The sequence below is a fragment of the Nicotiana tabacum genome, chromosome 19, assembly GCF_000715075.1.
Source record: "Nicotiana tabacum cultivar K326 chromosome 19, ASM71507v2, whole genome shotgun sequence".
NCBI classification, from domain to species: Eukaryota; Viridiplantae; Streptophyta; class Magnoliopsida; order Solanales; family Solanaceae; genus Nicotiana; species Nicotiana tabacum.
The window spans coordinates 77,508,432-77,580,520 of record NC_134098.1 but is presented as its reverse complement, the minus strand read 5'-3'; the positions used below and the strand labels follow the sequence as shown (position 1 = coordinate 77,580,520).

General features: G+C 36.2%; 4 protein-coding genes and 1 non-coding gene across 6 annotated transcripts in view; all 5 read left to right on the top strand.

Annotated features, from left to right (window-relative positions):
* Nucleotides 1-1,349, top strand: part of LOC107808356 (upstream activation factor subunit UAF30-like) — a 4,820-nt gene extending 3,471 nt beyond the window's left edge. For both annotated transcript variants that reach the window (XM_016632866.2, XM_016632867.2), the window contains exon 6: nt 135-1,349. In XM_016632866.2, the coding sequence (XP_016488352.1) occupies nt 135-260 (126 nt within the window). In that variant the 3' untranslated portion in view covers nt 261-1,349. The remainder of the gene's footprint in view (nt 1-134) is intronic.
* Nucleotides 1,350-29,712: 28,363 nt separating this feature from the next.
* Nucleotides 29,713-32,285, top strand: LOC107769242 (transcription factor HHO6-like). Its single transcript, XM_016588445.2, has 5 exons — nt 29,713-30,054; nt 30,395-30,633; nt 30,741-31,131; nt 31,607-31,683; nt 31,777-32,285. Exons 1-5 carry the CDS (start codon nt 29,841-29,843, stop codon nt 32,050-32,052), a joined length of 1,197 nt encoding a protein of 398 aa, XP_016443931.2. The 5' UTR covers nt 29,713-29,840; the 3' UTR covers nt 32,053-32,285.
* Nucleotides 32,286-40,506: 8,221 nt separating this feature from the next.
* On the top strand, nt 40,507-43,772 carry LOC107769243 (la-related protein 6C-like). The gene is made up of 10 exons (XM_075239448.1): nt 40,507-40,958; nt 41,677-41,758; nt 41,839-41,933; nt 42,031-42,102; nt 42,198-42,277; nt 42,371-42,449; nt 42,555-42,602; nt 42,693-42,761; nt 42,880-42,972; nt 43,231-43,772. Exons 1-10 carry the CDS (start codon nt 40,602-40,604, stop codon nt 43,486-43,488), a joined length of 1,233 nt encoding a protein of 410 aa, XP_075095549.1. The 5' UTR covers nt 40,507-40,601; the 3' UTR covers nt 43,489-43,772.
* Nucleotides 43,773-44,947: 1,175 nt separating this feature from the next.
* On the top strand, nt 44,948-45,021 carry TRNAI-AAU (transfer RNA isoleucine (anticodon AAU)). Its single transcript has one exon. It is a non-coding gene; the product is annotated as a tRNA-Ile (tRNA).
* A 2,251-nt stretch (nt 45,022-47,272) lies between these two features.
* Nucleotides 47,273-49,466, top strand: LOC107769244 (peroxidase 10-like). The gene is made up of 4 exons (XM_016588447.2): nt 47,273-47,544; nt 48,296-48,487; nt 48,579-48,744; nt 48,932-49,466. The coding sequence occupies exons 1-4, from the start codon at nt 47,329-47,331 to the stop codon at nt 49,339-49,341; spliced, it is 984 nt and encodes a 327-aa protein (XP_016443933.1). The 5' UTR covers nt 47,273-47,328; the 3' UTR covers nt 49,342-49,466.
* The last annotated feature ends 22,623 nt before the right edge of the window (nt 49,467-72,089 follow it).

The following is a 72,089-nucleotide window of genomic DNA, read 5'->3' as shown; positions in this document are numbered from 1 at the left end:
CCATTGATTATAGTTACTTTATTGGTGGTGTTGCTTTAGCAGTTCAGTTATGCAATGGCTGTGTGCAGGTTTTGAAACAGGGTAAAAAATTCACCAATCTCAGGACTTGATAGTGTGTGCTTATCTTTTTCCAGGATCCATCGGATAAGAAGACAATCATCTGCGATGAAAGGTTAAAAGAACTATTTCAAGTTGATTCCTTCCACGGCTTCACAGTTACAAAGCTCTTGACTGCGCATTTTATCAAAAGAGAAGACTGATCTTGTGGCTTACTCGGAATTGCAATGGGGGTAATTTGTCTTCTCTTTGGCCCTGTTAGTGGTTACTGCTTCTCTGTCTTGGTTCCTGTGGCTTTTAGGCAGATTCATTCAACCACAGAATAGGATCTTGAATGTTGACAAAATATTACTGGATCCTCCTGGTTATTAACTACGATAATCCGGAATCAGTCTCCAGGGATAAAAAGGCAAAAAGATAAAATGAAGAAAACGAAATTGTTATATTCTTACTCCTGCTTAGATGTTCTTAGGGATTGGTGTCTTGTCTTTTTAAAGTACTAATAGTCACGCGAAATTTCTTATCTCCCTCTCTCCTGGCCATTCCTTGTCAGTTGCTTTGGTCGAATTTTCTTTTCCATTCTTGCCCAGTGTTATTGCTTGAAATGATGAAGTGATTCAAAGCAAATGGTTGAAGCCATGCGCTTCGGAGAAATGCTTGCTTTAAACAATGACGCGCAAAGTGATCAAACAAAAAGTGAACGGTGCTTTGAATCTCAACTTTGAGAAGTTGGATTAATGTCAACATTATTGCATAGTATAAGATACTGAATATAATTGGTTTGGTTGCAAAAATTGAGTATTGTAGTGCTAGTTTCATTTGTTATTACAACAACAACAACAACCCAGTATAATCTCACTAGTGGAGTCTGGGAGGGTAGTTTGTACGTAGACCTTACTCCTACCCTGGGGTAGAGAGTCTGTTTCCGATAGACCCTCGGCTCTCTCCCTCCAAGAACTCCCCACCTTGCTCTTGTTATTAACTTTCTTTTAATTGTGTGCTTCACTATTCGGTTACCACAGGAACTTTTTTTTTTTTTTTGTGCTTTTCGCTTTTAAAAACAGTGTTCTTGTTGTGGATGTGATTATTCTTGTTCATTCTTGCTGTGTTGGTCCTAGAACCGGACAAAGGAAGAGAGTTATAGCGTAAAAGTTGTACATTTACATTTCTGTTGGTAGTGTGTTGTACTTTTACTCTCTTTTTTTCCTTTTCTTTTTCTTTTTTCTTGTTTAGTATTGTATACTTTGCCCCTGTAACTTAAAACTTGTGCAGTTGTATCTGTTTGTCTCTAATATGTATGCATTTTGTACACTTTTGCTTATCATCACTCTTTAAAAAGGGCTAAAATATAATGACAGAGAACGAATATAATAAGTACTGCCACAAAACACAACTTTCTTTTCTTTAAAATTGTTTCTCCTAGCATTAGATATACTATATTCTTTGCGTAATATCGAAGTCGTACTTTCCTAAGCACAATGAGAGAATACAGATTTCATGGTTTAAATTTTCTTTTCCATGAACTTTTTTTTTAAAATTTCGAGAAGCTGGATCTTAAAAAAATGTAAAATAAAAATAATAGTGTCAAAGAATTAACCTAAATAGCTGTCAATCTAATCGATTAAACTAAAAATAGATCGTAGATGTATAACATATATATAATTCATGTATAATATGTATGCAATCGTATATAATCAATGTATAGTTTATGTATATTGACTAGAAAAAATAAACAATGAATCTGACCGGCTATTTGTGTAAAGATTCCCGTGTACATTTATTTTGTTGGGCTTTCTGTAGAATCAGTCATCTTTTGGGCTTCAATGGACTATTTTGCTGAAGTGCAGTGAATACAAAACTTTTGTAGGCCAGCAGTACTTATTCTATCAAGAGAAATTTACCCTATCAATTTAATTTTTTGAATGTGTATACTTCGTGCCATATTGAAATAAGAATTCGATGCGCTTTAAAACCAAAAAGAGACTAAGATTTGGAAACGGATAGTATAGTATTAAGTTATAGAAACAATTTAAAAGTCATATTGTTTTTTTTTTTTAATTATTAGGATCTGATCTGAAACTGAAGTTTGAATTGTGCAAATGAATGATTACTTTAGTTTAATATTAGCTTTCCAGATTTTATATGAGGGACGATGGTTATATCTTGAACTTTAGCACCGATGAGTTTGTCTTAACAGGCTAAGTACAAAATCTGATGTAGTGTTGGCCATGATTAGTACTCTTTTGCTTCCTGAGATTATTTTGACTGATATTTTATTTTGCGATTTTCTTATGAGAGAAATTGTAGACTCATAGTACCTTTCTTATATTTTTGGAATATCTGAATTTTAATTACCTAAAAAATTAGTCTACTCCAATTGGAAATTTTTTATAGACTGAAGTAAATGTCATACTTTAATTGTTTTTCATTTAAAATATTTTGCATTGACTTGATCTTTTTATTGAGATTCTGTAAGCAAATCATCCAAGAAACGAATCATGATGCTGGAGACGTATTGCTTTGCATGCAGCCATGATATGATTCAAAAAGCATGTGATTAGCAAAACAGGAAAGAAAATAGTATTTCATTTAAAATAATATTATCATACCATTATAATATGAGTTACTTATTGAAATATAAAAGTTTAGTTAATAACAAGGAGTACAAATTAGGAAATATTTGTCATAAATGCGTCGAGTTCGTTAATATAAATTCTAAAATCAGTATGAGGTGCATGTGTGGTGTGTGAAAGCCCAGAAAGATGAATTCCAAATGATGGTGGCGTGACTTAATTGAAATGACAATAGCGTTGAACACTCAAATTTTCTATTTCTCTTTTGGGACCTCTTTATCACATTAGGTTTAATTATTTTGTCCCTATTAATATTCGGATTCATCCAACTTGTTCATATAGTAACAGCTTACACATGATTCTCAATACCAAAATATAATTCAAATATTATAACTACAATTTTATATGATTCTAAGTGAAAAAAAAAAAAAAAAAAGTTTGGGCGTTTTGGTAATTAGAGGATACCAGAAGATTCTATGACTTCAAAAATATCTTTATTATATGTCAATAAGGCTTAGCTTAGAATTTGAAATTGAGGTCGAGAATCTAGATAGTACTATGATTTCGTGTTCGGGTTCTTCTAAAATATAAGTGTCTGGTTTAATAATTTACGACTAGTACATGTTCTGATAGTATACGTTTCTATTCATTGCAGAGGCTTGTTCTACTGATATTCTTAATCGAGGGTGAAATCAATAAATTAAAAAAAAAAAAAACTATTAGATTTACTTATTAAATTACTAACATTAACATATGGGTTGAAAAATGATCTTAAGAATGTTGTTTGACTGAACTTTTCCTTCATCTTATGTATATTACACTAGTTCGATTTTTCTATATTTGTAACTCGTAATTGAGCTGATAATAATTTTCCAACGTTGAAGAGGAATAAAGAGATTCCCTGTTTAGTGGTGTATTTTTAATCAAGGAATGGTTGAGATGTATAGAGAAGATGATACAATTGAACCAGAATCATTTTATTTTTGGAAAGGGAAAAAAAAGATGCCATTACTTCTTCTTCTTTTTTAACCTTTTGCTTGGGTGGATAGTAGTAGAAGTTTTTCTTTTAACCTTTTCATTTCTTTATTATTAATTTTCTTCTTTACTCCTATCCCTTTTTTCGGATGGAGTTGATTACTTAGAATGTTACTCAATTAAGGATAATTGTCTCCGAAAATCACATTTTTTTTAATTCTGTATTATAAAAATCATTCTATTTTGGTCATCTTGCATGAAGTCACTCACTACATTCATTATTTACGCTTTTTATATATTTATTATTTAATCTGATGTAGATATAAAGTGTAAATAAATGGAGTTTTTTTCTTTTTTTGAGAGATAGAGGAATGTGAAAGAAAAAGGGACAAAAGGAGAGAATTTGTGTAGAGGGAATCTTGTTTGGGGTGGGAGTGGGACCCAAGCATTTAATGGGACGCAGGAGAGCACCGCCGTTTCATATGCGGCGAAACGATTCTACTTCCTATATACACACTACAACTACAAATACAAATAGCCGACAATTCTACGTTATTATCGGAAATTCCCACTTCTGATTTCTTCTCTCCTATGGAATCTCTTCTTCTCTTTGGCTCGGAGTTTGGACCCCAGCTTTTTTTCCGTATACGTCCTTTTCAGAACCCTTCAATTATTGTAAATGTGTCTGTCTTTCAGTATAGCCATTTTAAACTCGTTTCACTCATATTTTCTGTCCATAATAAGTAATTTTTTATATTTTTTTGTGATTCAAAATAAATAATTTTTTCAAATTTTAAGAATTATTTAATTATTTTTTTACTACATTGACTTTGGAGTAAATAATATTGAAGTATGTGATAGGGGTATTTATGTGAAAAGATAATAAAAATTAATATGATCAATTTCATTATTAATTAATGTTAAAATGTAGATTTCTTTTAATCTCCGTGAAAACATTCAAAAAATGGGACCGTATTTTTTGTCTTTCTATTTTGCTGTAAAAATGTAGTAATAGATTTCCTCACACGCACAGCCTTATCCTATGAGTCCGCCTATGCCACGCGCCTGCCTTTGAGAGCCTTTCCGCTGGTTCCCTTCGTCGGCGTCATTGAACCTCGTTAGCATTTCGAAAAGAATTGGAGGCTCAAAACGAATGGTCAAAGGATATGATCATGGTAGCTGCGGTGAAGTAGGCTTAGAAAATGATTCCAAACTTAGTTGACATGAACTCCTTTTTCTTTTCTTTTTTTACAGCTATGGTCATTCTCAACAGTATTTACTTATTTTTTTCTATTAACATTAATAAAATAGTCTATCTCAACCTCTCCATCCCTACACCCCAAATAGAAGATGATATTTTTTTCAGTAGTTAAATTTTTACCACGATGACTTGTACAAGTTAACCGATCAATTTGATGCTTGGTTAATGAATTTGGGTGATAACTAATAGTCTAATACTATTGTATAAGTTACTCTAATATATACTATTCCCTCAATCTCAATTTATGTATCATTTTTTTCTTTTTGATTTGTTCCAAAAAGAATATTCTCTCTGTTTCAAATTATATGTCATGCTTTCTAAAAATAATTGTCTCAAATTATTTGTCTGTTTAGAAGTTTGTTTACCCGAAAAATGGTACAGTTAAATTTATTCGTGATTTCTAGACAGATGAATCAATTTGATCCCAAAAGATAATGAATTAATCAATTTTCGTACAAGATACTTAGCTCAAATGTAGATAAAATGATAGATTTGGAGAGCCCGGAACAGGGTTTCCGGGCACGATGATGATAAGAACAACAAGCTAGAGAGAGAAATAGTATCAAGATGCTCTATTGGAATATGTTCTTTCATCTCCAGAAAAATCGTTCTCTACAATGATAGTTGAGCCTATTATTTATAGCTTAGTAGGCGTAATGGTCGGGCCCACCACTAATGACAATTATTAAAGTGTGATAATGGAAATCTAACAGTAAACATAAATGCCTTAATTCCTGTTATGGACCGTTATTCTTTAATGTTATAGAATATTATTCATTGAATGCTACCGGGCGCAGCATGCTTAATGCTTTTATAGACTTGCCTTTCTCGGTGACACACGATGTAGATGTATACGGTTTTCCGTCCTCTTGGCTTCGATTCCACGTGTCCCCTTCTTCAATGGCCACGTACCGTGACATATTTTACCCAATACAGATAGTCTCCTACTTTCTGGTGACATAACTTTGTGTTACCGGAAAGTTGGTGAGAATCTTCTTTTGGCGGGAATTACTATAATTTCTTTTCAAGGTTACTGACAGTTGATTAGACGTTGGTCTCTCCGTATTTAATGCCTTGAACACGCGTCCTCCTATGATTTAGCACACCTTTTGCCGGTTATCAAGGTAATTGGAGCCAAGTATTTTAGCCGGCGAAAATTTTTACCTATACGTATCGAATCTCTTTTCCTTTAGGTTTCACCAGTTGCTTGAACTTCCAACCTGCATCCCCGTTCTACATCTCTTCTCTAATTACTTCCAAACACAGAACTTTTTCTTCCCCTCCTCCAATGACTTCTTCATCTAAACGTTTTGGTTCTTCGAAGAATAAGAACAAAAACGAAGATTCTGCTTCTCCTACAGTAAGTTCCATAATCCCCAAAAGGCTCAGTACTTTAAAGGATTTGGAGAAGAAATTTCTTACTGATAACCCATGTATTAACAGGTATCCATCTTCCATTCGTCCTTCCAGTATCCCGACTGTGAAGGAAAACTGTTGCTGCCCGAATTTGAACATCATCGCTCCTAGCCTATCGTAGCGAGTGACCCTTCCCAGAGAGGGTTTCACATATTTTTACACGTACCCTTTTACCTTGGGTACGTTCTCTTTAAGTGGAGTGCTTGACTCCGAGATAGCAGAATTTTGTCTTCGCTACCAGGTATGTTTGGCATAGTTAAGCCCCTCTGTGTAGAGGACGGTTGCATGTCTTCGTCACATATGCTTTGAAACCAGAGAAGAGCTGACCCTGGCTTACATGATGAATCTGTACTCCCCCAAGATCTTCCGCGGGGGGATGATAAATCTTTGCAAGCATGGTCACCATGGTTTGATTTCCAGCATGGATGATGACAATGACTGAGGGTAGATGGAACAGTTTATTGTAGTTGCCTCCGGTAACATTATTCCAACAACGACCTCATCCTTTCCGGTTGCTTGGAACTATCCCCCTAAGTTTCTTTCAACACATTCTCCCATCTAAATATTTTTTTATGCCTGTATTGTTCTTTCAACTTCTGTATGTTATAGCGACCCGATAGGCCCCACCGATGGTAGAAGGCTTGGACCGATAGGTTCAAAAGATCTTGGACATCACCACGCTTGAAATCCGCTTGTGAAAAGAATTGTCCATCACATACAGGTGGAAAGCCAAAAATCATGGTAATTGTAATTTGCTTTGCTTTAGTTTTTGCATATGTGGATTTTGGCTTAATCTCCTGACTTGTTAGTCAAATTAGGTCTACCCCCTGGGTTCAGTCGAGATCCCCGAAGAGGATGTTTTGGCTGACCTTGCTGATACGGAGAGGCTGCTCCAGGAGGCGATTGCTCGAATAGGTGCCTCCGGGTCTAAACCGGGCACAAATATTTCTTCACGGAGTCCCCGGCCAGAGAACAAGCAAGCAAAAAGAAGGTGTTCCTCTGCATCCTGGGAGAAGAATAAGAGGGCAAAGGTTGATGCCCCCGAATCATACCAGGTGGCGACGTTGACCAATCCTCCATCCGGGTCGGTCATAGACACCAAAGTGATTGATGATGAAGAAGCTAGTGATGAGGGAGCTTCTCTTCATAGAAGACAACGATCCTTATCCTCTAAACAGGATGCTCAACCTTTTGATGCAGTCACACCCGCCGAGGATGATGTCTCGGCACTTTGGGGAGAGTTTGATTTGGTGAAAAATGCCAACTTCCGTTCTCGGGCCCCAATCGTTGTGCCCGGTACTACGAGGCAGAGTACCGAGTCCTTGCAGTCCTCGGTTGGTGAGCACCCAACGCCCAGTACTGCCTTCGATGTAGCTGCTTCCCGTTCTTCCCCTTCATCAGCTTTATCACCACCTTCTTCGCCACCAGTAGCTGCTACATCATTTCCATCTTCATCCACGCTTCCACCAACAGTATCATCTCCAACGGTCGTACCTGACCGTGCTGAAGGTGTTTCTCTTCCTCAGTCCCCTGTTCATGGGAATTTGGGGCATAATTATGCTTCCCCTTCTGAAGATCCTCAAAGGAGGAGGAATGTTCTACCGGGTGTAACCTTCTTTCTCGGCCGGTGGAGCTTTCAAATTATCTAAAGCCCTTGACTTCAGAGAAGGATTGGGAAAAGATTCAGACACTCTCGGGAGAGTGTTTGTTGAACAATGCCATGCATAATGTTGCAGCGGTATGCTTCTTTCTTTCTCTGCTATTTTGTCCAGCTTCTGAATGAGTACATTTTAAGCTTTACCTCTTTTTATCTCGCATGCCAATTTTCTTGCTTCCGAGGGCCTACAAAGATTAATCCGCGAGAAGGAGGAACTCTCTTCTGAACGGGATAGGCTTTTGGCGGAATGGGACCGGACTTTTCTTCGCCTCTCGGAACTGGAAACCAGGGCCACTAAGTCCGATGTTTTGGAAGTCCGTTTGCAACAAAGTAAGCAAAAAGTGGTAACCCTCAGCTAGGAAGTTGGGCCGCTGAGGGCCGGTTTTGATGAAGTCAAGGCTTAATGAGATGAGGTCCAAAATTCCATTCTTGCTGCCAATGATCGTGAGGTTGCTGCTACTGCTGCTGAAAGAGTAACTAATTTAGAAGCAGCCTTGAATTCTAAGGCCAAAGAACTTGTTGCCGCGGGGGCGAGACATTCCCGGTTGGAGGAGAAGTATAAGAAAACTATCGAGCGCAACAAGCTATATAGTTCAAATGTGCATGATCTCGATGTTAGTCTTCGATCTGTTAGGTCCGTTTGGGACAATCTTTCTGCCGAGATCACTCAGCTCAAAGAAGAACTCAAGCGCCGGGAGGCTTCCCTTATTGTTGAAAAAACTTACGCCATGTACAGCATGAGGAGAAAAACCTTGGAAGCAGCTAAAGCCGACATTATTGATATTGATGCCGAAATTGCTAAGGCACACGAGTTTGAGTTGGCTGCAAAGAATGGACTCCCGGCACGGTCTGACGCTAATGATTCTTTTGATTCTGGTTCCGATATTTTTGATATTGAAGAGGAATCGAAAGTCGATGATGCCGAAGACCTAGTTGGAGAAGATGTCGAGCCTTCGGTGTCACCACCTACTGCTCCCGAGGATATGGATACTTCTCTTCCTCCCGATTCCAGTGATACTGTAACTTAGCTCTTTCTTTCCATGTTTTGTATTTTCTTTTTGGTACATCCTTGTAAATAAAGACATATTGTTGCTCAACTATTTGGCTGAGTCTTACCTTGCTTGGATATTTGTGCAAGTTTTTTAACCTTTGTGCATGTCTTTCTGTTTTTCTGCATGTGGTGTCGGGTGCATTTTCTTCGATGCACTTATGTTGTCGAGAATTATCCCTTTTACATGAGGGTTTCAATAAGTATTTGCGCAAGTTTGGTTTCTATGTCTTTTTCATATGTGGATTCGGGTGTAATTTTCCCCGATACTATTTTCGGTTCCAGGCATATATTCTTCCGGAACAAATCCTTTAACATGAGGGTTTTAATAAGAGAGGGCCCTCTTATCTTTACGGTGCTCTTGAAGAGGATGTCTCTTGTTCATTACGGCACTAACATTTGAAGTACTTATTTAACTTTCAAATGACAAAATTAGCTCATCGTTCAGACAAGAAACAAGATAAAAGCAAAAGGATTTCATTTCATTCCTTCTGTTTTTATAGTTTACATAGGCATTTTGCTACATAACAACGAAGTTGCTAAGACTTGTGGCTATCTTGTACAACTTATTTCTACGGGTTTGTCTATGCAGTTCCCGGTCCCGACAACGTGTGGCATTCAGTGTTGCCTTGACGGATATTTGTTCTCGGTTGACGAGGCATTTAGAGTTGCCTTGACGTATTTTCGTTCCTGGTTGACGGGGCATTCAGAGTTGCCTTACCAAATTTTCGTTCCCGATTGACATGGCATTCAGAGTTGCCTTGTCAGATTTTTATTCCCGGTTGACGTGGCATCCAGAGTTGCCTTGTAATCATATCATTATCCCCCCCAGTGTTCTAATGCGAAGAATGCGAGTTGGAACACTGGAAGTCTTGTATCTTCGAAGGTTCCGCCAATGAATTGCTACGTAGCCCTTCGCTCGGTAACATATTTTGCTTTCTCCTTAGGAATTCATGTTGTCGAGAGAAAGAATACCCAATAATCCACTAGTGGTTTGTGCTTGTGAACGATCGTGTAACCCTTGTTCGGTAGGAAACTTAACTTGCCGGTGGAAATTTGCTACCGAAGCAAAGATTACCTTATCGTCCTCGAGTGGAGACTTGTTTGTTTTGTCTTGTCATCAAAGGTCTTATTACTGTTGTTTTTGTAGTATGCTTGTGGTCGCTGCCTCGTTAAAAAACCTTGCTTGAAAAAAAAACCAATTAGGATAAAAAGTAGAACGAAGGATAAAAGAGTGTAGCACATATTTTCTGTTTGACTGTTGTTTGTCAGCAGTAATATTTTTTGAGATGAGCCACATTCCAGTTACTGGGCAACTTGTCTCCGTTGTGGTTTTCCAACTTGTATGACCCTTTATCGGTGATAGCTGAAATCCGGTAAGGGCCTTCCCATGTAGAGGTTAACTTGTCGGCGTTGAGTTCTCGGGTGTTTTGAGTTACCTTCCTCAAGACCAAATCTCCTACTTTGAAGTAACGAAGGTTGGTTCTTTGATTATAATATCGCTCCATCCTCTGCTTTTGAGCTGCCATTCTTACATGTGCTAGGTCTCTGCGTTCCTCGAGCAGTTCTAAGTTGATTATCATTGACTCGTTGTTTGACTCTTCGTCAGCCTATAAATACCTTAAGGTTGGTTCCCCTACTTCCACCGGTATCAAAGTTTCTGCGCCGTACACCAGGGAAAGGGGGGTTTTCCCTGTGCTTGACTTGACCGTTATTCGGTAGGCCCATAGCGTTCCAGGTAATTTTTCGGGCTAATGGCCTTTTACTGTTTCTAACCTTTTCTTCAGGTTTTGCACAATTGTTTTGTTTGTTGACTCCGCTTGGCCGTTAGCCCTTGGATGGTAAGGTGAAGAGGTAATCCTTTTTATCTTCAAATCTTCCAGGAATTTTGTGACTTTCGTGCCGATAAATTATAGCCCGTTGTCACATGCAATCTCTTTCGGTATTCCGAACCTGCAAATTATATTTTCCCACAGGAAGTCGACCACTTCCCGTTCTCCGATCTTTTGATAAGGACCTTCTTCCACCCATTTTGAAAAATAGCCAGTCAAAATCAAAAGAAACCTTACCTTCCCAGGAGCCGGTGGTAACGGTCCGACGATGTCCATTCCCCATTTCATGAACGGTCACGGGGATAGAACTGAATGCAGAGGTTCCACTAGTCGATGTACTAGTGGTGTGGCACTTATCACATTTTCGTACGAAAGCTTTTGGCATCTTGTTCCATATGAGGCCAGTAGTATCCTGCTCGGACTAACTTCAGCACCAGAGAATCTGCGCCCGAGTGGTTGCCGCAAATCCTTTCATGGACTTATCTCATGACATAATTGGCTTCTGATGCACCTAAGCACCAGGCCAATGGGCTTTGAAAGGATTTTCTGTACAATTGGCCTTTCTTGAAGGTATAGCGTGCGGCTTTGGCGCACAACGCTCTCGATGTTTTGGGGTCTTCGGGCAACTTTCCATAATCGAGGTAATTAATTATCTCGTTTCTCCAGTTCCAGACCACACTAGTCGAATTTACCTCGTAATAAACATCTGTGTCCAAGGTTGAATTCATTAGTTGTACAACCGTACCTGATTTCGGTCCTTGGATTTCTGTTGATGAGCCCAGATTTGCTAATGCATCCGCTTCTGCGTTTTCTTCCCTCGCGATGTGGGTTATTGACCACTCTCGAAATCTTGTCAGTAAAGCCTGAACCCTTACTACGTATTGTTGCATAAGCTCTTCTTTGGTGTCAAAAATTCCGTAGACCTGATTTACCACAAACTGTGAATCACATTTCACTTTGATGGCTTCAGAGTCAAGTACCTGGGCTAATTCGAGCCCTGCAATCAAAGCCTCATACTATGCCTCATTGTTAGTTAGAGAGGGTCGTTCTGATGGCTTGCTTAAAGGTTTCCCCCGAAGGCGTGATCAAGACTATTCCGAGTCCAGATTATTTCACGTTTGAAGCTACATCTGTGAATAAGGTCCAGACTCCCGGTGCCGGCTCTGACACCATTGTTGCCTCTTTGGCAGCCAAAGGCAATAGTCCAGGGCTGAAATAGGCCACGAAGTTAGCCAGGACTTATGATTTAATCGGTGTCCTTGGTTTATACTCAATGTCGAACTCGCTCATTTGAACGGCCCATTTGGCCAATCTGTCGGAGATTTCGGGTTTATGGAGTATATTCCTCAAAGAAAAAATAGTCACCACCATTATCGGGTGGCATTGGAAGTAGGGCCTTAGCTTCCGGGCGGCTACCACGAGAGCTAAGGCCATCTTTTTCAGATGTGGGTAGCGTGTTTCTGCTCCCGTTAAAATTTTTCTAACGAAATATGTGGGGAATTGTGTACCTTTTTCCTCCCGGACTAAAACTGCGCTTACCGCAACTTCTGAGACCGCCAGGTAGACCAACAATGATTCTCATTCTTTAGGTTTTGAGAGCAACGGAGGGCTTGACAAGTATTTCTTCAATTCCTTCAAGGCTTGCCGACACTCTGGCGTCCACTCAAAGTTGTTTTTCTTTTTGAGCAATGCGAAGAAGCGATGACACTTCTCCGATGATCGGGAAATGAACCTGCTCAAAGCCGCTAATTTGCCTATGCGTCTCTGTACTTCCTTTATGTTGAATAGTTGATCCGGATGTCCTTTATGGCCTTGATTTTGTCGGGATTCACCTCAATTCCTCTTTGTGAGACCAGGAATCCTATGAATTTACCTGATCCAATCCCGAACGCACACTTCTTAGGGTTAAGCTTCATATTGTGCTCCATTAGTGTGTCAAACGTTTCTTGCAGATGTCTCAGGTGATTACCTGCATGTAGAGACTTAACGAGCATATCGTCTATATATACTTTCATAGTTCTTTCAATTTGTTTTTCTAACATCTTATTTACGAACCGTTAGTAAGTGGCTCCAGCGTTTTTAGTCCAAAGGGCATTATGTTGTAACAATATGTATCAAAATTTATTATAAACAAAGTCTTTTCCCGGTCTTTCTCGTTCATCTTTATCTAATTGTACCCATAATAGGTATCGAGGAAGCTCATTAACTCGTGCCCGGTCGTAGCGTCGATCATTTGATCGATATTTGGCAATGGGAACGAGTCCTTCGGGCATACCTTATTAAGATCTTTATAATCTACGCACATGCGAAATTTAGTGTTCTTCTTAGGAACAACTACCACATTAGCTAGCCAGTCCGGATATCTTACCTCTCGGATTGAACCATTCTTAAGTAGACGGGTTACCTCTTCTCTATCGAATTTATTCCTTGCTTCGGCAAAAGGGCGCTTCTTTTACTTTACCGGAGGTATGCTCGGGTCCAAGCTTAACTTGTGCACAACTATCTTTGTTGGGATTCCTGTCATATCCTCGTGCGACCATGCAAAACAATCATCGTTAATTTTAAAGAATTCAATAAATTCTAACCCGAGCTCTGGGTGTAGTCCTGTTCCCAAATGGAATTTCCTTTCTGGGAATTTTTCAAATAGTGCAACCTGCTCTAGTTCTTCTGCCGTGGATTTCGTTGCGTCTGTTTCTTCCTGTACTTGAAAATACCTTGCTATATGATATTACTCCGACTTTCCTGACCCCGGGGAAACTTCCTTTGGTTTGGTGTCGGAAGCCGGTTCCGATAACTGCTATGCCGCATATTCCTTTCCCTTGCTATGAGAGACTGAGATTGTATTCATCTCTCTCGTTGCTAATTAATCACCTCTTATCCACTTGATCCCCTCGGGTGTCGGGAATTTCAGCAATTGGTGGTACGTCGAAGGCACATCTTTTATCTCATGCAGCCATGGCCTTCCCGAGATGATATTATAGCCCATGTACCCATCTACTACTTGAAGAGAAATGTCTTTGTTATGCCTTCGGCATCCATAAGCAGTAAAATTTCCCTCGGGTTGTCACGCTTGCGAGGTTGAATCCGGAAAAGAGCTTTATTGCCAAGACGATGTTCCCGGTGAGTTTAGCTTGATCTAGGACACTCCATTGTATGATATTGGCGGAGCTTCATGGATCCACTAAAACACGTTTAGCTTTAAAATTTAACGCATTTAAAGAAATTACCAGTGCGCCATTGTGCGGTAGTAGTAATCCATTCGCGTCTTCATCCGTGAACGTGATATCATCCTCCCGGAATCTCTTACTATAGGTTGTCGATACTTTATTCTTCTTTGCGGCCGAGAATGTGACCCCATTAATCTCGTTCCCTTCGAAGATCATGTTGATCGTTTGACATGGAAGTTCTTCTCCTGCCTTCGAGGTTTGCGCGTCGCCCCTGTCTCGGCCATAATTATTTTTGGCCCGGTCACTCAATAGTTCTTTGAGGTGACCATTCTTCAATAGTGTTGCTACTTCTTCCCGGAGGTTTCGGCAGTCTCCAGTTCGATGGCCATTAGTGCCATTTTATTCACACCATAGATTTGGGTCCCTCTAGTTGGGATCAGACCTCATAGGTCTCGGGAATTATGCCTCTTTGATATCTCTCATGACCGACACTAACTCCACCACGCTGACGTTGAAATTATACTCTAATAACTTTGGATAAGAAGAACCTCGTGGTCCCGAGATTTCTCAATCCTGCAGCGATCTGTTGTTCCGCCCACGATCGGTCCTCCTGTCAATGGTGAACTTGTCAGATGTCCGGAAGCTCCTGTCACGACCTTCCGTCCGCTCGAGGGCAGAAACCGGCCCATTGAAACTTGTCTATGTGAGTCGACATCGTCCTTTATTTTTTATTTGTTCTTCTCCCGTCCCTTTGCTGATGACGGAAAGTCAACCTGATCGTCTTCGATCCTTATCTTTGACTCGTACCGGTTGTGGACATCCGCCCAAGTTGTTGCTTGATACTCGAGCAGACTTTCCTTCAACTTCCGGGAAGCATCTGAACTCCTTGGCTTCAAACCCTTAGTGAACTCTTCAGCTGCCCATTCGTCTGGGACGGCCGGTAACAACATCCTTTCCTTCTGGAACTGGCTAATGAACCTTCGTAATAGCTCAGATTCTCCTTGTGTGATCCTGAATATGTCGGCCTTTCAGGCTTGTACCTTTCTGGCACTTGCATGGGCCTTGATGAACGAATCCGCGAGCATTTCGAAAGAATCTATGGAATGCTCGGGCAATAATGAGCACCATGTCAAGGCTCCCCTCGTGAGAGTCTCACCAAATTTCTTCAATAACACAGACTCGATTTTGTGAGGAGCCAGATCATTTCCTTTCACCGCCGTTGTGTAGGTGATGATGTGTTCCTGTAGATCTGAGGCCCCATCGTATTTTGGCACTTCAGGCATTCTGAATCGCTTTGGGATTAATTCCGGGGCCGCACTCGATTTGTACGGTAATTAGATGTACTTCTTCGAGCTCGGGCCTTTCAATACCGGGGGTGCTCCCGGGATTTGTTCCATGCGGGCGTTTACTTCCTTCATGAACTACAAGAGTTCATCCTTGAACGGATCGTTATCACGGTTGAGCCCAGATCTACTCCCCCCAGCCATGTCGGAGCCAGTTTTGCCCCGTCGGAGTGTTGTTGTCGACTCTCTGCATCGTTTGGTTCGTTGGCACAACGGGAGGAACTGAATCTCCCCTGTTTGCATTATTTGAAGCGCCTGATAGCGCCTATTTTAACACCATCATAACCTGTTCCTGCCGCTTGAGGTGGCTTAGAATGATTGCATGTTGCCCTTGCAGGATCCTTACCGCGTATGCTACGTGCCCGTAGTTAGCATCATCTGGAGTCGCCTCCCATACTTGCCTAGAGCACCGCTCGTTATACACCGGCATGTCATCTTCCCCCTCATTGCGAGTGTCGCTGATTGAGTCCTCAAAATGGGGATGTTCCCCCTGTACCTAAGGATCGCGAGTGTTAATAACAGTATTGATTGCCATTTTTAGTGATTTTTTGCTAAGATAGAAAATGATCAAAGCTTGTCTATGGAGAAAAACAAGGACCAATTTTAATCGCACGGCTGTCTAGGCCCCACGGTGGGCGCCAAACTATTTATCCGAAAAATGGTACAGTTGAATTTGTTCGTGGTCTCTAGACAGATGAATCAATTTGATCCCAAAAGATAATGAATTAATCAATTTTCATACAAGATACTTAGCTCAAATGTAGATAAAATGATAGATTTGAAGAGCCCAGGAACAGAGTTTTCGGGCACGATGATGATAAGAACAATAAGCTAGAGAGAGAAATAGTATCAAGATGCTCTATTGGAATATGTTCTTTGATCTCCAGAAAAATCGTTCTCTACAATGATAGTTGAGCCTATTATTTATAGCTCAGTGAGCGTAATGGTCGGGCCCACCACTAATGACAATTATTAAAGTGCGATAATGGAAACCTAACGGTAAAAATAAATGCCCTAATTCCTGTAATGGGCAGTTATTCTTTATTGCTATAGAATATTCTTCATTGAATGCTAGCGGGCGCAGCATGCTCAATGCTTTTATGGACTTGCCTTTCTCGGTGACACACGAGGTAGATGTGCCAGGTTTTCTGTCCTCCCGACTTCGATTCAACGTGTCCTCTTCTTTAATGGCCACGTACCGTGACATATTTTACCCAAAACAAAACTAAATTAATTATATTTTTCTCATTTTACCCTTAATAATAATTGTTCTTGCAGATGGAGATAACACATAAATAGAATAAATATTCAATAAAGAGAGATTATATCTTAAGACATAAATAAGAGTAAAATAGTCCAACCTTCCTCCTAATTAATATTTCTTAAGCGCTACAACAGATAATTTGAGATGGGGGGAGTATCATACTTCCTTATTTGGAAACATTTCAAACTTTAAAATTCTCACTTAACCCTTAATAAGACACTCCCTCTTGTCCACTTTAAGTGATTTTTTGATTTTTTTTTCTGGTCCACAATATTTGATTTTTTCAGATATCAAGAAAGAATTAACTTCTCCTTTCCAAAATTGCCCTTGGAGTAAAGAGTCTAGGAGTAGTTTGTTATATTTCTAATGAGCAAATTAAGGTTAATATGGCCAATTTCATTGTTGATTAATGTTAAAAGGTGAATTTCTTAATGTGTAAAAAGAGCAAAAAAATCACTTAAAGTGGATCGGAGAGAATAATTTATAGTCACACAAATATCTATGACTTATTTTAGACCAATAGTTTAAAAAGTTTTCATGTCTTTCTAAACTCGCATAAATTGGGGAGGAGGGAGTAACTATTTAATTTTCTATTTCTTGTTTCGGGGAAGTTTCATTCATTGACTAATTAAAGTTGATCTTGAAAATCACTTGTTTTGGAGGGAACGGAAGAGTTTAGAGTTTATGTTATCCATGATATTATCCTCGTGGGATTCAGCGTAGTTCTTACAGTACTCCATTAATCTAGTCATATTTTGTTTTGATTGTTTATATATGACTGAAAACAATCCTTAAAATACATTAAAAGTATTATAACATGTACGAAGAACAAGTCAACATAGATGTAGAATGTACATGCATTCTTCTTATATAGTATATCTATTGGTCTTGTCTAATAAAATTTTAAGTCAAAATGAAAAATAGCTACAAGGCACAGTCGTACTTTTGCTCAACAGCTCAAGTTATGATTTCTGCTTCCGTAAATGTAGCTTTAGATCTCCTCATCTCCAACCATAAAGGATGGCATAAATATCTTTTTCTCTCGATCGGCTGGCACAGCAACTGACGTGATCTGTAATGAGAAATAAGTTGCAAGAATTATATATATCGTTGAACAATGCATACAACCTGTAAAGTTAGGTTGTAAAAAGAGGAGAAACAATTATGAAGTTAATTTTGAGAGGAAGATGACTAGAAAACAATTATGAAGTTGAAATTTTGAAGGACCGTCAGGATTTTTATGAATCCATTCATGATTCACCTTAATATAAGATTTAGGGTTCGAATTGTTAGTAGGAAGTATTTCCCTTCTAAACTTATTCGACACGAATCAGGAATATTGTAATGGATAGTCACGATCTCTTCATTTTTATTTAAAAAATTTAAAGTTCAAGTTCTGAGAATACAAAATTATTTTATAAGAAGCGTTTTATTTCCTTTTAAAGATTTTACCTGACACAAATCGAATTAATCGGACGGTAAAAAGAAACTATTGCAGGGACTCGTAAATAATAAATATCACCAACAAAACAATCCATTATTGCCTCTCAACCACCACTCCTGGTCCTTTGGCTTGGTTAGTATTAAATTGACAAGAAGACCCTCAAGAGAAGACAAATGAAAATGGAAATCGAAGGGTATACAATAGGACAAAAGTAAGATCACTAAAACTTATGGTAGCTTGATAAATATCTTTCATTCTTACTATGATTTTGAGATTTAAGTGTTAATTATATAATCGCTTTAATTAAGTGATTGTTTGACCTTTTGTGATCTATAATATTTTATTTTTTAAGATACTAAGAAGTAATTAACTTCTTCTTTCTAAAATTGCATTTAGTAAAGAGTCTAGGAGTAGTTTATTATATTTTTAATGAGTAAAATTAAGTTAATATAATTAACTTTATTATTAATTAATGTTAAAAGATAAATTTTTTAATGTGTGAAAAAATAATAAAATATTTTAAAGTGGACCAGAGATTATTAGAAACACCTAATAGAAATAATATTAAAAGAAGAAGAAGAGTAAGGAATCTAACCAATGAGGAAGAGATAGGGATGAGTCACAAACACAATAAATTGATGATAAAATGGAGATGAATGATGAGCTTGTCATCACGTGAAAGATGCTTTGGACTGATAAGGACTGAGTTGTTGTCCTTTTCGTTTGCACCATTGAATAAGGCATCCTTTTTTTTTCCAGCATCTAGTCTAGAGAATGAAATGAATGTTGCACTAGGACATATCCTTTACGTGAATCTTGTGTAGCAAACTAAGCCAACCAAACAAAAGATAGATAAATGTACAACCTTTTTCACTTTTTCTTTCCCACCCTTTTTTTTTAACTTTAAACTTAAGTGATCCTCTTGCCCACACCCTTTATAATCAAATCAAAGTATGTAGATTCTTTGCTATGTTTACTTCTTATTATTTTATTAAGATCGTGATGAAGAATTTTTTTTAGTAAAACTCAATGATTAGTTTAAACTTAAAACCGCCTCAAAAGTACAAAAAAAAAGAAAGAAGAAGTTATCGTGTCAATTTGCAATGAATTGTTTCAAAGTAATTAGATGTTCGTAAGAGACTAACTCTACGACCTAAAAAACAAATTAGAAATAGTCATTGGTCGATATTTTAAACTCCCTTCGGTCCTTTAGCTTAAAAAATGGTGATACTGTTATAAAATAAAAACTGTAAAGTAAAGATAAGTATAGAGAGAAATTGATATATTATTCAAACTTCAAACTTATGTACATAATGAACTGAATGAAGATTATGTACATAATGCTTTTCTTTAGCTGTCTACATGAAGATAAATTTCAACAGAGTATTAAATGGATAATCTTCTTCAGAAAGATTATTTATAGCGGAGTAATAAATGAACATCCACAATATAATTATTTTCATAACACTCCCCCTTGGATGTTCATTAAAAGGTATTGTGCCTCGTTAAAACCTTACTAGGAAAAACCCAGTGGGAAAAATCCTAGTGAAGGAAAAAGAGTACACATATTTAGTAATACGCATTTCTAGCTGCCTCATTAAAAACCTTATAAGGAAAACCCTATGAGAAAAAACTTTAGTAAGGAAAAAAGAGTACATCGCGTATTTTACTCCCCCTGATGAAAACCTTATTTCAAATATTTGAGTCTGCGCCTTCCAATCTTGTATACCATCTTCTCAAAAGTTGAAGTTGGCAAAGATTTAGTGAATATATCTTCTGGATTGTCACTTGAACGGATTTGCTGCACATCAATGTCACCATTTTTCTGAAGATCGTGGGTGTAGAATAATTTTGGTGAAATGTCCTTCGTTCTATCTCCTTTTATAAATTCCCCCTTCAATTGGGCTATGCATGTAGCATTGTCTTCGTATAAAATTGTGGATCTTTTATCACACTCCAAACCACATTTCTCTAGAATAAAATGAATCACTGATCTCAACCATACGCATTCCCTACTTGCTTCATGAATAACTATTATCTCAGCATGATTTGAAGAAGTAGCAACAATTGACTGCTTTGTGGAGCGCCATGATATGACAGTACCTCCACATGTAAACACGTACCCGGTTTGAGATCGAACTTTATGGGGATCAGATAAATAACCTGTATCTGCATAACCAACAAGATCTGCATTACCCTTGTTAGCATAAAACAAGCCCATATTAAGAGTTCCATTTAAATATCACAAAATATGCTTAATCCCATTCCAATGTCTCCGAGTAGGAGAAGAGCTATATCTTGCTAGTAAATTAACAGAAAATGCTATGTCATGCCTTGTAGCATTAGCAAGATACATAAGTGCACCAATTGTACTGAGATAAGGTGTTTCAGGACCAAGGAGTTCCTCATCCTCTTCTGGAGGTCGGAACGGGTCTTTATTCACTTCAAGTGATCGAACAACCATTGGTGTACTCAATAGGTGCGCTTTATCCATGTAAAAGCATTTTAAGACCCTTTCTGTATAGGCAGATTGATGCATAAAGATCCCATTTGCTAAATGTTCAATTTGCAATCCAAGACAAAGTTTTGTTTTTCCAAGATCTTTCATCTCAAATTCTTTCTTAAGATATTCAATTACCTTTTGGAGCTCTTCTGGAGTTCCAACAAGATTTATGTCATCAACATAAACAGCAAGTATAACAAATTCTGATGTCATTTTCTTTATAAAAATACATGGACAAATAACATCATTTATGTAACCCTCTTTCAGTAAATATTCACTAAGGCCATTATACCACATGCGCCCAGATTATTTTAAACCGTATAAAGATCTTTGTAATCTGATTGAATACTTTTCCCTAGATTTCGAATATGCTTCAGGCATTTTAAATTCTTCAGGGATTTTCATGTAAATCTCATTATCAAGTGACCCGTACAGATAAGCTGTAACCACATCCATCATATATATTTTAAGTCTTTCACGTAAGGCTAAACTGATGAGATATCGAAATGTTATGGCATCCATAACTGGTGAATATGTTTCTTCATAATCGACTCCAGGTCGTTGTGAGAATCCTTGTGCGACAAGGCGAGCCTTGTATCTTTCAACTTCATTTTGGTCATTCCTTTTTCGCACAAAAACCCATTTATGACCAACTGGTTTTACACCAGCAGGTGTTTGAACTACTGGTCCAAAGACCTCTCTTTTAGCAAGTGCGTTCAATTCTAATTGAATTGCCCCATGCCATTTTGGCCAATCAGATCTTTGTTGAGATTCTTCGATAGATCGGGGTTCACAATCCTCACTATCTTGCATAATGTTAAGTGCAACATTATATGCAAAAATATTATCCACCACTATTTCAGATCGATTTAAATTAATCCCATCACCAGTAGAACTTATTAAAAGTTCCTCACTCACTTGAGTCTCGGGTTCATTGATTTCTTCAGGAATCTCAGAACTAATCAGACCTTGGGTCTCTTCAAGAGATTCCTTCATAATATCATTTTGATCATTTATCGATTTTCTTTTTCTAGGATTTCGATCCTTAGAACACAAAGGCCTACCACGCTTCAGGCGTGCTTTAGGTTCACTAGTTCTTATGCTAGTAGATGGTCCTTCTGGGACATCAATTCATATAGGCACATTCTCTGCAGGGATATGTGACTTAGTTATCCTTTTCAAATTATTAAACGCGTCTGGCATTTGATTTGTTATATTTTATAAATGGATGATCTTCTGGACCTCCTGATTACATATAGGGGTACGTGGATCAAAATGAGATAATGATGAAACTTTTCACACAATTTCTCTTTTGATTTCCTTTTTCTCTCCCCCTAATTGTGGGAAATTTATTTCATCAAATCGACAATCTGCAAATCGAGCAGTAAATAAATCTCCCGTCAATGGTTCAAGATAGCAAATAATAGATGGTGATTCAAACCCAATATATATTCCTAACCTTCTTAGGGGGGCATCTTACTGCACTGTGGTGGTGCCACTGGCACATATACAGCACATCCAAAAATTCGTAGATGGGCAATATTTGGTTCATGACCAAAAACTAATTGTGACGGAGAATATTTATTATAATGTGTTGGTCTGAGACGGATAAGTGATGCTGCGTGCAAGATAGCATGGCCCCAAACAGTAGTGGGCAATTTTGTTTTCATAAGTAGTGGTCTTGCTATCAATTGCAGTCGTTTAATAAATGACTCTGCAAGGCCATTTTGAGTATGAACATAAGATACAGGATGTTCAACTTTTATTCCAACTGATAGATAGTAATTATCAAAAGCTTGAGATGAGAATTCTCCAGCATTATCAAGGCGAATAGCCTTTATAGGATAATCTGAGAATTATTCCTTTAATCGAATTATTTGGGCTAATAACTTTGCAAATGCCAGGTTGCAAGATGATAGTAGGCAAACATAAGACCATCTTGAAGATGCATCTATTAGGACCATAAAATATCTAAACAACCCACTTGGTGGGTGAATAGGTCCGCATATATCCCCATGTATACGTTCTAAAAAGGTAGGGGACTCAATGCCAACCTTCATTGGTGATGGTCTAGTGATCATTTTGCCTTGATAACAAGCATCACAAGAAAATTCATCATTTGTAAGAATCTTCATGTTCTTTAATGGATGCCCACTCGAATTTTCAGTAATTCGTCTCATCATTATTAATCCAGAATGGCCCAAACGGCCATGCCAAAGCACAAAAGTATTTGAATCAGTAAACTTCTGGTTTACGATAGAGTGTGCTTCAACTATACTAATATTTGAATATTATAAGCCAGAAGATAAAGTTAGTAACTTTTCTACAATGCATTTCTGGCCAGAAATATTCTTTGTAATACAAAGATATTTCACGTTCATTTCATCTATTGTCTCAACATGATACCCATTTCGGCGGATATCTATAAAACTCAACAAGTTTCTTCGGGACTTGGAGAAGAATAATGCATTATCTATAATAAGTTTTGTTCCCTTAGACTGAAATACAATAGCTCTTCCGGAGCCTTCAATCAAACTTATATTATCAGAAATTGTAAAAACATTTGCTTTTTCCTTATGCAAATAAGAAAAGTATTTCTGATCTTTGAATATGGCATGAGTTGTTCCACTATCAATTACACAAATATCTTCATGATTGGTCTTTGATCCAAACATAATTTGAGGATTATCCATATTCTTCAAAATGACATAAACAAAATAAATATGATAGTAAACATTATTATCAAAGCATAACTTTTATTTATATACAACAATTACATAACCATACTATCTACTACAAACAACAAAAATTAAAATATTTACATTTCTACAGATTCACTGCCGATCACATGACTAGTTTTTCCTTTTGGGAGTGCAAAATAATCAGCTACATCCAAATGCATGAAGTCTAAATTATCTTCAGAAATAAAATTTGCTTCAACATTTTTCTCTGTCTTCTTCAGGGAGGCTTGATACAGCTCAATCAGGTGCTTTGGCGTATGACATGTACGTGACCAGTGCCCTTTTCCTCCATATCTATAGCATGCATTTTCTGGCTTTGCTTCTTGCACCGCTTCATGCTTTTGTTCCTTCCTTTTTCACTGCTGGTGGTGAGGAGGGTTCTTTGGTGTATTGTTATTATCACGATTAGAGTTTCCTCCCTGACCACGGTCATGACCACGACTGGAGCCACGTCCTCTTCCACGGTTAGCTTGGTGGAAATTCGTCTCATTCACTTCAGGGAATGGACAAGAATCAGTAGGTCGGCTTTCATGATTTTTCATTAATAGCCCATTATGTTGCTCGGTTACAAGAAGATGTGAGATAAGTTGAGAATACTTTTTAAATCCCATCTCTCGACTGGATCTTTAACAGTAAGATATTTTATTTTCAGGCCCTCATCAAGGTGATGGCGTAGGAATATCATTGCTTTGGCACGGTCTTGGTTTGATGCCTGATTTTTATCTTTGATGGTGTTTGCGAGACCCATCGCATCAAGATGAATTTCGCCATCAAGCACCCAAGATATGTAGCTTTTGCCCGATATATCCAAGGCTAGAAACTCAAGTTTAGAAAGATTTGACATTATTTAGAAAAAGAAAGTTCGTACCTCTGATACTTTCAAAGTATTTTCTCGAGATGACAGAGTCTCGTGCTGATAACGTATTATAAAATAAAAACTATAAAGTAAAGACAAGTATAGAGAGAAACTGATATATTATTCAAACTTCAAACTTATGTACCTAATGAACTGAATGAAGATTATGTACATAATGCTTTTCTTTAGTTGTTTGCATGAAGATAAATTTCAACAGAGTACTAAATGGATAATCTTCTTCAGGAAGATTATCTATAATGGAGTAATAAATGAACATTTACAATATAATTATTTTCATAATAGATACAAAATTTTTGTCATTTTAAAAAATCAAGAAAGTTTTAATTTTGTCTTAAATTTCACCGTTCTTATTTTAAAAATGCATATAATTATTAATTACTCATTAAAAAAAATAAAGAAAATTTAATCAAATATTCTGTACGATTAATGTTATTAAGTAAATTTTATTGATATACTAAAAGTATAGATCACGCAGAAAAAGTATAGGAGTAAGCTGTAACTCCACAACCAGCAACAGTTTGTTGAAATAAGGGAATAACCTAGGACCCTCAAACACTTTTATGTGTGTGGAAACTTTTTCTTATCGAATTTTTGCAAGTATAGAGATGGAATAGAATAGTAAATAGTGAAGAATGGAGGACGCTCACATTCTTGGATTCCGGAGGTATCTCGAACAGAAGAATGGAATTCATCAGATGCCATTATAAGCCATTTAATTAAATTAAATTTTCTTCTTGGCATCTGGCCCTTTTGAATTTTGATACTAATTGTTTGGAAATGTGGAATCACAAGTTAATTAAGTCTTTGTTTAAGTTGAGCCTTTTTCTTGAATTGACCAAATAATGGGGTTTTTGGTTTGGTGGGAAGGTGGTCTTTTGACGTGTGTTTTTATCCAAAATTCCATACCATCATTGCCCTGTGTGGAAAGACAAAAGAGCAGTGCCAACTTTTCAAGGAATCTAATGCTCCTTATTTTGCTTAAAAAATCAAATAAACTAAAATATAACATATATATATATATATATATATATATATATATATATATATATATATATATATATATATATATATATATATATATAGTACAAGTAATAGCACGTACAAGTGGGAACAGTTGGAATATTAAGTGACTCTATTGCCCCTCTTTATCTCCTCATATACCCACCAGTATTTTTTTGATGAAATGAAATTAGAAGGAAATGAGACTCCAATAGGTGGTTGTTATTCTAGCAAATCTCAGCGACTTCATGTGAAATTAAGGTCCGAAAAACGTGGATTTATAATTTAGATGCGCACAATTTAGTATATGTATATATTTTTAACATTGGCAGAATAACTTTAGACTCCCTAAAACCTGTCATGTTATATTGAGTTCACATTTGTACTCCCTCCATCCACTTTTATTTATCCACTATATTAAAAATATATTTTCACTTTTACTTGCTCACAATACTAAATCAAGAGAAAGGTAAATTTTTTTTCATGTTTTACCTTTATCATTAACTACTCATTCTCCAAATTATTTCTAAAGACTTTTGGAAATGCTATCATTATTATGGATAAAATTGTAGAATATATATTTTATTTTTTTTTAAAAGGAGTGCAAAGTCAAAAATGGACAACTAAAAATGAATGGAAAGAGTAATATTTTTAGTCTTAATTATTTATGAACTTGGCAGCTTGACAATCTCGACCAAAATATCATTGAAGCATTATAGTATAGGAATATAGTTTACCGTTAAATCACATTATTCTTTTTATTTCCATTGGTTAAAAGTTAAATTTGATTTTTTTTTTTGTGAGATTAGTTAGGAAAGACGGTAGTGTGAGATTCTCCTTTGTTGTAGAATAACTCATAAAGTGGGAATCTGATTGCTGTAAAGGCCTTGGCATTAAAAAAATTCAAATAAGTAAAGGACATGTCATTTGATATATATATGAAGGGTGCAAATTAATTGGCGTGTGGGTTAGGGAAATGAAAAATCTGTGGCCATATCAAATATGTGTCTCACCCATGATTAAGCTAAGATTCCTAATTCCTTAATTCCACGTTATTCTACTCTCTGCCCCGTAAGTGCCTTATAAATCGTTTGGTACGCGAACTAAGTTATTCCGGGATAATAATATCTAGATTAATTTATCCCTCTTGGGAGGTGGGATAAAATAATCTCAAATTTTATGAAATAAGGTGGGATATTCAGTATTAAGTCTGAAATGAAATTTATACCATCAACCAAATATGGTATAAATTTAATCTCTTACATTATTTCACCTTATCTCGCGTAGCAAATGACCCCTTAGTACATATTCATTTGGGGCACTTTGGTAAAAACAATTGTGTTGGAATATTATCCATTTGACATCTGTAAACTTTGTCGGTTTTTTTTTTTTTTTTAAGGAAAACTTTAGTGAGAAACTTTTTATTATATTTCGAAAGAAAAAGGGACTTAAGATTGCGGTTGTCATTAAAAATATGTTTTGTTTGTTGTAGATAGGTTTCTCAAGGCATTTTTTAGTTTTCACAAAAGTCCAAACGAATTCGACATAAAAACTTGGCAATACTTTTTTCTTTTTTGCTTTTTCGGAAAACAATTTTGCAGGGCCAAAAGAAATGGTGCTTTGTGCAGTGTAAATGAAGTAAATTGCAAGTTAACAACAATCAATCAATTAACCAAATTTACCTCAACCCCTAAGATTTTGTAATTTAGCCTAATCAATAAGTAGAATGTTATTTTTACATTTCTAGAAGTTACGAAAAGAGAAGTTTAACGGAAAGTCGTTTTTTTTTTGTTGCTTAAAGCTCCATCTTATTTTAATTAATTCGTGCTTCTTGCAACAGAATCGAATACCATTGAGATTTTGATGATGCTCACGCTTTAGATTTGCGTCTTTGGCTAGTTTAATACTATGCCATAAAAGAAATAAAAACTTAGGGTGTAAGTATTGGGACGAGTCTAATATTACAATTCGTATATTAGCACACTGTTTGTATTGATAATGTTGTGACTATAGTTATATATAGTTCATATTTATTTACCAGTATTTCTCACATCCAAAAGAAAATTAATAAAATAAAGAAAAGAGAAATAAATCTCTTTTTGTTTTATTTGATTGACTAAGTAAGTACATAATCGTATTATAATGGCATGACTTAATGTGAAACGTAATTGCATGACAAAAAATTTATTTCTTAGATCCATACTCCGAAATGATTGCGAATTTGCAAAATATAATAATTCTTCTGAAAATGAAAGGGGATATTAAAAGTGATCTAACGTTGCCTTGCTATTCTTGGGGTATCAGTGTAATTTTATCATAAACTATAGCTGTAAGATTCTTATGTACTACAAACGTGTACTATATTCCCAAGAAAAATGGATTATTAGAAAATGATTTAAAAAAACATAAAAATGATCTAAGCGTCAACAGAGAGAATGGCGCCGTTAGACTTAACCCCCGGCTTTAGGGTTATTAGTTATTACAACAGAAATGTCTATCTTAGGGCTTCTATTTCATTAGTACAATTTGTTATTAAACTCTTTTAGGAAATAATTAAAATATTTAGGCCTTTACAAATTTCTAACTTTATTATAAGGTAAGATGCACCACCTTTATCATAAAAAATAGTGCATCAATAATTTTTTATAAATCACCTAAAAAGTAATCGTATTATTAGTGCTAAACGAACTATCACCAAATGCGTGGGTTTCTTACTTTGACTTTGATGCCATATCTTTAAGCAAGAAAAATATAATATTAAATGTCATATTTGCGAGCTACAGAGAAAAACAATTCCCCCTTTAGTTTACTGGACTAGACAAGAATCTTTTTGTTTTCTCAAAAATCAAATAAAGGATTATGTGTTGACCTAACTCAAAAGAATTGCATTTGTATAGAAGAATTGATCAATTCATCAGGTTATGACCTGAAGATTGCAGGTGGCACTTTTCACACTATATCCATCATAGTTTGTGTTCATACTTGACTTACTACATTGAACAAAATATTAATAAATTAAATCTTGAGGATTAATTTGAGTTTCATAGTTGCGCAATATCTTCCACTGTGGATAACAAATAAATGAGTAAATATTTTTCTCCAAAAAAAATAATTATATGGAAAAGATTAGATGAAGGTGAACAATTGCTCATAGAACAAATTTAGACAGTTGATCGGAATTTGTTGCACAGTGTTACGATATAATTTACCATGATATTTTACGAAACACACGTACTAACTAATAGGTTTAATTACACCTAATATTATCGAATTTATAGTCTAATTATAGAAAAATCATCAAACTAATTCTATTGATTCAAAAAAAATATTAGGATTTTATTTGTGATTGTAAAGATATAGTATCATAAGATTTTATTATTAATGCAGCTCATGTATATGAAAATATATTATGTAGCTGGATATATTATTGTTATTTACTTTTGTATATACAGAAGAGTGAAAGAAATAAAATTGTAGATAAGTGCGAAGGACAGTTTAAACAATTGAAAAATGGGGATTCTAAAATAAGGAGATAAAATCACGAAAATTATCTTTTGGCTTAAATAATTAGAATCAAGGGATAAAATTAGTGATTGGAACTCAAAATTTAATAGGAGGTCTTAAACATTTTACACACACACACACACACACACACACACACACACACACACACACACATATATATATATATATATATATATATATATATATATATATATATATATATATATATATATATTCTAGTTACTAAGATTTAGTCATGCATTTGCAATACATTACCTTGGATGTTGTTATAAATTTTTTTTCTTACTAATATGAAAATTCGAATAGTTTAATTTAAAAGTTCTAAAATATTACTATTTCTTAAAAAGAAGGCAATCTTTTTCTAATCAAGATTATCTTCTTTTTTACAAAATTAATTATTCTTAAGCGAAAATAAAATCATAAATCCACTATTAAATTGTTTGGGCCTTAATGTTGTAAAGGCCTAAAGTAAACGCCTCTCTTGACTAGTATTCTAACTAATATTCATAAAAAAATGGTATAATATTTTATCATGAAGTACAAACATATCAGCTATCAGAACAAGGGTATCTATTAAAATGTCTCTTTAAATTGAAACTATAAATCAAAGCGTAAATATAAAAAATTTATGAGTTATCGTAATTCAGTGGTATAGTATGATCAATATGTAACTTTTTAAATAAAAAAAGGTATACCTTTAAACTTTAGATCATAAATATACTTTGAAGTTTGAAACCATCTGTTCCGAGAATACAAAATTATTGATAAAAGAAATATTGTTTAAATAACGGATATCAAGTATCTAGAAAAATACTACAAAATGATACGCATTGTTAGTGGAGGACAAAATTGACCATTGAAAACGGGAATCTAAATAAAGGAATAAAATATGCGGCAACTAGAAAAATACTTTCACGTTATACGGCTTCTTTGCTTTTCTGTCAAAACCCGGCGTTGTTTAACAGAATCTTCACCTTCCTATCCTCCCCCCTCCCCTCTATATATATAATGCCATTAATTGTCTTCTCCTAATTTCTTATAGACCCTTTGCATTTTAGGTTGAATTTTAGGTTGATTTTGATTCTCATAACAAACTGAGGTAAAAAAAGATTCAATTTTTAAAAAGATCTAATCGGATAGAGTGAAAGATCTGGAGAAATGGGTTCGATTCCACCTGAATTAAGCTTAGATTGCAGACCTACTTTCATTCCCACATCCATTACTGATTTTCTTAAACAACTCTCTTCGATCCGTAACGTACCTGATAAACTCGCCCAGATTAATGATTATATCTCCAGACTTGAAGATGAAATGAGGAAAATCGATGCCTTTAAACGCGAGCTTCCCCTTTCCGTCCTTCTTGTTAAAGATGGTTAGTTTTTCTTTTTTGTTTTTTCATCAATTATCACCTCAATCTTAGTTCTGTGTTCTGATCAAAATTTGATCTGATATTTATCTGTTCTGTGCTTATCATATATTCATCGTTATTCAATTTTTACCGCTTAGATGCTTTTGCGTATTGATTATTTGAGTAATTTTTTATGGTTAAAGTTTCATTTTTAATGGAATTTTCTAGTTTGCAATTATTTGGAGGTTGTTTTTGTATTTTAGTTCCCAGTATATGTTTGTAGCTTGTTTTTTTGTAATGTTATGAATAGAGAAAATTTTGGGTGTTGATTTTTGTTTTCCCTTGGTGATGGTTGAAATTGCAGCTATTGTGGCTTTGAGAGCAGAATCAGTGCAGTGTAGAAAATCAAGAACAGAACCAGTATTGGAAGAATTCATCCCATTGAAGAAGAGTTCCAATGAAGATAATAAAGCTGAAGTCACAAAAGATAAGGACAGTAGTAGAGAAAAGATGAGTTGGATGAGTTCTGTGCAGCTCTGGAACAGTGTCCAAACTACTGATGAAGCCAATAATAAACAACGGTCTAAATTAGAGTTGAAAATTGTAAGAACATAATTGACTTGATTTGCTTATTGTAGACAATGAAATTCTCAGATTTTTTCTTGTTAATCTTTACTGATTAATTTTTTTGTTTTTGTTGGAATAATCAGAGATCCCCTGAAGAAGGAAATAGCTCGGTAACTGAGGATCGATTCCAATCTTGTAAAACCTTGAATATGGGAAAGGCATTTTCACCTTTCAAGGGGTATTCTGGTTTCTCAGTGACGACTGTTAAGAAAGACGATAAAGATGAACTACCAGGAGTACCAGGATTATCACTTCATACTCCTGGAATTATAAAGCTGAGGGAGGAGACTAGTGGTTTGAATTCAAAACACAATGGTAGCAGAGGTGGTTTATCTAGTGTAGCAAGTAGTCAATCAAATATAAGGAATGGGTCACTGTCTCAGCAGCAGGCGGCTAGAAAGCAGAGAAGACGCTGGTCACCAGAGTTACATAGGCGATTCGTCGACGCACTGCAACAACTTGGGGGTTCACAAGGTTAGAACTTTATGCTATTCTTCAAATGCAAGAAAGCTTCTCTAGAAAATTGTGATGTTATTTTGTTTGCAAGACTCTTAACTCTTTTGTTTCCTTGTTCTATGATAGAATGTTAAGAGCCTAATTCAAGGTTTCCTTTAGGTTTTACTTTGTTTAGAATAGGAGTTCTTGTTGTTTGGCTTAGATTTAGTGATTGATGAATTCAGAGATTTAGCTTTTGATTATTAATACTAGTATGGATTGTTGGAGCCCTGTGTACATGTAAATGATTACATGTTATATAGAAGTTAGGAACTACACATTGACATCTTTGTTAAACTGGAAGGATAGTCATCTAGTGAAAATATATAAAATGATTTATCAATAGCTGCCAGAATCTTGAACCAACATTGGATTAAACATTTCAGCTTAATTGATTCTGTTAGTGTTAAACTATTGCTCATGCTAAAAGACTTCTTGTCTGGGTTCTTTGCAGTTGCAACTCCTAAGCAGATTAGAGAGCTCATGCAAGTGGATGGTCTAACCAATGATGAAGTAAAGAGTCATTTGCAAGTGAGTAAACCTCATACTAATTTGTGAAGTACCATTATGTGTTTTTTTCATTATGAATTGAACATATTAATAAATACTTTCATATGATTTCAGAAATATCGGCTTCATACAAGAAGAATTCCGAATACACAGACCCAACCAGCAAATCAGTCCGGTGTAGCATTATGGATGTCCCAAGACCAATATGGGGGATCCTCAAAGATGAGCAGTTCCCAGTCTGGTTCCCCTCAGGGTCCTCTTCACTTGAGTGGGAGTTCCCGAGGTACTTCCACGACTGTGGGTGATAGCATGGAAGAAGAAGATGATGTAAAATCTGAGAGTCAAAGCTGGAAAAATCATGCTCACATGTCTGGAAAGATCGATGTATAGATCTCCACTGTGAATTTTGCAGATAAGAATATACATTGAGGAATTAATTTACTATTGATACCCTATACTTATATATAAATCTTGAGAGATGTGAAATTTTGCAGGATTAGAACTCCTTTTTGTCTCTGTGCATTTTGAACCGTGTTCCAGTTATTTGTTGTTTTGGTATAAGGAACTTGAAATTTAAGTCCAACACATGAGAAATGAAAGAGCAGTGCCTCTATTGGATCAAATACATCACTATTACTATTAGTACTTGTTTTTTAAGTTTCTGTTGAGAATTCTTGTGCTGTTTCTGGAAGCAGGGTTCATCATTGCATTTGAATTTCTTGATGCTTCCTGTAGTGTTGCCTCTTATTAGGTTTAGTTGACCTATTATTCTCTCTAGACTTCTTCCTAACCTATACTGTACTATATTATCTTGTGAAAGAGATTCCTTTGATTTGAAGAAATATGTGGAAAACCTTTTTCCCTTTAAGACATTAGAACAGGAATGCCTTCTAAGATTAGGCAAGTCCAAAGTCACCAAACAATAGCTTTTGTCTTCCACAAGAAAAAGGTCTTGGTCCACTTTCAAAAGCTTAAAATGCTATTACTAGCCAAAATCTCTTTTTTATTATGTGTGTCTTTAGTCTGTAACTCAAGAAAATCAGATAAGCTACTCTTGTAAAACCAAAAAGAAAATGAAAAGATAAAAAAGAAAGATGGAGAAGAACAGAAGCATCTTGTATTAGTTTAAGTGTCCAATTTTAAATTCAAATTCATTTGGCAATCAGGACTTCAGGGGCTCTTTATGTGGATCCAGTGTTAATTTCTGTAGCAGGTTGTATGAGTTGTGCTATGACCTGTTAGGGATCCTTCCAATCAAAGCTAAACTATAATTAAATCACTCAAGTAAGAATCATTAGATATCTTGTGAAGTAAAATCGACAAGGCAAGATTTGGTCTTATCCTCTGTAAGATATTATATCTTTCAATTAAATATGCTGTCTGCTGTTCATTTATTACAAGCATTAGGTAGTTTCCTTATGCTATATTCTTTTCTATTTAAAATAAATGTTTGGACAACCTTGCTCCTGCAAAACAGATGTAAAACAAATACTTGTAGACATCAAGAAAGGAATCTGGCATTTTTTTTTAATTGACCATGCAGCTAAAAAGGATGAGGAATCAAGAGAAAAAGGACAATAAGAAGATAAACAAAAGCAAATTGGAGAAGGAAATAAAGAGGAGAATCTACACACACATATTAAGGCAAAGAAATAATAGTCCAAATAAAAAAGATGGAGTTAAGTTGAAGGATCTTTGATTCTATTAAACAGTTCAATCCTAAATCCTTGTGGGGTGTCCCAAGAAACAAGCTTCTCTGGCTGAAAAAAAAATTCCTTCCTTTGAGTCAGAGTCACATGAAATTAATGGGTGTTGTATAAAATAAATGGGTGAGGAATAGTTCTCTGACCTATTCCCCTTGAGAAAAGAATCCTAAAACTAAACTTTGTGTTGATATGTTATATCCAAAGAGTATGACAAAAAAGTCTCTTTCACCAGCAAAATAATAGAGAAAGAATCTTATGAACAAGATTTGATTAGTGTGCCCACATTGATAGCCCCATTTTCCTATTTACCACTATTGTTGGATGAAAAATATTTGAATGAAAAATTTAATCTCATGTGCTCTAAAAAGAACCGACACTCTTCTAGCTATGATTTATTTAACTTAAATGTGATTTACGATCATTTTTATGCCGTTTCTGAATATGTAAACTTAAAAAAAAAAAAGTTTTAAGAAAATAATGTATGAATTTACACAAATTAGATGTATTAATCCTTATATTTAAACTTTAAAGTAAGCTGTTGTGTTTTGGAATGGATGTGAAAATACAAGTAATTAGTCATTGTCATTTGTGTTTTTTCTCAACGCTTGACACACTTTTGATCGTTTAAATTTTCTCAAGTTTGCTCTTCAACTTGTCAATTTCCTCTGCCTCTTTAAGTATTTGTTTTTGTTGAGTTTTGAGCTAATACGCAAAAATGAGAATAAACAACTCTTCCGAGAAGAAATGGGCAAAATCGTTTTGCTTATTTCTGTCTCTTCATCTATAGTCTGGACCATAATATGCAACCTCTATCCACCAAGCAAATCCGTTATCGTACTCTCGGAATTTTTAAGAATATCCTTTCTCTAGCCTTATCACTTTCTTATTTTATTCTCATATAAAATGTTTGCTCTAAATTAGGTGCAGATTGTCAAGTAACATCCACTTCACTATCTATTCATTGCGGAATCTCAAAAAAAGAAAACTATAAATAAAGAAAATATATGAAATGCGACTTTAAGAAATTGACGAACCATTATATAGAGAAATAATAAATATATTCAAAATACGGTAGTCTCGTTATCAAAGTCGAGAGGATAAATTATTTATAAGCTCGTTGTCATTGGGGTAGAACAACAATGTTTTTTTAATGACCAACAATAGCAAAAGAAAATGAAGAAAAATATTTGATAAACATTAAAAGGGTAGAGAAATCAAGATATTTTCTCAAGGATCTTTCATACGGTAAGAGTAACAAAGTATGTTCCATAATTTTCACCGAAGAAAAAAAAGAATCGTTTTTCTTACTGTCCATAAATCTTGCATAGTTTCCTTAAAGGAAAAGGATTTTCTTATTGTATTTCATTATTTTCTTTTCTCGATACATCTATTGTTTATAAATAAAAATAAATTGCTAAAAATTTACTACATAATGCAATTTGTCCCCCGTTAGTAGTATGCTAATAATAGTTTCATGTAGGGGTGTACATAGATCGGGTTGATTCAGATTTTTTAATTACCAAATCAAACCAATTATATCGGGTTATTAAATCTAAAGACCAAACCAAACCAATAAAAGTCGGGTTTTTAAATCTCGATTTTTCTCGGGTTTTTCGGGTTTTCGGGTTGTTTCGTTTTTTTTTTCATAAAGCCTTCATAGCACAAAACATAGAATTTGTGCTTCAAATATTTCTTTAATCCTAGTAAGGCTGAACTATATAAAATCTTTTTTAATAAAATAACATAAATATGAGATAATTCATGGCATTGTACTAAAATATTCAACAATAAAAATGAGAATCGCATAAAATAAATATTATTAATAAGCCATAATGAAAACAAATATAATTTAAAATTACTAACAAGTTGCTAAAATAAGTACGACTAATAAGTACTATTATTTACTTGACTAAACACTATAAGAAAAATAAGTTATGCATTTTATCTAAATCATGGAAAAACTAAAAAATAGATATTTCAACACTATTTTTATTCATAGTACAATTGAATTGAATGTCTTTTATTATCATTAGTATTGATTTGATTTTGGTTTAATTTAGGATTTATTTGAGTTACTAACATTTATGGATTGTAAAGCTTATTGGAGCATCCAAAAATTATAAGTCCAAGCTTGAAGTAATACGTTAAAAGATAAAATTATGAAAGAGCTTAAGAAATATTTATATACTACACTACAATAAATATTTTTATGTATTAAATATATTTAAAATTTTTATATATATAATGTCCGGTTAGTTTGGTTTCGGTTTGACTTTTTTTAGTTAAAACTAAACCAAACCAAATATCATCAGTTTTTTTTTTCCAACACCAAATAATAGTCGGATTTTTTTTCTTGATTTGACTCGGATTATCGGATTGGTGCGATTTGCCGATTTCATTTGTACACCGCTTGTTTCACGTTTGAATACTCATCTCCTCGAAAAGTAAAGAGGAATGGATATGATTTTGGAACTTGGGCTATACGGAGAAAAGTAAATTCATTTTGCATAGATCAGCCCATCAGAATCCTAGGCTGAGTCCAAACGCCCAACCACTCCTAAGAAGGAAATCCCAAAAAGCCCAAACTATGACGTTTAGACATTTTTTTCTTGGAAAAAGAAACTTAAGAAATTATTTTGGTTTGTGTTATAAAATAAAGACTGTAAAGTAAAGACAAGTATAGAGAGAAACTGATATATTATTCAAACTTCAAACTTATGTACATAATGAACTGAAAACTCCTCTATTTATAGAAGAAAGGAAGCAGCTGCGAGGCTTTTCAGGAAGCAGCTGCAAGGCTTTTCTTTAGCTGCTTGTAAGCTGCCTGTTTAATAAGAAGCTGCAAATCATTTCATTGAGCTGCTTGTAACCTGCCTGCATCAGCTGGTTGTAGATAAATTTCAACAGAGTACTAAATGGATAATCTTCTTCAGGAAGATTATCTATAGCGGAGTAATAAATGGACATCCACAATATAATTATTTTCATAACACTCCCCCTTGTATGTTCATTAAAAGGTATTGTGCCTCGTTAAAATCTTACTAGAAAAAATCCAGTGAAAAAAATCCTAGTGAAGGAAAAAGAGTACACATATTTAGTAATACACATTTCTAGCTGCCTCATTAAAAACCTTACAAGAAAAACCCTATGGGAAAAAGCTTAGTAAGAAAAAAAGAGTACAACGCGTATTTCATTCCCCTTGATAAAAATTTTGTTTCAAATATTTGAGTCTCCGCATTCCAATCTTGTATACCATCTTCTCAAAAGTTGAAGTTAGCAAAGATTTAGTGAACAAATCTGCTGGATTGTCACTTGAACGGATTTGTTGCACATCGATGTCACCATTTTTCTGAAGATCATATGTGTAGAATAATTTTGGTGAAATGTGCTTCGTTCTATCTCCTTTTATAAATCCTCTCTTTAATTGGGCTATGCATGCAACATTGTCTTCGTAGAAAATTGTGGATCTTTTGTCATATTTCAAACTATATTTTTCTTGAATAAAATGAATCACTGATCTCAACTATACGCATTCCCTACTTGCTTCATGAATAGCTATTATCTCAGCATGATTTGAAGAAGTAGCAACAATTGATTGCTTTGTGGAGCGCCATGATATGACAGTATCTCCACATGTAAACACGTACCCGGTTTGAGATCGAGCTTTATGGGGATCAGATAAATAACATGCATCTGCATAACCAACAAGATCCGCACTACCTTTGTTAGCATAAAACAAACCCATATCAAGAGTTTTCTTTAAATATCGCAAAGTATGATTAATCCTATTCCAATGTCTCCGTGTAGGAGAAGAGCTATATCTTGCTAGTAAATTAACAGAAAATACTATGTCAGGCCTTGTAGCATTAGCAAGACAAATAAGTGCACTAATTGCACTGAGATAGGGTGTTTCAGGACCAAGGAGTTCCTCATCCTCTTTTGGAGGTCGGAACGGGTCCTTATTCACTTCGAGTGATCGAACAACCATTGGTGTACTCAATTGGTGCGCTTTGTCTATGTAAAAGCATTTTAAGACCCTTTCTGTATAGGCAGATTGATGTATAAAGATCCCGTCTGCTAAATGTTCAATTTGCAATCCAAGACAAAGTTTTGTCTTTCCAAAATCTTTCATCTCAAATTCTTTCTTAAGATATTTAATTGCCTTTTGAAACTCTTCTGGTGTTCCAACAAGATTTATGTCATCGACATAAACAGCAAGCATATCAAATTCTGACGTCATTTTCTTTATAAAAATACATGGACAAATAACTTCATTTATGTAACCTTCTTTCAGCAAATATTCAGTGAGGCGATTATACCACATGCGCCCAGATTGCTTTAAACCGTACAAAGATCTTTGTAATCTGATTGAATACATTTTTCGAGATTTCGAATATGCTTCAAGCATTTTAAATCATTCAGTGTTTTTCATGTAAATCTCATTATCAAGTGACCCGTACAGATAAGTTGTAACCACATCCATCATATGGATTTCAAGCCTTTCACGTAAGGTTAAACTGATGAGATATTGAAATGTTATGGCATCTATAACGGGTAAATATGTTTCTTCATAATCGACTCCAGGTCGTTGTGAGAATCCTTGTGCGACAAGGCGAGCCTAATCTTTCAACTTCATTTTGGTCATTCCTTTTTCGCACAAAAACCCATTTATGACCAACTGATTTTATATCAGCAGGTATTTGGACTACTGGTCCAAAGACCTCTCTTTTAGCAAGTGCGTTCAATTTTGATTGAATTGCCCCTTGCCATTTTGGCCAATCAGATCTTTATTGACATTCTTCGACAAATCGAGATTCAAAATCCTCACTATCTTGCATAATGTTAAGTGCAACATTATAAACAAAAATATTATCCACCACTACTTCAGATCGATTTGAACTAATCCCATCACCAGTAGAACTTATTGAAAGTTCCTCGCTCACTTGAGTCTCGGGTTCAGTAATTTTTTCAGGAAACTCAGAACTAATCAGATATTGGGTCTCTTCAAGAGATCCCTTTATAGTATCGTTTTGATCATTTGTCGATTTTCTTTTTTGAGGATTTCGATCCTTAGAACCCAAAGGCCTACCACGCTTCAGGCGTGCTTTAGATTCACTAGCTCTCATGCTAGTAGATGGTTCTGTTGGGACACCAATTCGAATAGGCACATTCTCTGCAGAGATATGTGACTTAGTTATCCTTTTCAAATCAGTAAACGCATATGACATTTGATTTGCTATCGGATATACTTGATTTTATTTTACGTAGAAGTCATTTTTTGTTTTCTTTGACAAATTGAATAAGGTATATAATCAGTAAACTTCGGAATGAATAATTGGTCAAAAGTTACATCGCAAACTAAGGGCATCTTAGTAAAATTGTTGGTCTAAAGCTAAATTTTAACGAAAGACCTTAAATATTTTTAATAGATTACACATGTGAAAATAGTTAGCGTCGCCTTTCTTTTTATCATAATTATTGTTTTTAGTGCAGTATTTTTCTATAAAAAATGTAGTATTCTTAGTAGGACAAAGTCCTTTACTTGACATGGGCCCGTTTGGATTGGCTTAAAAAAAGTGGCTTTTAAGTTAAGTGCTTAAAAATATTTTATAAGTGCTGGAACTTATTTTATAAATAAGCAGTTACGTGTTTGGATAAAAGTGCTGAAACTTAAAACAAGCTGATGAAGTGTTAAAATGACTGAAATATCCTTAAAGTTGTTAACATTATAAATAAGATGATGACCATAATTTTATATTTTCCGTTCATAACTTCAAATTCAAGGGTTACACGTAAATTCATTGAATGATTTGATTTTAGAATATAGTTGCACCAATTAAAAAAAGAGAGGAAGGATTCAATGACCAAAAAAATTAAATGTTATGGAACCAAAAAAAGAAGCCAAAAAAACAATATTTACAAAATATTGGAATGTATAAAATATTATTTAAAAAACTATTGTTTGCTTCACGTTAAGAACTTCAAGAAATTGACAAATATTGGAGTATGAAAAAAAAAATAGTATGTTGTAGGGTTTTTACTTAGGGGTAATTTCGGGATTAAAAAAAATTATAAAGGATAAGAATGTAATATTCTTGGTCAAAGCAATATGGCTTTTAAGCCAATTTAGAAAAAGTTGGGTTTTCCAACTTATTGGTTTTGGCTTTTTTTAAGCAGATTTTAACTTTTTTTAAGTCCATTTTTTTGTTGCCAAACACTTCCACAAGTTAAAAACTGCTTAAAAGCTGGTTTGCCCATCCAAACAGGCTCATAGTAGTATTGTTATTTATATTGATATGAGTTAATTCAAATTAATAAAATATTAATCATGTGTTTGCAATACATTACCTTGAATTTTATTGTAAAAAATTTCATTTACGAACATGAACATTTGAATAGTTTAATTCAAATTTGAAAATATTCTACTGTTAATAAGTGGGCGGTCTTCCTTTCTTATTTTTTTTTATATAAACTTTAATATTTGTCCAAGCAAAAATAAAATAATAAAATTCAGTATTACAAAATTTTGAGGCCTCAATATTGGGAGAAATTCAAAAATAGCTAGATTTACAAGTGGTAATTGAAAAATAGCCACAATTTCAAAAGTAATCAAAATTTAGCCACTTTTCATGTAAAGATAAATCTGAACGAAAACACTGTTCTAAGTCCGAAAAATATTCCAGCATAATATACTGGAGTTCCAGCATAATATACTGGAGTTCCAGTATAATATACCGGTCCAGCATAATATGCTGGAAGTTCATACACAGGTGCTCCAATCTCCAGTATATTATGTTGGAACTTTCCGCGTGTTGGAGTTCCAGCATAATATGTTGGAAGTTCATACACAAGTGCACCAATCTCCAGTATATTATGCTGGATTGGTCCGTGTTGCAGCAAAATAGCGGCTATTTTTTAATGACTTTGCAAACACTGACTATTTTTCAATTACTAGTTCGAAAACTGGGTAGCCCTTGCTATTTTTAACTCAATATTGTACTCCTCTTGACCCGCCCCTGCAAACACGGTCTTTGTGAAAGAAACAAAAATGAAGTTTCAGTAGCTGGTCGTATGCTGTTACTTAACTTATGGAAAGACTCTAGCAACTATTTCGGTCCACCACTCGACAAGTTCAAAGGAGAGAGAGAACACTATGATATGATAAGGATCATAATCATAAATTGATAGACAAAAAGAAAAGAAGAAAAACAAAACTGAAATTTTTAATTAATAATGGCACAACTGCAACGTCCTGAGAAAGTTGATGAATGTATTCGAGAAACTACACAATTTGAAACTAAGGATGTTAGCAAAACCAGTAATAAGAATAATAAGGAGGATACCGCCTCCTTTAAATTCAATGTCCAAGCCCCTGAGTTTGTGCCAAGATCCCATACTACAACAACCCCAATTTCAAGTTACTTTTACCCATATTTCCAGTATCTTTCTGGGGGTACTGCTGCTTCTGATTGGTTATATGTAGGTGATCAAGATACTATTTCCTATGTTTCCAATCAAAGTTTCTCTGCTGTAGGCCAGAGTCAGAAAGATGTTCTTCCTGAAGAGGTCAAGAACAAGATCATTAAACAGGTCATTGCTTTTTCATTTTTAGTAATTTTTCACTTCTTGATTGGTGTTGCATTGCTCCTGACTTGATCTTATATTACATTCTTCTTTCCTTTAAATCTTGCGTTGTAGAAAAATTTTGCTACTTGGGTTTGTTTTTTTCCTTTTTCTTCCATCTGTGTCCAAAACCTACTAGTCCTACTAAGCCACATTTGCATTTGCGTCATAGAAAGACCGAAGAGGATTGTATTCTCAGGACTTGAACACGAGACCTCTAATGAAGGATGAAACAACTTTTATCGTTCCACCGTGCCATTGGGTGGTTATTTGAATTTGACACTCAAATTAAAGGTCTCATTTTACAACAACATAACCAGTATAATCCCACAAGTGGTGTCTCGGGAGGGTAGTGTGTACACAAACCTTACCTTTGCGTGGCGAGGTACTCAAAGGTCTCATTTTGACGTCCCAAATTACGTCCTTGTCATCCAATCAGTCACATGAGGAGAAAATGAATTGTTTGAGAGGAGTGAAATGCAATGCATGGAATCCATTTATTAATTGCTGAATCAATGTTAGATGTCTGCATATATATAATAAGAACCTAGACCTCAATAATGCAATTTTTGCACCAAATCTTTCTCTAGCATGGTTCGTTTCTGCAAGCTTACTAGCTTTTGTTTCTTTTCATTTCCCCACATTCGTGTCTCCATAATCTGATGGTTAATATATATTTATATAGGTTGAATACCAACTTAGCGACATGAGCTTGCTGGCAAATGAGAACTTATTGAAACAGATGAATAAGGACCCCGAAGGCTTTGGTGTGTATATATAAGTAATTTCTCAATCTTGTTTTAATATCTTTTTTTCTTTTTAATTTTAAACATGTGTGTTACTGCAGTACCAATTTCTTCTGTTTCGACTACAAAGAAAATCAAGTCCCTTATCACCAACCAGCAGACTCTTGCTCATGCCCTCCTGTCCTCTACAAAGCTGGTACTTTTATAATTTCCATTTTCATTTTTATGTATTAATTTCCTTATGAAAATCGATAAACGACTTAGATTTTATTTACTCGAACGTGTTCTTGAAGATTGTAAGCAATGATGACAAGAAGGTTAAAAGAAGAATTCCATTTACTGATAAGGATAAAGAAGATTTGCAGGTACACATATTCACTCATATCTTTACTCTATAGTTTTGAGTAGGTTCATTTTTTAAAGTGCTAATGCCCATTGTTCTCTAATTTCCTTTTTACAGTTACGGACAGTTGTTGCTGAGAATTTACCAGATGATCACTCTCATCACAACATTGAGAAAATATTCAAGGTAGCTGGAAGGTGATATCTTGCCCCTTTATTTTTATAATTTTGTTTCTTAACTATATTTCTTCTTAAGCAAATTAAACTGACTTGTTGTATTTCCTATTCAAGTGTCAAAACCATCCGTGTATGCCATCCCCAGGACCCAAACTCGTCACGTGCTAGAGGAGACATTGGCATTAGCAATAAGGTATTAAAGACGAACTCGAAATAATTTTTTTGTCAAACTCTGCCCCCTTAAGAAGAAAATCTCATTCTTTTTTTCTTTTGGGTTCTTGTTAATTTTACTGTGAAGCTCCATGCACTGATTGAGTTTGAGAATTCTGAAGCAGCAGAGAGAGCAGTATGTCAATACATTTAAGCTCCAATACTAAGTTCTTGTTTTACTTGCTTTACCTTTTAGTTAAATCTATTTAGTATTTGAACTAAACAGGTAGAGAAGTTAAATGATGAAAGGAACTGGAGAAAGGGCCTAAGAGTGAGATTGCTCCTTAGACGTTCAGTAAGTCTGATTTTACTCTCTCCTCTCTAATCACTTTTGTTTACACAATGTGCTTTATTATGCTCCAACTTAATTACTCCCTTGATTAATTTTATGAAATGGTGTTTATATTTTACAGCCAAAGTCTGTTCTAAAGAGCAGGAAGTCGGATTTTGATGGGTGTTTTGATGATGAAGATTCTGAATTGACTGAAGACTCTGATGGCAATAATGTAAGCAAATGTCATGGCTAAACTATACAAAAAGTTACTACTTTCTCTTCTGATGGCAATAATGTAAGCAAATGTCATGGCTAAACTATACAAAAAGTTACTACTTTCTCTTCTGATGGCAAGTTTTGTATATGGAGGATTTAACATATATACACTTCTAATGTAAAGAACTTTTACACTATTTATGCGTTTTAACACGTCGTAGCAGGAAACCTGCCTTATCCTTGGAAGCTAAACTTGTGTTATTACAAATGCTAGGTTGAAGAAAGCATGGCAACAAACAAGAAAGGATGGAATAAAGGGCGGGGGAAACTAAGATCGCGTACTCAAATTTATGGGGGACGGGGACTGCTTGCTGCACTTCCACAATGCAGCAGTAGTCCTAGCCTAAGTGAAGGACCAGTGAGACAGGTTACAAAAGGGCCAAGAATGCCAGATGGAACTAGAGGTTTCACAATGGGAAGAGGGAAGCCTCTCGCAAGTACTAATGTTCAATCCAGACTACATGTGGCCTAAATGGAACTTTGATCAATTTTCCGTTGGTTGCTCTGCTCTATTCATTAGAAAATAGTCACCATTTTTTTTTTTGGATTTCCGAGTTTAATTTTTGGTCGAGAAAATAATGTTATGTTCTAGTTTTTCCAACTGTTTTGAGCATATTTATTCAACATATATAGCAGTATATAGGTCCTATGGTCCATGACGAAGGTCATGGGCTTTCCCTTTAGACTATTAGTAACTTGTTTTTGTCCTGGAATTTATCTTTCATCAGATATTTATACATCCGAGATTTTGATTCAGCTTCTATTTTTTCGTTATTATTCATGATCTACCATTTGTATGCCTTTGCTTCTCCTGAGTCCAACAGCAGAGATACATGTTGCGGTAATTTAATTATCAATCATAATATTTGCGACATTGCTAAGGTTAGAAAGAACTAAAGGAAGCAAATAAGCAGAAGTTCAGGGTACTCTAAATCAGGAACATATTTAAATTTTATGTATATAACCAATGGTTGCAATTTCTATTCCGGAATTCATCCAACTTCCCAGGTAAGAGTGGAAAACGGGGCAGGTCGGATCGGATATGGTTCGGGTCGAAAACGGGTAATAAAAATGGATAAATTATCTTATCCGGCCTATATTTAATACGGTTAAAAAACGAGTTAACCGGCGGATAATATGAGTAACAATATTATTTATGACTTCTTGAATATAATCACTTTTGGTAGAATTCCTAATCTCCCAAACTTGAGGAACCCCCAATTTGAGGTTTTACAAATGTAAAAGTTAAACCCATTGGTTATCCATTTTCTAAATGAATAATACGGTTCTTATTCATATTTGACCCGTTTTTAAAAAGTTCATTATCCAACCTATTTTTTAGTGGATAATATAAGTGATTAACTGTTTTATTTTAACCATTTTGCCACCACTATTCCCTGGTATTGAAGATTCTGATCTACAAAAATCTCTTTTAAAATATTAACTAAGTGTTCCAATTGATAAAGCCTCTAGAACATAAAGCTTCTATCGTTTACTCCCTTCAATCCATATTATTTGTTTTTTTAAAATGTTTTTACACATTTCTTGAGACTTAATCATAAAGGTATCTGTCTAAATATCTTTCATCTCTTTCTTAAACGTTTTATTTAACTATCACTCCACTAATTGGAGTTGTAGGGATATATTTGGAAAAAAGATACAATAATAAATAACTTCTTGGTTTCTTAAAATATCAAATATCTTAAAACAAATTCAGTTCAAAAACATAATATTTGGAAGTATTCATTATAATCTGGAATTTCTTTAAACACAGATGCAAAGAAAGGACATCTTTCTACTTCACGTTTCCATCAATCTGTTTAAAAAATAACCAAGACGACATATGACCATTGATGATGATAATCCAAGAGGTCGGCCGAGGGCTTAGAATGAGTAAGATAAATAAGTTAAGCAGAGATAAAACAATTAATGGCCCATTATCTCAGTTGGTTAGAGCGTCGTGTTAATAACGCGAAGGTCGCAGGTTCGAGACCTGCATGGGCCAAATCTATTTTGTTTTTCCCTTTTCCCTTTTCCTTAGACATTACCCCTACCCTTACCTAAGCAGGAAATCATCAACTTGTAATTTCCTGTTTCTCTAAGTCGAAGGTACAATTGAAAAGTCACTTTCACTACGGAACAAACTGATTTCCATTGTGAGGTAATGCACATTAGTTTTGGTGATATCATCTTCCATTCACCCAATTTCTTAGTTTCTGGCTTTAAAGATTCAATCATTCTTAGTTTTGGGAGTTTTATTCAAAGTACAGTGCTACTTCTCATTTTACTTAATGGAATGGCTGCTTATGTTTACTTATAATGTCTAATATATGGATGTGAAAGAAAGTAATTAGTATAACTTAGAATGACATTTGTTCTGTGATTCATTGGTCTAATCCCTTTAATCCGCATTCCAATAGGAGACAACATCTTGGCTCTAGTGGAATGAAGAACTGCACATCAATAGCTAATTGAACCACTAACAGAATACAAAATTCAAAATTAAGCTTTTTAAGTGATGCACGCTCGTCTATACAATTTGTATATTATGTTTATGCATATAATACCCACAGATACATGTAATGCTGTGCTTATATTATTAAGCACATCGCATTGCTTGTTTTATTTTGTTTTTTCCACTAGTTATTAAAACTTCTAGAACAGAGTGGCAATGACAGTACCGTGCACTATTTGCAACTCTTTCAATTAAATGGAATTTCAGCACATGTTTAAATCTCTTTCAATATTAGTTTCCATCTCATTTGATAAGTGGACTTTCATCATCAATTCTTTGTCATCTACTCAACTTATATTATTGGGAATTACTTCTGTAATGATCTCTACTTCAAGTACATCGAATAATGGCTGATTTAGGTCATAGGTATCAAAGTTCGACATCCTCAGTGGCCAGTGCCACAGAAATACTAATTTTCTAATAACCAGACCATTGCTTATCCTAAATTATTATATAAACTTATCTGGTTTAAAGCTCAGACTTATTGTTGTAGCAGAAAGACGTGCTTGTAACACTACGTACCTTTCTGAATAAAATCTAGATTTAATATGTGAATATGACTCAATAACTTATGGACTATAATGGTAGTATTAATGTCCCAATCCATGTGTTAATACATGTAGATATATGGTAAGTTAGAGCGTTAGACTATCAGATATAGAATCACTTTCATCTATTTAACCGATGTTTTCACTGATTCTGAATGCTGAAAATAGCATGTTCTTTTGTGTTAGTTGTGAAGGCTGTTTCATTGGAGTATCTTCTTAGGAGCAAAAGTAAAAGGAAGATTTACATCTGATCTAAGTTAAACAGAAATCTTTTGCTCTAATTGTATTTTTTTCTTGACTCCAGTTCCCAGATCTCTGTGTTTCCAAAGGTACTACTCCAACACGTGTAATATAAACAAAAATGAAAACAGTAAAGGTGTTAATAAAAGGTGTAAAGAGATTATAAATCTACTTCTCAAGGAACTTACTTATTTGTCTCATAATTTAATCCACTGATTCAAGAAACAAAAATTATCTGATATGGATATTCTGGAAAATCTTGTCTTATTGACAGGATCAATGTGATAGAAAACTATGCAGTTTGATAGGGTACTCCACATTACCAATACATCCATTTGATCTAAGGAATTAACCAACATGTTTTCAGGTACAGTGCTGTAACTTGATTCATGGCCATTGCCTATTCTTTGGTAAGCAGCAACTCATTTGGTTTCTGAACAGTCAACAAGATCCAACATCGTCGGTTGTTGATCAACCAGGTTGCCAATAATCAGTCCTTAAAATTATTCTTTAACAGTTTCATGTTAATTTCTACAATGTAGTATGTGCTACAAAAAGCTGATTTTATCTGCAGACTGTTCTTTAGTTCTTGCATTACACAGATGCTTCGAAATCGAAGGTGTTTTGATAAACATGCTTAGCTTCTTCATCTCTTTGGCTTTGAATTATATCAGCGGTTTGATGCCTGGTCCAAGGAACTTCTTTTGAGTTATGCAATGTCAACAACTCTATTAAATATCTATGCTGCTTTTTGTCTAAATGTACTACAGGTTAATAAATGTCAAAGTGGATAACTTCATTCAGCACTGACCTTAGTAAATAATAACTTTTTGTTTTATAAAATTGGAGTGCTTACAAGTCCATTAAGCTCTCATGTGCTTAGTGGCATCCCCACTCTTAAGTCCACTAATGTAACTTAGTTTTTCTCATGTATAAATTGATCCAAGCAACACAACACAAGTCAGAAGAATCAGAATTGTTGTTAGCTTTTAATATATACTTGAAAGTTATGGGTCGTAATATGTTCCACTACCTTAGTGTTTTCTTCTGTGTGATCAGTATTCTGGCTCCCTTAACAGTAGGGCAGCTTGATTACAGTTTCTATGAGAGATCATGCCCCAGCTTCCCTAGGATCGTTCGCTGGGGTGTTTGGTCAGCTTATCGTAATGACTCCAGAATAGCTGCAGCCCTCCTCCGTTTGCACTTTCATGACTGTTTTGTAAATGTAATTTCTCTCTACTGAAAGTTGTCACCAGTACATTCACATTCACTTATTCTCTAATAATCATTTTAGCATTATTCTAGAACTGCTACATTTAATTACATACACTAAAAGTAATTCACTATACTTTTCTCTCTTATTTGAAGAGTTATGATGCTAAACTTTTAAGATTGATGCATTGCCAAGGCTTACTTTATCTTACTCTAGGCTTATCTTATCATAGTGTATCCATACCAAGAAGATCTTGTCTAATTGTTAGTGTTTGTTCCTGCTAACACATCAGTGGTTTGACTCTTTTTAAGATTCTTTATGGGGCATATCTTTTATTTTATGCCTTCAAACAACATAAATTTTACTTATGACAGATTGATAATACTTAGTAAAGTATATCTGTTAGGGGACATTCTCTTTTCTGAAATAAAAAAGATGGAAAGAACATGACAACTGACAGCTCTGTTAGCTAAGTTGTGGAGTAGTATTTGATAGTTCTAGAGCAACAAGAGAATCTATTCTATGTCAGTAGGGAACTTGTGATGCTTCTGTTCCACTTGTTAATAGAATTACTTATACTAGTTAAAAATGTTTCTATTATGTCATTGTCTACCCAGTATTGAAATACATTGACAGGTATCTACACTTAAATTTAAATCTAATGCAGCAACTAATCCAATTTGAAGGCTAGAAAGTTGAAAATTAGTATCAGTTTATGCTTTTTGTGCCTTTTGCTTATTATTAGATTGGATGATTGTCACAGGGTTGTGATGGATCAGTGCTTCTTGATGACACGAACGATTTCAAGGGCGAGAAGAATGCTTTACCAAATCGTAATTCAGCACGAGGGTATGAGATAATAGATAGCATAAAAGCAGATCTTGAAAGAGCTTGCCCATCAACTGTATCGTGTGTGGATATATTAACTCTTGTAGCTAGAGAAGTTGTTGTCATGGTAAGTAGCAAGATTCATTTTGCAGATGAGTTAGTATTATAATGCCTAGAAACAAACCAAATATTGATAATTTTCCTTTCTTCGTTTTCAGTCAGGAGGACCATATTGGCCAGTTTTACTTGGTCGACGAGATGGACTAACTGCAAGTGATAAAGCAGCAAATGAACAATTACCTTCACCCTTTGAGCCTTTGGATAAAATCGCTGCCAAGTTTACTGCTAAGGGTCTTGATCTTAAGGATGTAGTAGTTCTCTCAGGTACCTTTAATCTTCTTGAATAAGTATTCATTTCAGATTCAAAGAGTAATTATCTCTCCGTTTGAGCTCAGATTCAAAGAGTAATTTTAGGACACAGGTTTTGAATCCTAGGTGTGACATTCTTGCATTTTTTTGAATCTCTTTGGTAGAGTTCCTGACTCCGCTATTGTCTCTTGTGATATAATAGGAGCACACACCATTGGTTATGCTCAATGTTTCACATTTAAGAGGAGACTTTTCAACTTCCAAAACTCGGGAAAGCCAGATCCAAACCTTGATTCTTCAATGTTGTCAAATTTGCAAAGCACTTGTCCTAACACAGATGGATCCAACAGCAAGATTGCTCCTTTAGACTTTCAATCCGTTACTAGATTTGACAATTCATATTACAGGAACCTTGTGAACAATTCAGGTCTACTTGAATCTGATCAAGCTCTAATGTCAAATTCTCAGACTGCTGATATGGTCAAATCCTACAGCTCGTACCCTTATCGTTTCTACCAAGATTTTGCTGCATCTATGATGAAGTTAGGAAACGTGGGGATACTCACTGAACAAAGTGGGCAAATTAGGAAAATATGTGGCTCTGTAAATTAAAAAAGTACTTGTCTGAACTATGTTTATTTAACTGTTTGTGGGTGATATGATATCATGGTGTGCATTACCAAAATGTTTGTCTCAGTAGCATCTCCTTTTAATGAAGAAAACTTGGTTAATTAGAATATTTAAAGAACAAAAGGTGATATTCCTAATGCTTGACTATCGATGTGCTAAAACATTGGACTCTTGTGTTCTTTATGTTCGATGCTCTTCAATGCATTGAATTATACTCTCATGAACTTGTAGCGTAATAATCTGAAAAGATCTCACAAAAATTGGACAAGAAAAAAAGAAAGAGGAAGAGGACAATGGAAAACGAAAAGAAAAGAAAAGAAAAGAAGGGAGACAAAGGAAGCTTAGATTCAAAAAAGTGAAAATAATAAAATGGGGAAGCTGGTTGGATTTCCACAGTAAGCTGACCCTGACTAAACCTTTGTTTTGTACTACTGCTATATAGCATCCAATCCATCAACAATGTAAATTTTCTCTTGTCTTCTCCTATAAAGAAGCATCTTACACTTCTCTCTCTCTGTTTCTGCATAATCACTAGCCCCGAGAAAGAGAGAGAGATATTCCCTTCTTTGTACAGATTCTTTCCATCTCAGACATCTGTGTTTGACACCCTTTTCATGAGTATGTTTGTACCAATAGCAGGAATCCAGAACTGTGGTTCTTTTGGATAAGTGTGAGGAAATATATTTTTTTTAAAAGTGACGTTTTTACTATAGTTTAACGGAGTTTTGGCCGTTAAGTATAGCGCTCTTTAAAAGAGCGCTATATATATATATATATATATATAACGTCACTGTAAATCGCACTATATACATAGCTCGGTATATAATCGCGCTATACCTGTTTTGTGGGCCCACCAATAAGTCTCTTGCGTTTAACTGACATAACAATAATTTAAATGGGTATAACACTCTTTAAAAGAGCGCTATACCTAAAAATATTCAGCCCACCGAGCTAGGCATTGCCTTATTTAAAGGCGTTAGGATTTTACAAAAAACCATTCAAAAATATTCCTAACTCTCGTTCAAATTTTTCTTCTTGTTAAATTCTCAAGCATTTTTTCATAATGTCTAAAAAGCGAAAAGTAAGGGTTTCATTATATTTGGGGGGTGGGGGTGGGGGTGTGGGGTGAGGTTGTGGTGGCGAATAACTCTGTGAGCTATAGTTTATCTTCACAGTGTCATATTAAGTTGCCACTTACAATGGAGTGTGAGGAAACGTTCGGTGAACCTTAAAGTAACCGGAAGATATCGTATTCCGTCACTCCGCAAGGGGTTGCTTGTTACGCTGAGTTTAACATCGACGATAATGAAACTTTGAGGGATTCTTTGAGGACTCCGGATGAATACCGAAAATTTTTTGTGATAAAAATGTTGGAAATGTACGTCAAGGTTGAAGACGTTCGCAATAATGAGGTTGCGCATAGTAGGGATAACCCTCAGCCATCGGGTGGTTATTCTGGAGCAGTTTTTGCCGGACAGGTTCCGGATGAAAGAGTTTGCCCTGATTTAAACTTATCACCATGGGCGAATGAGGAGCGAGGAAATAATTTCTCTCCTACTTTACATAATCTACAAGACGAGTGGTAAACTTCAATTTTCCTTAGTGTTACGATGCATATTTTTGTTGTATTGAATTTGTATTAACACTCATATATTCCACAGGGGGTACCGGCCAGATATGACTTTTACAAGTTATGAATCCACACCCGGTTGGAATATGCGTAGTTCTGGTGTGTTGGATTATGGTGGTCCATCCGGGAGTCATCGCCAACAGGATAATGTCCATCAAGAAATGTCAACACGTTACGACTTGTAAGTGAAGTGATACATCTATATGGAAAGTATTTATTAATTTCAGTAGCTTATTATTTTGTTGTTTGTGCAGTGAAAATGAGCAAGTTGAACCACCTGTCCTTACTCAATTGCCTGAAGACGACATATTAAATCGGGATCTGGCAGATGCACAGAGTGAGGAAGAGAACAATGATTATGACAACAATGTCGATGATTCCGGAGACGACACACCCTTCCCTCGTGAGGATGGTAACGAGGAGGAAGAGAATGAAGGACCTGATTTGACGAGGGAGTATGCTCCACCCCCCGTTAGACCAAGAGTGTACGAGTCCAAAGTATCGTTTCATTCAAGGAAGATTCCCTACCTTGATAACTTGCCAAGTATGCTGGATGTGGATGCTCTTACAAGGCATTTTAATGAAATTCGAACAGCAATGTGGGATGATTCTAGACCAACGGTGCTGGCAAAGGGCATGCTTTTTCCCGATAAAGCGCGCCTAAGCAGGACGGCAAAAATGCACAACGTAAAAGAGTGTCGTGAGATGACAGTATGGGAGTCAACTCCGGAGGTATACAAGGTTGTTTGCCGCAGATGGTTTACGGATTGTCATTGGATGCTGCGTGCGAGCAAGAAGAAAACAGGTTTGTGGCAAATGGATAAATACATTCCCACCTACAGATGTGAAATGGACACATTCAATGGGAATCACTACAACTTGGATATTGACTTGATTTCTCTTGTCCTTATTCCACACCTTGAAGCATCCATAAGGTATAAAATCAAAGAGTGCATTACATCAGTCCACCAGGAATATGGCCATACCATTACCAAAAGAAAAGTATTTCTCGGGCGCAAACGTGCGTTTGAAATTGTTTATGGTAACTGGGATAAGTTATTTGCAGCTCTACCCAAGTACATGGCCGCACTCCAACATTTTAACCCTGGGACGGTTGTTGAATGGAAGCTTGAGCGGAGTCCGGAAAAACCAGAATATATATTCAATTACATGTTCTGGGAATTTAAACCAGCAATTGATGGTTTTCCGCATTGCCGGCCGGTAATATCCATAGACGACACTCATGTCTATGGTAAGTATGATATCAAGCTGTTGATAGCCGTTGCATTAGATGCTAATGGACAAATATTTCCTCTAGCTTTTGCTATTTGTACCAATGAAAGCCAAGAGACGTGGACGCTGTTTTTGAACCATTTAAAAAAGCACGTTGTCAAACAGCGTTCCGGCATTTGTCTAATATCTGATCGGCATGGTGGTATCTTAAGTTCTGTAGAGAACTTGCCTGCATAGCAAGAACCTTATGCCTACCACCGTTACTGTGTGAGGCACTTTAAGGCCAATTTCCAGAAGGCACATCCCAACAAGGATCTGCATGATTTGATGTGGATGGCAGCAACAGACCACCAGGAGCATAAATTCCGGAGGCACATGGAATCTATCAGGCAGGAAGACGAGAGAGCCTATCATTGGTTGATACGACATGAGCTTCACAAGTGGACTTTGCATGCGGATGGTGGTAGAAGATGGGGAATTCTGACTACAAACGTGTCAGAGTCTTTCAACGGGTTATTGAAGTCGGCAAGAGGATTGCTTGTCACTGCCATGGTGCGGATGTCGTTCAAGCAGATAGCGGAGAGGTTTGTTGAAAGGGTTGCAGCTGCAACGTCATTGATGGAAAGGGGTGTTGAATTTATGCCACTGCCGATAAAGAAATTTGAGAAATGCAGGCGGCGAGCACATTGGCATTCATTTTTGCAGTATGATCACGACAGAAATATTTTTGAAGTTCGCACCACTATCCATCAAAACTGGGGGAATAATGTACATACCATAAATGAATCTAGAAGGTTATGCTCTTGTGGAAAATGGTCCATCTACCACATGTCGTGCTCACATCCCATCAGGTGCTTTCAACATACAGGTTTAGGGCCAACCAACTACGTTGATAAACAATATAGTGTTACTGCTTACCTAAACACCTATAGTGGGCAGTTGCAGCCAGTGGGGTGCAGAGCATTATTGGCCGCCGGAACCATTTAAAATGGTGTGTAACAAGGACTATTTGCATCGAATACATGTGCAAAAGAGAACGCATATACGGAACCAAATAGATGTTAGCGATACCATTTATGCGCGCAAATGTGGTATATGCTCGCAAACAGGATACGACCGTCGAAAATGTCCTTCGGCTGGTTTGGGTAGCGGTGGTAATCAAGCTCTTGGTGGGTATTCTTCTAATGTGGCCAACTATCAATGAGTTTATGTTGTAATAAGTAGCTGTTTTGTTTATGTTTGCAAGATATATCAAATAAAATTATGTTTCCATTGTTGTTAAATCTTATTGATATTTAACATTTTCTAGTTGAGTAAATTAATGCATTTCTCCCTCCTGTAATCAAAAATAGTATTGGATTAAAAAACGGAAAAATATGTGAATATATTTTATAGATATAGTTGATAAATATAGTTCAAAAATAGTTGAGATAAAGGTAGATTTTTGATAAATATGTGAATACACATAGCGCGGTTAAATACTACGTTATGTGAATATATATAGCGCAGTTAAATACTACGTTATGTGATATATATATATATATATATATATATATATATATATATATATATATATATATATACTACGTTATGTGTATTGTCTTGTCGAACTGAAAAACTGCCGTCTGAGAAAAAGCTATTTTGTATCCGTAATCATCTTTAACACGCAAAGCATAGCGCGGTTAAATACTACGTTATGTGTATTGCCTTCCCTATAAATAACGGGCGCATTCTAATTATTTTCTGTGCTTAATAATAACAAATAGCAAAATTTTCCATAAAAGCAAGGTTTTTTTTTTACGCTTTAACAAATGTCTGAACGCCTTTATGTACCAAGGTGCCAGTGCGGCAAAAAATATTTGATGAATGACTGTTGGGATGATGATGAAGTTGGACGCCGCTACTGGATGTGTGTGAACAAGTTTTATAGGGTTTCCGATGAACTTTTTTGCAATTTTGAGGTATGGATTGATGAACCCTGTAAGCAGGAATGCTATAAACGATCTTTGCAGTATCTTTATGATTTGACCTTAAAACAGTGTGAATATGAAAAAGAATATAAACGAGAAATTGCGGAGTTAAAGGAGAAACTGAAAGAGGCAGAATTAGAAAAAAATAAGATGGAAGAGAAATTTAAGTGGTTGGAGCAGAGAATAATGGGCGGCAGTGACTAAACAATGACATGTATGTGTTGAGTATACTACTTTATCTTTATGCTTCCTGTGTCATGTATTTTCATTAGTTGTATTGAATTTAAATTATGTTAAGTTGTTATGTTTTGTGTTTGTGTTGTAGTATTAAAATAAAGAAGGAACGGGGAAATAAAAACATAATGCGCATATTATGTAAACATAAAAAAATTATTGTTATTATTTACATAAAATAATATTTACATAAAATACAAACAAAAAAAAAATCAATGTGTCCCACAGTCTGTGTGCTTCAATGCAGTCGCTGGCCTGAGGCGCATCCCATCCCGCCCGGCTACGCTATTAGGATCATCCTCATCACGGCGCCTCTTTATAGCAGAATGCGCTGCAGCATGATCATCAGTGGTGCTGGCAGGATTGGTAGAAGGGGTCATCGATTCAGTAGAAACCTACAGAAGAATAAGTCAACTCAGTATAGGAAAGTATATATTAAGTCACAACAATTTAAATTGGCTTACCATGGTCTCGTCGGGCTCCTGAATATAATCATCCATTGCAGCCATGTCAGCATCGCACAAATGGGCCTCCGTGACGGTTGGGGATGAAGCCTTAATAAGAAAATTAATAAAGTTATGGAAAATAAATGAGAAAAGAAAAAACAAATTTAAATTTAATACTAATAAAAACATATTTGTGCCTCTGATGATGAGCCATAACTCAGTCGGCGCCCACTATCCAAATCTCGGGTCGGCCGATCCACAGCAGCGGTCGATGACCCTGGAAAGTATGCTTCCCAATCCTCTCTGGTAAGGTCCGTGCCTGTGATCAATAATAGACATGACAGGGTCACCTGCGAAGTCCCTGGGGTGAGCTGCATCCCAAGGCTGTATGACGGCATGCTGGTGGGATACTCGTCCGGCTCATGTAAGTCACCCGACAGATCAGCATCAACATCATCAACAGGGGCCTCAACGCCCCCTTGCTGGGGACCACCTCCTCGCTGCCCACCATGACCCCGTGCGGTGGGGTACCCCCAGCTCGAGGGACAGCCCTGCCTCATGGGGCACCCCTACCTCGAGGGGTACCCCTGCCTCGTGGGGTACCCCTCCCTCGTGCGACACCCCTACCTCACTGGTACTGCTCTGGCGCCACATAAGCAGGGTCGTGTCCCAAGCGCTGATCCTCTCAAGGTCGTTGCAGTGTCCGGGCAGGCAGCCACCTCTGCAACCTGCCGGCCGTAATCGTGCAAAGCGGCCGCTACCTCGCCGGCATGCTGTTGCATCTGCAGTCCCATCTGGTAGACTATATGTAGGCCAATAGCCTGCACAACGTATAAAATATAAACTACAGAAAACTAAGTTACAGTTATATAATTACTAATAACAGAAAACATACCAGGGCCTCGTGTCGCCCGGCGTATGGAACGTACCGACCGCTAGCTTGATGAATGGGATTCCCGTCAAAAAGTCTGGTAACATGGCGGTACCAGGGCATATAGAGCTGAATAGTCTCCGTCTGGATCTGTGAGGGGGGAGGGGGGGAGCGGAATCAGGTCAGCTCGTCGGTCCCAAGTATGGACCTGCGCCTCTAGCCATACTATATTTGCGTTGTCCGCCCTGGAATGATCATCCCGCTGATAATGTGTGGCCTCCCATGTAGGCCCCCTCGGTATATACTGCGGACGGCCAAACTGGCGAAGTACCCGCTCCGTGGCATGATGCTCCACAATATCGAGGCACATCAGCGGGACGGAAATGCTCCAAATTAGTCGGTCAGCCGATCAATAATCGGGTAGGCCACCTATCAAGTCGTTGTTGTATGGCGTCTAGATGAACTATCAAATAACAACAGAAAACGTGAGTATGCGCAACACATGTGAAGCTATACCAAGTAAGTTTAGATACACATTTACCTGTGCGGCCTCCAGCATATCCAACACATCCCTACAAAGGGGGAGATTATGTCGAGCCTCGTAATCTCGTACATATCCACGCCGAAGAACCCACCTCCTAGCTAGAGGGAGAAACGAAGGTGGTACATCCGGAGGTAATGGTGGTAGAGGTGGTTACAACTGTAGGAACCGCTCCGAGGCCCAAACCTAACATACAAAGTTGACGTAAAAGTTAAAAAATTTTTTGACTAGATAGAATTCGAAGGAATGAACAGAGTATTCGAATATGTTGTCACATGTAGAAGCGGCAAAAATCCACATACGTCATGCTGGGTGCCCATGCTCGCCCGACAAAGATGCCTGTACAAGTAGGCGAGAACAGCAGCACCCCAGTACTTGTACTGGGGTAAATTATCTAGCAGCTGAAGATGATGAAGAAATCGCAAGCTGAAGGAGCAGCAGCAACCTCGTATACCAGTGAATATGCAGATCATCTGTCTCCCCGATGATGTCGGGGTGCAATATCTCCAAATGTTGTCGAATAGCTGTCAAACTCATACGACTGGCCCCTGAGTGTTGCAGTCTCATCCTGTGGCCTGAAATCAGTGAGCTGCTGCAGCATGTCCAAACACTGCCCACACGTCATCTCTCTCATGGCCTGAGGCAATGCAACGGGCAGTCCATCAACAGGCATCCCATATAAAACCTCCACGTCTTGCAGCGTGATGGTGGCCTCGCCAATGGGCAGGTGGAAAGTGTGCGTCTCCGGTCGCCACCGCTCTATCAGGGCCGTGATCAAAGACCAGTCGAGCTGCAGCCGCCCGATCTCCAAAATCCTGTAGAAGCTCGTATCCCGCAGGTGCTGGACTACATGGGGATGGAGATCTCTGCCCTTCATAAAATTCCACATGTCGTCCACTCTCCTAGCACGGAGAGTCTGGGCCAGTAAGTCTCCCTCCCATACATAGGCGGACCTATGATCGCCTTGTAACACTAATAGCTCATCAGAGACAGGTCCGGGATGCATAGGCGGCAGGTCCATGTCGTCTATTGTAAATTAAACAACATTAATTGTATGTTTGATCTGTAAATTAAATAATTATTTTTTATAATTATACAATATTTAATTGGACAGAGTATATATCTATGGATTTCGGGCTCCATATTTGATGCCCAGTAGGACCAAGCTATCCTGAGTTCTTGTATGTGTCAATTTTATTATTTTCGTAATTTTGTATGTTTGTTTTGTAAATTAAATAATTAATTTTTATCATATTTAATTGGACAGAGTATATACCTATGGGTTCCAGGCTCGATATTTGAGGCCCAGTAGCACCAAGCTATCCTGAATTCTTGTGTGTGTCAATTTTAATATTTTCATAATTTTGTATGTTTGTTTTGTAAATTAAATAATTAATTTTTATCATATTTAATTGGACAGAGTATATACCTATGGGTTCCAGGCTCGATATTTGAGGCACAGTAGCACCAAGCTATCCTGAATTCTTATGTGTGTCAATTTAAATATTTTCATAATTTTGTATGTTTATTTTGTAAATTAAATAATTAATTTTTATCATACGGACATTGGACAAAGTATATATCTATGGGTTCCAGGCTCGATATTTGAGGCCCAGTAGCACCAAGCTATCCTGAATTCTTATGTGTGTCAATTTTAATATTTTCATAATTTTGTATGTTTGTTTTGTAAATTAAATAATTAATTTTTATCATATTTAATTGGACAGAGTATATACCTATGGGTTCTAGGCTCGATATTTGAGGCCCAATAGCACCAAGCTATCCTGAATTCTTATGTGTGTCAATTTAAATATTTTCATAATTTTGTATGTTTGTTTTATAAATTAAATAATTAATTTTTATCATATGGACAGAGTTTGTGTTTGATCTATCAGTATAAAAGATACTTAAACTACAGAGATTCTACGCTAAAAGTCTCTATATTTTACTACGCTAAAAAATAAATAATCTAAACTAGATAAAAATAATAAATATATTTTAATCACAAAACAAACACAAAACACTAATATCTTAGTCCGGATAAAAATAACATACTAGTTTAATCGCAAAAAAAATACAAAACAACATGGAAACACATTCAAAACAACTAATATGCATTATTATACGAGTTTCGACATAAACTAAATCGGAATACCTCGATTTATGTTTTTCGGAAAGTCGATGAATTGAAAATTTGAGCCCAAAACGAGAAAACCACAATAATAGAAGGCTTGGCTAGGATGTGAGACCTACAATCTTATCTTTTTGTGTGACGGGTGAGGTCCACTACAATTGTTTTAGAAGAAATTTTTTTTGAGGGGGGGGGGGAGGTTAAGAATTTTGAATTGGAGGGGGGGGGGGGGGCGTCTGGTTCGAATGTGGGGAAGAAGGAGGGGGACCGTTTATTTATCTATGTATAGCGTGGTATATAACTGCGCTATACATATAGAGCGCAGTTATATACTGCGCTATACATAGCTGTCTTATCAGCCCTGTATAGCGCGGTTTACAGTGGCGTTATATATATATAGCGCTCTTTTAAAGAGCGCTATACTTTAACGGCCAAAACTCCGTTAAAGTATAGCTCTCTTTAAAAGAGCTCTATATATAAAAATGTCACTCTTTTTTTTAAACATACATTTTCGTCACACTTGTCCAAAAAAAAAATCACAAATGGGTTCTGGAATTTAATATATGTACATTCATAATGTAAATAACGTTACGTTATTAGGACTTTAGGAGTCATGATTTAAAAAACAAAATACAGAATTTTTTTGTTTTCAGTGTTTGCTTCATGTATTGTTATTCCCTGTTATACTATGCATGTAGAATAAATACATTAATTGGTGTATTAAATTATATACAAAAAATATTGTTAAAATATGTGGTCCTAAAAGTTTAAGGGGCAAAAGCTTTATGGCGTCATAATATTTGTGTGATTATAAAAGTTTTTTATTAAGGGTAAAGTAAAAAGCTTAAAGTTATAATATTTCTAAATATAGAAATGTGTTATTCTTTTTGTAACAGACTAATAAGGAAAATATGTCATTTAAATTGAAACGTATAAGAATTAGCTATGTAGAATTCAACATATTAACCAAAAACGGAACAAAGCAACACCAATTTTTATATCATGACTATTTCATTTAATACATCTTACCAAATGTGTCCTTAGTGTAGTTTAACTGGTTGTTTTACGTTACAAATGAATATAACAACAACAACAACCACAATCCTTCCACCTCAGTTTCAAACAAGTTGCATAGGAATAATTACATATAATTAATAAATGAACAAATAACATAAAAAATAACTACACAATTAATATATGAAAATTAAACTCATAAATAAATTACTTTCCTCTTGTCTCCTCCGGTCCTAGTTGGTCTTGCTATTAATAATAATGTAGCATGATCTACCACGTATTAAAAATTATGGGACAGAACTTTTAACTTGGATAGATTTAAAAGTCATTAAACACCATTAGACCAATAAACTATAAAGGGACATTTTTAAACGTAAAATTGATGAACTTTGCCGAGGAGATTGAGCATGATTGTTGAGCTTTTTGACCTTTTAAACTAAAGCAAACCTATCAGCAAGAGTAGAAAAAGAGTATGTATAAAGAATTGGCAATCATGTCATCTTTCAAGTGCCCGTTTTGAAACCTAATTATTTTAAATTACAAAAGATTTAATCAATATTTGGATATGCGAAAGTCTTGTGCTTCCATCTTCATGTTGTATTTGTTCTATTCATAAATCTTCCTATCACTATCTATCTATGATATTGATATCCTATTCATTTTCGAAGATTCTTATGCTGCGATCTGTTCTGTAACACGGAATTTTTGAATGATGGAGTATTCATTTAGGGGGTTTCCCACAAATATATATACTCCGTCCATTTAAAATTGAATTCCTACCTTCACTTCTACATTTTAAAAAAGAACATTCACTTTTCACATGTAGCAAAAATTATATCAATCCCTCTCAACAAAGAATATATATACTTCTCGGACACATTATTTTCTTTCAATACAATTCTCGTAGGTTCTTTATTTTCGGAGCTCAATTACTATTCTCTAAGTAAGAGCGAAGTAATCTCAACCATTGCATTGTTGTCTCTAAAAAAAATGTTTCTCCAAACACACTACAGAGTGCACAATTTCAATTCTTAATAACTATGTAAAGTAAAACTACATTACTACAAAAGAGTACCTGCAGTACTGCCAGTTGAAGCATGAGTCGAGAGACTCAAAAATTGAGGGCTTTTTGTGAAGTACAGATCATGAATTATTCTCAGCGTGACTTGGCCATTTTGTGCAGTGCAAAGATGCCTTTAGAGGATTCCTTTTGATTTCTGACAGAAAATTTTCGTTGTGGGCCATTTGTTAGCTCTATCGAGTTACATACAGAAGCAGCACTCTCTTTTGTACCCACAACTTCATTCAATTCTAACTGTGACTTTTGAACCAATGGTCCAATATCCATTAGACTTTCCTTTGATCTCAAAATCTCAATTAATCCTTCGGTTTTTTCTGCTCATTCTTTTCTTTTCCCTCATTATCAGGATCTAGAAAATGTAATAGGAGTACTAAGAACTTTTAAATTCAAACTATATGTACTATAATGTTAACAGTGTGATATTTCTTGGTGGTCCATTGACATGCTACTGAAAAAATTCCTGGGATTTAATATAACACAACAGAACAGAGACAAATTTTACTTACGTTTGCTTTAATGGCTGAGCTGTTCAGGGTCAAGGGAGAACACTAGTAGATCTTTCTTTCTATTCTTTTTCAACTTAACTCTGCCATTTCAAGATTTCATATCATATCAAAAACTAGTTTCACACAGCTTATAGCTATCTCTGCCAAGAAAAGGTCTTTAGAGAAAAAGAAAAAGCTAGCTCAACCCCCATTCCCCACACCACCCCTGAGTTCTCATTTTTGTATAAAAGTAGACTAAAAGCCATTTTTCTTGGGCTTTGTTCACCCTCACAAAAACATGACCTAAAATATTTACACTCCCTATTCGGCCATTCTTCCCCTTTTCCCTCCACTTTTTCCTTTTACCTTTCCCATTTCTTCTCTTTTTCCCCATAACAAAATAAACCATCAGTCCATCACCTTACTCTTAGCTTCTCCCTTCTCATTTTAGAACATGGCCACAGCTCAATCAATTTATTCTCTTTCAAGAAAAACCAAGCCTTTTCAGCTTTTTTAGCTCTTTTTTCCTTCCAAGATTACTACTTTATTGTTTAATATCAAATTCCACGAAAGTTAAATTCTTTTCAAACGGGAGATAAACAAGAATATCTCCGACAGAAATACCGTACTGTCCATTTTTAGTTCTGGGTATTCTTCAAAATGTCCTCTACACCAGCTGAAGATCCTCAACAGCAACAGCAGCAACAGCTACTACCACCGCCCATGTTTATGGGCCAACAAGCTTATTCTGATCGTCCGGGTCACGGGTCGGTTGGACCCGTTATCGCTGTACTAGCAGTAATAGCTGTACTGGGAGCCATCGCTGTGATGATAGGCAGGTTGTGTTCGGGTCGGAGGATAATGGGTCGGGGTCAGTACGACTTTGAAGGGTGGGTTGAAACCAAGTGCGCGTCTTGTATCGATGGCCGGGTCGACCCGATGCCACGACCCCCCGTGATTGTGGCACCGCCGGTGGTGGTGGCAGAAAGCAGCACGGGTAGCCCCGATGGTACTGCGCCGGCGCCGGAGCCGGAGCCGGTTGAGACGAGAGAGGAAGAGGCATCTAATCAACAAAGAAATTCACATGAGCATCATCTACATGAAAGAGCCGAGTCTTGAAATTGCTTTTTCCTTTTTCTTTTTCTTTATTCACTTTTTCTATTGGAGGCCTTTTAGAATTAAGCTTAATGTTTCATTTAATCTGACTATTTAATATTGCAATTTTCGAAGTTATATAAATATTGTACTCCAATTCTTTCTATATCAATACCTGGGGTTGAAGATGATGTTAATTTTGTGATTGCTATTTTTGCTGCTATATTGGTAAATCCCTTCCTTCATTTTTACTTGTTCACTATTTTAAAAATATATTTTTACTTTTAAATGTCTATTTTCGCATATCAAGAGAAAATAAATTTATTTTTTCTATTTTACTTTTAGCATTAATTATTCATTCCAAATTATTTTTCAAATTCATTAAGACCAGGGGTGTACGTAAGATTTTTTATAAGCGGTGTCGATCTTCACATAAGAATGTATAACAAAAAACCTCAATTATCACATTTCTAAATGAGTAATAATCTTAGGGCATTACTTTTGTGGAGTCATACGTTTAGAAGCGGTCTTGAGTTCAATTCCTAAAAAAATATATTTTAGTTGAGGTTTTGAGTTCAATTCTAATTAACCATAATTTTTAATAAGAGTATCTTCAAGTATTTGCTAAAAATTATGTTCTAGTTGAGATTCGAACCTCCGAACTTTTAAAGCAAAATAAAGAACCTAACCAACATGCCAAATAAGAATATATGACAATTGGTGTCATTTTATATTTATTATTTGTTTCTACGTAGTATAACTACATATGCTTAGTAAAAATTTTCAACGAAGCGGTGTCGCGTTACACCATTTTGTTCAATGTATGTCTGCCTATGATTAAAACTATATACCAATTAATATGAGTATTATTATAGTAAATTATATATTTTATTTATTATTTATTAAGGTGTGTGCAACAAGTAAAAATGAACTGGAGTACTACTTTCTATTCTCTTTTTTGACATTTTGGAAAAGTAAAGTGTTAGTATATTTTTCTGTGTACTTTTTCTAGTGAATACTACAGTGATTAGCGCAATCATAGCTCTTCTCTTTTTCTCTTTGACCATTCCCTCGAACTTTTATTTTAGTTAAATACCACACCGAGCCAATCACTTTCCTACAAGAAGTAGGAATATTCCATAAGATTTTGAATTAGAGGATCAAAATGGTTTCAAATTAGAGGAACTTGAAGGCTACAAACTAAGGTTGTGCATTATTTGGGTCGATAGTTCAGTGTTTTAAAAGTCATTTTTTAGGCGAATTTCGAGGCGAGGCGCATCAAAAACGTCCTGGGACGATGGTGTGGGGCGAAAGTCTCAAAAAGCATACGCCCAGAAATTCGGGGCGTACGCCCAGACGTTTGAGGCGAGTTTTTTAGTGAGCCGTAAGCCCAAGAGATTTTTTCAAATTAAAATAAAATTTGTTGAATAAGTCCTTCATATAATACCCAAATTTTCAAAATTCAGCTTGGTAATTACTCAAAAGTTTTAAAAATGAACTAAAATGTATTAAGTTTAAAAGTCAATACCTTTTTTTATTGATTGAAGCCCCAATTCATGGTCCTTTTTAATTCTTTATCTTGTCCGCTAGTTTGCTAATATCTCCCTCAAAAGCAACGAATATTCAAATATTTTTTACAAATACAAAGAGAACTCAATTCTCCTTCGTAGCAGCAAGTTCAAAGTTCAAATTGAAGGTTAGTCATCATTTTTGTTCCTCCATGTAGAAAACTTTATTCTTTTCGACTCAAGTTACTTGAGCTTCTAAGTAGCGTATAATAGATTGTTTTGACTAGTTTTTTGTGGGGATGAAGCGTGCGCGCGCGCACACACACACACATATATATTTCACATATTTATATATATATATATATATATATATATATATATCTATGTGTGTGTGTGTATGTGTGTAGATAAATATTTATAGTTTTCTTCATTTTTATACAATTTTAACTATTTATAAATATTTACTATAATTATATTATTTTATAAAATATTATAAATTAAATACTTATGGGGCTTACGCCCCGTGCCTCGGGGCTTACACCTCGCCTTACGCCCACACCTTTTAAAACACTGGTCAATATCGATCCGTGTTATTTGGATTGAATTTTAGCTCTTTGAATCGGATTTCGGATCTTTAATTTAATTATTTTGGATATCGGATCGGATATAATTTGGCTCAATTTACATCAAAACCGATCCGAAACCCGAAATTTATATTTTATATATAAAAGTGAGGGATATCCTTTTAAAAATTCTAATGTTTCTTTGTTATTTCTCATTGTTTTTTTGCCTTTTCTTTTCTTTCAATATTAAAAGTAAAAGATATGAAAATGAATGAATTTTGCTACTGAAAAAATAGTAGGATATAACATATTAAAATTATTTATTTTAGCATCTTAATAAGGTGTATAATTTCAACCGAAATTTGAAATATTTATTCAATCCAAATATCAAAATCCGATCCGAGTTTTATTTGGTTCGGATTCGGATTGCAGTTTATAAAATACAAAATCCGAATTTATAATCTGAAAAGTGGTAAATCCGATCTGATCCGATCCATGAATAGACCTACTACAAACTAGTGGTTGATGTCAAGTATTGTACAAAATGAGGAAAGTTACAACAGTTAGGGGTGTACATGGACCGGGTTAGTTTAGTTTCATCAAAATCAAACCAAACTAACTATATTGGTTTGGATTGGCTCGGGTTTGTCGGATTTTTTGTGTTTTTATTTTGTTACATAAGTATTATTTTAATTTTACTTTGTTAAAGTTATAAATAAAGTTTGGATAAGCGAATATATGCTTAGTAAAAATTAAAAATACTGACAAATATATGATCTATTAAAATATTCTTATGGGAGAATTTTTTTAGTAATACATGATAGTTATTTTCTTAGTCGTCTAACAATAATTTTGTATTGATTTACATTTTCAAGGTTAACCGAATTTAATAATTAAACATAAAAAATCAATATGATACCTAAATAATAATATATTCTATTTAAATTTAAATTATCAAAATACCATTTCAAATTCAAAAAAGATATAAGAATTTAATAAGTTTTGGTATATTAATATGGAAGAACAAAGATATTTACGCATTTTAGTAACACTTGATAAGAAAGTGATGATATAACCCATTATCTAAAGTAAACAAGAATGGATGCACTTCATTGTTCTATTGAATATTACATCATATGAGAGAATCCCAAATATTTATAAACATTTCTTAAAGAAAATTTTATATAGTCTTAAAAGTATATATAAAAATTATATATTTATATGTCAGTTTGGTTCAATTTTTTTTTTTACTCAATACCAAACCAAATCAAACCAAAGTACTTCGAATTTTTTAATTAGTTTGGTTAACTTTACGGTTTGATATGGTTTTTCGATTCGGTTTGAACACCCATAATTGAAGTATTGCACTACATGAAGTTGTTAATATTCTCAAATATGAAATCCGTTACTTGTGTGGAAAATGAGGAAAGTTATTTGTGTGGCTTTTTTTTTGTTAGTATTATTTATAGAATTAAAAACAAATCCTACGGACTCAACCAATTGGGCATCCGCTATTTATAAGGGCAGCGATTTTCTATTTTTACGGACAATATTTTCTTCAAAAGATCTTTCGGAAAAAAAGCTTTAAATTCACAATCTCAATGTCTAGGAAAAAATACTCGTGATATTGAAGCTTGTACAAATGGCGTAATAGTCTTATAGTGCCATACTTCTTTTTGGTCAAAAACAGTTTTTTTTTTTTTTTTTTTTTTTTGTGCGTGGCCAAAAGTATTTTTTTTTTCCAAGTTAGGATGTTTGATCAAGCTTTTGAATATAAGTAGAAGCAAAAGTAGTTTTTGAAAATTAAAAAAATTGTTTTTTCCCTAGACGCACTTTTAAGAAAAATACACTTAGAATCACTTTCTATAAATTTGGTCAAACATTAACTGATACTCAAAAGTATTTTTCAAATTGATTAACTAAACACAAATTGTCTGTCACCAAATAACTTTTCGAAAAGTATTTATGAAAAACATACTTCTTAAAATAGGTTGATTTAAGAAGCACAGCTGTATACGGTCGAGATCGAGTTCGCCTACGACATAAAAGGACATGCTTGGAACATGACAATGCAAGACTGAAGATCGGCCCCAAGTCACACCGGGCTAGAACTCGGAGTCAGAATACCTGCCTTCGTGTACATTGAGTCTGAGACCCCGGAGTCGACCCTAGCTCCGAACGAGCTCGGAGAAATATTGTTAGCATAACCAACGGAAGACCGAAATATCCGTAATCGGGCAGATGTTGTGGCGGAAATCTCGGTGCATATCAGTAAGGAACCGACAATAAGCAAATCAAGAGATTTTTACCTTTTATAAAATTGTACCTAAAGTAGGACTTCTCTACTATATAAATGGGGGGTCTCATAATTTATTGAACACATTGTAACACGCATTCCAAAATAATATATCATTATTATTTCTCTTTAAGCTTTTATTTTTCTGTGTCCTGACACCGATCGAAGCGTACCTCGCTCAAGGGTGATTAACCTTCCAAGGCTAAGACTGTTTAATTCGTGTGGTTTGCATTTACTTTGTCATTATTTATTTCAATTGCAATCTAATTTATCGTTTTGTGACAACTTAGTCCACGTATCCTTAAAACTGCTTACAAATTCAATTGTTATCCGATTTTGAGGGTAAATAGTTTGGCGTCCACCGTGGGGCTAAGGATAATAGTTGTTATTTGATACAAATATCCATAACACACACTACTTTACACTTGTTCTTTGAAGTGTCTCTAATTGCAGGTTAAAACTCAAAATGTCGAACTCTCAATCAGCACCCCTACATTTTGACAATGAGTCCAGTCATCACGGTGAAAATAATAACATAACGCCCGGTGACGAGGTACCGCGGTACCGCCCATTGATCCCATCAGAATTTCGGCCGCGGACCCGATTAACGTTAATTCACATGAGGCTATCGACACAAACTTGCCTACCGACTCCGATAATAGCGTACGTGGTAGAGCCTGATCGGCAGCACAAAATACACAAAATATTGGAGGAGACGAGATCAGTTTACGGGTGATCTTCGAAATGCTGGAGGCTCAACAGACGGCGATAGCTTAGTTACATAACCAAAGTCGTACACCGAGCAGAGTTGAACCCGATCCACCCCGGGAAGTCACCCGCAGGGATGAACCGGTCGCAGAAAAGTCAAATGAAAACGAATCGGGGGCTAACCCCGAGATCATAAAGCTGCTCGAAGAACTGACAAAATGGGTATAATCAGGGGGAAAATCGAAGCTAATGACAAAAAGGTGGAAACCTACAATTCCAGGGTAGACTATCCTAGGGGCACCGCCGATATTGAAAGGCCTGGATTCCAAGAAGTTCGCGCAAAAACCTTTTCCTCCGAGCGCGGCTCCAAAGCCGATCCCTAAGAAATTCTTCATGCCCGAGATTGCTAAGTGTAACGGAACGACCGATCCAAATGAGCATGTAACCTTTTACACATGTGTCATCAAAGGGAACGACTTGGAAGATGATGAGATCGAGTTTGTCCTGTTGAAGAAGTTCGGAGAGACACTGTCAAAAGGGGCTATGATATGGTATCACAACTTATCTCCTAATTCTATTGACTCATTTACTGTGCTTGCGGATTCTATTGTGAAAGAACACGTCGGGGCCATCAAGGTCGAGACCAGAAAATTGTACCTTTTCAAAGTTAAACAGAAGGATAACTAGATGCTCAGAGACTTCGTGTCCTGGTTTCAAATGGAACGAATAGACCTGCCACTGGTCGCTGATGATTGGGCCGTTTAGGCTTTCACCCAAGGGCTCAATGTTCGAAGCTCGGTGGCTTCACAACAGTTAAAATAAAACCTGATAGAATATCCGGCTGTTACTTGGGCCGACGTGCATAACCGGTATCAATCGAAAATCACAGTCGAAGATGATCAACTCGGGGGCTCTTCGGGGTCTGTTTATCCCGTCAGAATCATCGACGGAGTCAAGAGAGACATCGATCGTGAACCGAGACCAAACAAGGATCGGTATCAGCCGTATAATAGAGACCGAAGAAGCAGTGGGTCCAGGCAGAACTCTATGATAAATGAAAGGAGAAGTGATCAAGGTCAAAGCAACCAGGGACTCATGAGCAAAAACAGCTTCGACAGGCCCATCGGGCCTAAAGAAGCACCGAGGTTATCGGAATACAACATTAATGTCGATGCTGCCACCATTGTATCAGCTATCGGACGCATCAAAGATACCAAATGGCCTTGACCTCTACAATCCAATCTATCCAAAGGGATCCTAACCATATGTGTAAATATCACGGCACTCACGGTCACAGAACGGAGGATTGCCGACAGTTGAGAGAGGAAGTAGCCCGTCTATTCAACAATGGGTATCTTCGGGAATTCCTGAGCGACCGAGCCAAGAATTATTTTAGGAATAGGGATTCTAACAAACAGATCGAACAAGAAAAACCTCAACACGTCATTAACATAATCATCGGTGGGGTTAATATCCTCTAGGGGCCTATGTTGAAGCACACCAAAGTGTCCATCATGAGGGAAAAATGGACTCGAGATTACATACTGGAAGGAACCTTGTCTTTCAAGGACAAGGACGCGGAAGGAATCGTGCAGCCTCACAATGATGCATTGGTAATATCTGTATTCGTAAATAAATTTCGAGTTAAGCGTGTGTTAATTGATCTAGGTAGCTCGGCCAACATCATCCAATCGAGGATCGTGGAGCAGCTTGGTCTACAAGATCAAATCATGCATGCAGAGCGAGTACTAAATAGATTTGGCATGTGAAAACACTAAGGGGGAGATAACATTACCGGCGAACACTGTCGGGACCATCCAGGAAGCTAAGTTTTATGTGATCGAAGGAGACATGAGGTACAACGCTTTGTTCGGGAGGCCATTGATCCACAATATGAGGGCAATACCCTCGACTCTGTACCAAATGTTAAAATTCCCAACACCAGGTGGGATTAAAATAATCTACGGAGAACAGCCAGCCCAAAAGGAGATATTTGCGGTCGAATAGGCGATTCTGATATCTGCACTTGCAACGACAAAGGGGTCGGGTTCATCCACAGAGCAAGAAGATAAATAGCAATTACCGACACCAGCCCTGACTCAACTGGAGAAATAGGGAACTGACGAAGACGATGATTACGGGGTCTCCAGATCTTTCATAGCCCCTGATGACTCTGACGCTACAAAAGCAATGGTCGAGGAACTGGAACAAGTCGCATTAAGTGAATACTTGCCCGATCAAAAGGTATACCAGGACACGGGGTTAAGCCACGAGCTCAGGAAAAAACTCATTCAATTTCTTATAACTAATGAAAATTGTTTCACTTGGTCCTACCTTGATATGACAGGGATCTCGCCGGAGATAACCACTCACAAACTGAGCCTCGACCCGAAGTTCCATCCGGTCAAGCAGAAGAGGAGACCCCAGTCCGAGGTCAAACATGCTTTCATCAAGGACGACGTATCTAAACTCCTAATAATAGGATCCATTTGAGAGGTTAAATACCCAGATTGGTTGGCAAACATAGTAGTAGTCCCTAAAAAGGGAGTAAATTAAGAATATTTGTAGACTATAAGGATTTGAATAAGGCATGTCCCAAGGACTCCTTCCCTTTGCCCAATATCGATTGCATGATTGATGCCACGGACAGCCACGAGATCCTCAGTTTTCTCGATGCCTACTCCAAGTACAAACAAATACGGATGAACCCGGATGATTAAAAAACCCTCCTTCATCACTAAGTACGACACATATTGCTATAACGTGATGCCATTCGGATTAAAAAATTCTAGTGCCACACACCAACGCCTAGTAAACCGGATGTTCGAAGAACAAATAGGAAAATCAATGGAGGTTTATATTGACGATATGTTGGTTAAGTCCCCGCGAGCAGAGAACCATTTAAAATATTTGCAGGAAACCTTCAGCATATTGAAGAAATATAATATGAAGCTCAACCCAAAGAAATATATGTTTGGAGTTGGATCCGGTAAATTCCTCGGGTTCATGGTATCCAACCGAGGAATCGAGATCAACCCCGATAAGATCAAAGCCATCGAAGATATCACGGTTGTGAACAACGTGAAGACTGTGCAAAGATTAACCGGGCGCATAGCCGCCCTGGGACAATTCATCTCGAGGTCCTCCGACAAGAGCCACCGGTTCTTCACACTATTGAAGAAAAGGAATAACTTCTCATGGACCTCGGAGTGCCAATGGGTCTTGGAAGAACTCAAGTGGTATCTATCGAGCCCATCGCTGCTTCACACGCCGAAGACAGACAAACAATTATACTTGTACTTGGCAATATCGGAGATAGGGGTAAGTGGAGTCCTGGTCCGGGAAGAGCAAGGTACGCAATTTCCAATTTACTATGTTAGCAGAACCCTAGGTGAGTTCGAAAATAGGTACCCTCACCGAGAAAAGCTGGTTCTCGCTTTGCTAAGTGCCTCTAGAAAGCTAAAACCATACTTCCAGTGTCACCCCATATGTGTCGTGACTACTTACCCATTGAGGAATATTATGCATAAGCCTGAGCTCTCAGGCTGGTTGGCCAAATGGGCCATGGAAATTAGTGGTTACGATATTGAATATCGACCCCGGGCTGCTATTAAATCTCAAATTTTGACAGACTTTATGGCCGACTTTACACCAGCCCTAATACTCGAGGTCAAAAGAGAGTTATTAATTAACTCAGGGACCTCCTCGGGGATCTGGAACCTCTTTACGGACGGCAATTCGAATGCAAAGGTCCGGACTTGGCATCGTATTAAAGCCACGAACATGCAATGTAGTTAGACAATTTATTAGGACTGTGAAATTGACTAACAACGAGGCCGAATATGAGGCCATGATTGCAGGTCTCGAACTAGACAAAAGCATGGGGCAGAGGCGATCGAAGTCAAGTGCGACTCCCTCCTCTGGGTGAACCAAGTTAATGGGACGTTCGAGGTCAGAGAAGAACGAATGCAAATGTACCTAGATAAGTTGCAAGTAACATTACATCAGTTCAAAAAATAGACTTTGCAACACGTACCTCGGGATCAAAACAGTGAGGCTGATGCCCTTGCTAACTTAGGATCATCGGTCGAGGATGACGAGTTTAACTCGGGGGCAGCCGTACAACTTATGAGATCGGTAGTGGAAGAAGGCCATGTCGAGATTAACTCAGTGAGCCTAACTTGGGACTGGAGAAATAAATATATAGAATATCTGAAGACCGAAAAACTGCTCTCGGATACAAAATAATCAAGGTCCCTGCTTACAAAGGTAGCCCGGTTTAGCATGTCCAAATACGGGACCCTGTTCAGAAGAACATTCGATGGCCCACTTGCGATATGTCTAGGACTAGAGGATACCGAGTACGTTTTGAGGGAAATCCATAAAGGCACTTGTGGAAATTATTCAAGTGTCGAATCATTGGTTCGAAAAATAATTAGAGTCAGCTACTACTGGATCGATATGAAAAAAGACGCGAAGGAGTTCATACGAAAATGTGATGAATGTCAAAGACACGCTCCGGTGATTCATCAGCCCGGGGAGCTGCTACATTCGATTTTGTCACCGTGACCGTTCATGAAATAAGGAATGGATATCGTTGGCCCCCTTCCATGGGCACCCGGTAAGGCTCAATTTATATTGTTTATGACTCACTATTTTTCAAAGTAGGTGGAAGCCCAGGCATACGAAAAGGTTAGGGAGAAAGATGTCATCAATTTCATTCGGGACCACATCATATGTCGGTTCGGAATGCCGGCCAAGATCGTATGTGTAATGACCCAACCGGTCATTTTGACTTTTAAAAACATGTTCCCTAAAATAAAACTCCCCGAAAATGCTTTTATTAATTTATGACTTGCAAGGATGGTTAGTTCGGGATTTGGAAGCGTTTGGGTTGAAATTGGAGCACTTGGTTCCTTAAATT

Excerpts from the sequence above, each read along its gene's own strand:
- LOC107769242 (XM_016588445.2), top strand. The coding sequence starts at position 29,841 with ATGGGTTCGATTCCACCTGAATTAAGCTTAGATTGCAGACCTACTTTC. Across the intron at positions 30,055-30,394 it reads CGTCCTTCTTGTTAAAGATG|CTATTGTGGCTTTGAGAGCA; the intron begins GTTAGTTTTTCT and ends TTGAAATTGCAG. Across the intron at positions 30,634-30,740 it reads CTAAATTAGAGTTGAAAATT|AGATCCCCTGAAGAAGGAAA; the intron begins GTAAGAACATAA and ends TGGAATAATCAG.
- LOC107769243 (XM_075239448.1), top strand. The coding sequence starts at position 40,602 with ATGGCACAACTGCAACGTCCTGAGAAAGTTGATGAATGTATTCGAGAA. Across the intron at positions 40,959-41,676 it reads AGAACAAGATCATTAAACAG|GTTGAATACCAACTTAGCGA; the intron begins GTCATTGCTTTT and ends ATATTTATATAG. Across the intron at positions 42,603-42,692 it reads CTGAAGCAGCAGAGAGAGCA|GTAGAGAAGTTAAATGATGA; the intron begins GTATGTCAATAC and ends TGAACTAAACAG.
- LOC107769244 (XM_016588447.2), top strand. The coding sequence starts at position 47,329 with ATGGGTCGTAATATGTTCCACTACCTTAGTGTTTTCTTCTGTGTGATC. Across the intron at positions 47,545-48,295 it reads TTCATGACTGTTTTGTAAAT|GGTTGTGATGGATCAGTGCT; the intron begins GTAATTTCTCTC and ends TGATTGTCACAG. Across the intron at positions 48,488-48,578 it reads CTAGAGAAGTTGTTGTCATG|TCAGGAGGACCATATTGGCC; the intron begins GTAAGTAGCAAG and ends CTTCGTTTTCAG.